Source organism: Gossypium hirsutum, chromosome D12, assembly GCF_007990345.1.
Source record: "Gossypium hirsutum isolate 1008001.06 chromosome D12, Gossypium_hirsutum_v2.1, whole genome shotgun sequence".
NCBI classification, from domain to species: domain Eukaryota; kingdom Viridiplantae; phylum Streptophyta; class Magnoliopsida; order Malvales; family Malvaceae; genus Gossypium; species Gossypium hirsutum.
The window spans coordinates 6,856,047-6,916,260 of NC_053448.1; the positions used below are offsets into that span (position 1 = coordinate 6,856,047).

The 60,214-nt window shown below is 33.6% G+C and overlaps 1 protein-coding gene and 2 long non-coding RNA genes across 21 annotated transcripts in view; 1 reads left to right on the top strand and 2 right to left on the bottom strand.

The window, feature by feature from the left end:
- Positions 1-295: 295 nt before the first annotated feature.
- On the bottom strand, positions 296-26,057 carry LOC107945207 (ABC transporter C family member 12). 5 transcript variants are annotated; one of them, XM_016879091.2, is made up of 28 exons: positions 25,797-26,052; positions 24,951-24,983; positions 24,486-24,831; positions 23,944-24,122; positions 23,784-23,823; positions 23,154-23,310; positions 22,348-22,462; positions 22,192-22,272; positions 22,017-22,041; positions 20,746-20,802; positions 20,435-20,500; positions 19,831-19,905; positions 19,448-19,555; positions 18,771-18,905; positions 8,139-8,245; positions 7,952-8,045; positions 7,266-7,433; positions 6,671-6,811; positions 6,061-6,261; positions 5,824-5,922; positions 5,592-5,744; positions 4,596-4,990; positions 3,866-4,046; positions 3,176-3,499; positions 1,856-2,612; positions 1,590-1,711; positions 1,138-1,383; positions 296-880 (listed from the first exon to the last, which is right to left on the bottom strand). In XM_016879091.2, the coding sequence occupies exons 3-28, from the start codon at positions 24,816-24,818 to the stop codon at positions 590-592; spliced, it is 4,650 nt and encodes a 1,549-aa protein (XP_016734580.2). In that variant the 5' UTR covers positions 24,819-24,831; positions 24,951-24,983; positions 25,797-26,052; the 3' UTR covers positions 296-589. The 5 variants fall into 5 exon arrangements, with proteins under 5 accessions (XP_016734580.2, XP_016734579.2, XP_016734581.2 ...); XM_016879090.2 differs by having other exon boundaries at positions 25,416-26,052; XM_016879094.2 differs by having other exon boundaries at positions 870-1,047; positions 25,416-26,057.
- Positions 26,058-26,183: 126 nt separating this feature from the next.
- LOC121224649 (uncharacterized) lies at positions 26,184-26,980 on the top strand. Its single transcript, XR_005922282.1, has 2 exons — positions 26,184-26,360; positions 26,453-26,980. It is a non-coding gene; the product is annotated as an uncharacterized lncRNA (long non-coding RNA).
- Positions 26,981-59,812: 32,832 nt separating this feature from the next.
- LOC107945208 (uncharacterized) overlaps positions 59,813-60,214 on the bottom strand; it is a 4,070-nt gene continuing 3,668 nt past the window's right edge. For all 15 annotated transcript variants that reach the window (XR_001696440.2, XR_001696441.2, XR_005922287.1 and 12 more), the window contains one exon: positions 59,813-60,214. This exon is cut by the window's right edge and continues 91 nt beyond it. This is a non-coding gene — a long non-coding RNA (uncharacterized lncRNA).

Genomic DNA, 60,214 nt, shown 5'->3' on the forward strand with positions numbered 1-60,214 from the left:
AAGATATCTGCTTTGAATCTTGAGAATTAAAACTACAACGGGCATGAGCAGATTTGATTTGAGCAATGCAATGATGGAATCACAAATTAAACTAGAATACAATTTCGAATGATCTTTAGGTACCCTTGTTGCAACGCATGTATGTGGATTGTTGTATTTGTAAATTTTCCACATATGTTTCTTTTGTATATAGGTTACTCGAATCAATCACATTCATTCCTAGCCATATTTAATGCATTTACATGCATAACCGTTAGCATTGACTCTATGACCTTGAAATCCGATAACTCTATAATGTTGTAATCCTCAATTCTCTTCATAACACTTTTCGATGGAAAAAAGTAGACCAAATGCGAGCTCACCATTGTCATCAATAGGAGAGTAATTCAAATCAAATAATTCGTGAGCATACACGAGAAATTCATGGCCGCAAGAGTGGACACCTAACAATGATTGTGACGCATTCGGATAGAAACTATTGGTTCGTGTTACAACTTAAAGATCATTGGTAACTACAGCTTCAACATCAACTTCTTTCTGGGCTTGAGCTTGAGCTTGGGCTCTGGCTTTAGTGAACTCACCAAAGTTATCATATGTGATTTTCCCTATCTCCAGTTTCAAGTCTTTGAAGATCATTTAGAGAAGAAGTGAGGCTAACAGGCAGGGCAGACTGTGCATCAGCAATCCAGTGGGATGAAGCTTGCCCTCTCTTCTGACCATCTAACCGCGTGGCGTGTTCCTTACTGAACCCTTTTTCCTCACCTTCAAGAACTAAGCTACGTAAGTATTCGGCATTTGCAGGCCCTGTACACTGAACCATTTTCGAGAATGCGCTTTCTCTGTTAACTAGCAGTTCCTTTGGAGTATTGTGTTCTAGAACCTGAAAAAGCAACATCAGAAGTTATCTAGTCACCAGTAATGAGTACCTTCATTTTTATTCCCCAATCCAAAGGCGACTTAATCAAGCACAGTAAAGTATATAGTTGGTAAATATTTGCCAAGTCACTCTCACAATGGAGTGAATTTTGCCTTGAAGATATCATATAGCTACAAGCAATATATTGAATGAGATGGAAATTTTGCAGAAAGGAAAAGAAGCCAGAAATATGAAGGAATAACATAAGTGAGAAGGAGCACCTGACCAGCATCAAGTACAAGAATCCGGTCACAGTCGATGATGGTATTTAGTCTGTGAGCAATAATCAGCATGGTGCAAGATTTGAATTCTTCACGAATGGTTTTCTGGATAAAAGCATCAGTCTTAACATCCACTGCCGCAGTTGCTTCATCAAGAACCAGAATCTTTGACCTTCGCAACAATGCTCGGGCAAGACACAATAACTGTCTCTGCCCAACACTAAAATTCTCCCCACCCTCCAAAACCTTGAGGCAGATGATGAGAAAATTATTTCAACACTTGACTTCTAGCTTTGAATAATATATACATAAGTTTCTTCATTCACAAAAGGTTGTACATATTAAAGTTTACTTTAAATACCATTAAAAGCTAAATAGACATAGAGTTCAAGCAAATATTTGCAGAAACACTTGATTTCCTTTTTATTTTTTACTATTTTTCTATTTAATACCTCTGCATCCAGACGGAAAGTGTTCCTCAAGATCACATCCTTCAAATGTGCCCTTTCTAAAGCCTGCCAAAGGTCATCATCATTGTGCTCATTAAATGGATCCAAGTTTAATCGCACAGTTCCTGGATAAATTAAAAACGGCCATAAAGATGAGAAACTTTAATGTTGGATAATATTCTCTAGCAAATATTGTGACATAAAAGCACAATAATTTAAAACTTAATACGAGCACTTGGCCGTGAACACTCAAAAGTTAAAGTGATTACCAGAAAAAAGAACAGGGGATTGTGGTATAATACTAAGAACCTTCCGCACGTCTGTCAGTCCAAATCTGGCAAGATCACAACCATCAATCAAGATTCTTCCTCGTTCCAGCTCTACAATTCGAAACAAAGCATTCAGCACGCTGGATTTCCCCGCACCAGTTCTTCCAACTATCCCTAGCTTCTCACTTGGAGAAATAATAAAGGACAATCCACACAAGACAGGTGGAAGTTCAGGTCTATAACGTAGGACAACATCCTCAAATTGAATTGACCCAGATGATGGCCAACCAGGTGGAGGACGGTGGCTCTCGATTATGTCTGGAGCCTCTGAAGGCAAATTGATATATGCACCCACACGTTCCACAGCATTCAAGCTGTTCTCGGCTTTGCTTGCCTGTCTTAAAACACCACTCAATAGCCTAGTGATATTTAATGTATAACTGAGAAGTAGGCCCATTGTTGATGCAAATGCTGCCTTGTTTTCTGCTCTTCCATTCTGCAGAACAGCGATGGTTGCTGTTAACCAAATAAGGAGGCCTCCTAGTGTTTCTAATCTTATAGCCAACCAATGATTTGAACTAGTATTTGCCAGAGTGAATCTGATATTATTATCCATGGACCTCCCAATAACATTGGCAATCCGATCATAAGCTTTGTATGCACGAATGGATGAGAAGCCATCGAATGCTTCTCTATATTGTGCATAAACAGGTGATCTGGTAATAGAATCTAAGCGTTTTACTTCACGAGATGTGCTCTGCAAAAGCAAATGGTCATTGAAATTTGTGAAGAGAATAGCTGTGCTAGAAGAAAGACAATAATCGGCAAAGAATACTTCAATGTCAAGAAACTAAGGTAGAATACTTGCTTATATACATACTGAACTAGGAAAATAAAATGGCATTTTCAGATCACAAATTGAGTGAAAATTATGATGCTGGACAGAAGTCTCAACTTTCAACCTATGTCATTTGGACATTCATTTTCCCAAAGTACCAGCGTCCAAAAAATACTCAAACATGGTATGAGGTCTGGTCCTCAAAATATATGGAAAAACTTAGGGTTCTATTGGATGGGCGGTGCATTTACCTCCGGTAAGGTTAAAAACAGCAGTGGCGGTTAAATTAGTTACTGTAGCTGTGAGGTAAAAGATTCCACCGCACCACACCAATCACCCATCCAAAGGCATACTTAGAAAAAATTGAGCATAAACATATACGAGGCTCACACCCCTGGGTCCAGGTAATATAGGTCTCTGGTAATTAAAAAGTATTTTTTTTTCTTAAATTTCCATATGTAACTGACAATTGTGTAGCATACCTGATAATATAGATAGGCTGCATAAAACAAGATGAGAAGTGGCATTATGGCCCAAAATGAAAATATGCTCACGATGCTTATCAGCGTAAAAGTTGAAAGAAGCTGCCACAACTGATTCAAAAACACATCCATAGAAGTGGCAACATTACAATCTATATCACCTAGATCTCTTGAAAACCTATTGATTACTCGCCCAATTGGATTAGTCTGGAAAAACAACATTGGAGCTCTTAGGATGGAATTTAGCATCATATCATGCAATCTTCTGGCTGCACCGAGACTTGAAGTAATAAGCCAAAACGAGTTTGTCAGCGTCACAGTTACCTGAATCCATTTAAATGGTAAGCAACTCATTGTAATAAGCACTAAAATAAAAGATGAAACAGCTAATACTTTATGAATCAATTTTTGGTTCTGGCAGGAAGACAGACAGACCAGAGAAAATGCCTAATATGTTATGCTGTTAAGACTTCTTGGAATTCTTCTCCATATCACTGCATTCATTGCATATTTTACAGTATATAAAAGTTATGTCCTACAAAATTACTGCTCATTTAAAAAGAGAACTTGTTCTTTGAATAATCGTATTGAAAGCAAAGCCATCGCTTTTACCTGTCTTGTTAAGATAAGCAAAGAATAAATAGATATCAATACAAACCACTTGTTAGATGCAGATAAAGATGCACCAACCTGACTAAATCCTAGAAGCGCATAAATGAGAATGTAAAATTCAGGCTTATAACTCTTTGAAGCACTCCTATCTGTCCAAAAGCGTAACCACATGCTGCTTAAAATTCTAAGAACTTCAGTTGAAAAGTAGAATGTAAAAAGTATCATAACCACCCATAGGCCTCCTATAGCATCCTTATACCTGCAAAACAGTAAAAGAAAATAGGTTCTATGCCTATCTCAAGTTGAATTGATGTGAAGTGCAGTTGATTTACATGTGAATTATGTTAAGCATCTAACCTCAAACCAATTGTCAATAGGTGGAGAAACTCGACTCAAACAAAAAATCATAGGAAATCTAATAGTTAATTGATGAGAGATAACACCACGTAACATTGTATCATTTGGTAGCTTAATAGGGGCCTACACATGGACAACCTCATACCTTTTATTTTTAGGAAACCTGTGTTAAGATTTTTTTTTTCTTTAGTGTCATTTTAAGTAATCTCTTATTTCCAGTATCTGATTCTTTTTTCCTTTATTACGATTTGATTAGATTTTATTTGATTCTTTTTTCTATCTCCATTGTCTATTTAAAGGGAGGACAGTTTTCATAAAATACAGAGAGCATTCCCCTAGCCTTTTTCTCTCTATTTCTTTAATAAGATGGAAGAAATTATTAAAATCAAATTTAATATGAAAAGCATGAGGTTTAGTGTACTAATGAGTATAGGGTGTTATCCTATATTACCTCATAAGAACATTCCAGCTGACCAGACCTGTTTCCCTTTCTTCTTGCTTTACAAGTATAGCTGTCATGCCTTTCCTCCTGTTTGCAGCATTTGCATCTTTTGGAATATCATTTATCTCATTCTCAACCATCTTATTGGAATTTGGTTCTAACTTTTCCATGTCTATGTATCTTCCATCGACCTTCCCTTCTCGTTTTTCCATTTTCCCAGCATTTTCCATCAACTTCTGAAATATCCTTCCTTTTCTGGAGACTTCCTCAAAGGTACCCTCTTCTTTAATTACACCATTAGAGATAAGAAGGATGTAGTCTACATGTGGAAGAAAATGCAGCTGGTTTGTGACAAGTATTCTGGTTTTTCCTTGTAATTCTTCCTTGATACACCTGTTGAAAACCTGCAAATGACTTCAGATTAGACCATATAGCATAACCACAAGAAATCAATTTTGAGATCAAAGAAGGTTGAATGTTCAAATCCAAAAGGTTGAAAATACATTAGAAAGAAACTGGAATTGTGGAAAGAATATATGAGAATATTTGCGCTTATATTCTTTGGGTTTCCTGCTGCTATTTTTCATTTATGACTTTGGAGCTACTTTAAGCCAACTTTATTCAAAAGCTTCCTCAACCTTGCTGGAAAAGAAGTTATAGATCTGTAGTTTCCCACTGGAATCTTAGGAGTCTATATATATTATGTGATCTTTACATAAAAAAAGAACTATCCTCATATAAGATTTCAGCACTGCTGCTCTTATTTCTTCACCTAGGTAAATCTCATTTCTTTACCTTAACTTCTAAACCTATCAAATCTCACACAAAAACTAAAATTCTTTGGCTATGTCCACCATTTTTACCTTATTAACCCAAACACTTAGCCTCAAAACTTAGTTTTCTTCTATCCAACAGAAGCCCTAGATTCATATTAGTTTGATGCAAACCTTCATACCTCCATGTAGAATGTGAAAGAAATTGCATTTATCAGAGTAAACAAGTTACCTGTTCTGCAACATGAGCATCAAGGGCACTTAAAGGGTCATCAAATATGTACACATCTGAATTGGAATAGACAGCTCTAGCCATGGAAACTCTCTGTTTCTGCCCACCACTTATATTCACACCTCTTTCACCAATCTCAGTGAGGTCATGATCCTGAAGGACAATGTTAAATAGTTAAGGAGACATTCCATGATAGAAAAAGAAATTACAAGATGTTTTAAATCCACATAACAGGAAGGATGTCAAGATCCTGCTGTAGAGCTGTCACATCAATTGTCTTCCAATACCGTTCTAGTTGAAAGCTAGACCCAAACAAAATGTTGTCACGAACCTGTTAAAATAAATTTTAAGTTCATAAGCAAGCATGCTAGTAGAAAGGAAAATTTCTTAGTCAAAGAATATTGGAAGATGTAGAAATTTGAAATGAAAGTACACATCAATAATGACCATAAGCAACACTGCAACTTACAGTAGCATTAAAAATCCATGAAACTTGAGGAACATAAGCAACAGTCCCTCTTATAACGACACTTGAATTTGCATCTGGAGGAAGCTCCCCTAGAATAGCCGATATAAGGGATGTTTTTCCTTCTCCAGTTCCACCAACAATTGCGAATAAGCTGCCAACCGGTACATCTATATTGATATTTGATAAAGTGGGCTTCTCTGCCTGAAAAAAGAAAAAAAAAATCCAAATTGTCTTTATCCAGAAAAGTAGCTTCTTCCAATATTAACAATGTTGAGGTTAATAAGTGCACGAGATCTTCCTCACTATAAAGCAGGAAGTAGTGCTTGGTAAATCACTAAGCTGCTATTGCTATTTCTGAATTATCGTGTCCTATGTAGTATATCCAAAGCTATAATTCTACAGTCGATCCCTTCAGACAGTACATAATATCTAACAAGTCAACTTGCTTTCCGTCTTTCCATTCAGTTACAGAGCATGAGACAAACCATATTTATCGACTGATGATTAGTAAAACCCTTCACAAGCAATATTAAATACAGAGTTCCAGTCTAGAAAGCACTTGACTCATAATTTGAGAGGTATAGAAACAAGAACAGAACTTTGAAATGACCTTTAAATCCCATGAAAAGTTTCCATTCTTAATTGAGATGGCTGGAAGCCCTGGCTGAAGAGGTGGATTTGGTGCTAGAACTCTCTCTTCAGCTAAGAAAAGCTCCTCAAGACGTTGCAACGATATATTTGCCTTTGCAACCTAAAAAACAAGTATTAGACTGTCAAGAATCCAATAGAAGCTATTTAATAACTCCATTAAGCTTAATGACTGGGGAATCTTGAAAATTGTAGCAATTACATTGCAAATAGTGATCAACTAAAAACTAAATACATACACCTTTTAAGCTTGTTTCTCATTCATTGCCGTAATATCATAAATTTTCTTAGCCATCTATCAAGTTGATGAGTGACAAACCAGTTTTATTGTCTGGCCAACAGGTTGATTGTTAAGTACTTTGATAAATCAGAACAACTAATGAAGGTACAAAAAGTTTACCACATGAAACTCAATTCTCAATAAACGAAAAATAAATACCTGAGAAACAAACTATAAAAGCTTCCCCTCCAATAAGATTTCAGCAATGAAGAATATACAGCTGTAAGCCAATTCAATTATGCTAAATATAATGATGTAAGGGGTGAAGTAAGTAAACCTGACTTAACAAATTAGGAAGACATTCCAGAGGAATTCGTAGCAATGCAAACAATGAAAGCGATGTGAATGCCCTTGCCGGTGTCAGATCCCCACCAAGCAAAGTGAACATCCCAAATGAAACTACTGTTACAACAACTGGTATGCTGTTCAATATGAACCTGTTAAACTGCAACAAAAGGCAACTTATTAAAACAAAATATGGTAAAACAGTCATAGTTTTTGTAGCCTGAAGACTAGCAGCATGAATAGCTGCCGCAACAAGAACAATTTAAGATTAGCCACATAGATAAATAAGCATTAAAGTGTGTTTACATGGCATGCAACTTGCATTACTGACATACATACTATAACATCCAGTTTATAAATCATGGATTTGTAGTCACAAGATAGGCCACCTATTCCCGGAAACTTGCTTAAAATGGAGGTTCAAATATTATGGTGGTGGCCACTGGCCACCATAATCACATTTCCCTTGGAAAAGAAAATATATCAAATGATGAAAGCATTGCATGTCCAGGATTATGTTTGATGACCAATAACCGCATTTTCCAGTGCAAAAGCAAGTGCAACTATTGGTTAAAGATAATTTTCACATGCCAACTAGAAACATCATTTTATGTTTTGGAATGTCCAATAAAAAACACACAGACACTCAGAAGCAATATTATAATTCAAATATCATACAGCAGATAGTAGTTGAGCTCTTTGAAGCCATGATAGCTCATCATTCCGTATACTGTGAACTCTAGACTGAAAGCATTTCTCCCATGCATAAAATCTGAAAAATTATCAAGCACAGATCAGTAATCACTGTCAAATATCAAGATAATATAGTGAAACCTAAGGAAGTGCTTTCTGAATTTGACCATACTTCACAATGTCCGCAGCAGATAGAATTTCATTTGTAAGATTGATTCTCCTGTCAGTCCACTCTAGTCTTTGCTTAGTCATCTTTTGCATTTTGCTAACCACAACAGTCTGTCTCCATGTGTAAAACAGAGAAATCAGTTAACATATGATCAATCATCAGATAGATGGTTTAAATTATTTCATCTTCAATGACAATAGTTATCAGAGGATCATTACCATGGAAAATGATTTCCCAATTTAAAATCATTTTGCTTGCCTTGCTGGCAGATTTCTCAGTGAGACAACATTTAATCTAATAAATTGGTTTTTCTAACTATGTCATTCTTTGATGCTCTTTTGCTCTCTTTCTTTTTTCTCTCCAATAGAAGTAGACTGCATGAGTTATGGAGGTTGGTTATCAGTAAACTTCATGGACAGGGTTTAAACTACAATTAAGTTGGCAGAACATCATGCCAATGACTAGCGTCAACTTATCAAGTAAATTCCCACTTTGCTAAGAAAATGAAATTGTCGAATAATGTGGTAACATCTGTGAGTGCTTTTGTTTTGGTGGACAGTATATCAGAGATAAGTATTTTAATTTTGTAGGATGCTAGTTACTAATAAGTTTTCCTAGTTTGATAGGATCAAAAATTAATTCCAGTGAAATCAATTCTCCACATGGTATCAAATGTTTTTGGTTCTTTCCTTATAAGTGTTTTTTTTCTGGTCGAACTCTTGCTTCTCATGTTTAGTCCATGGTATCAGATGTTTTTGGTTTTTTTCCTAAGTGTTTTCTTTTCCTGGTTGAAATCTTGCTTCTCTTGTTCATTCCATGGTATCAGATTTTTCTGGTTCCTTACTATGAAGAGTTTTTTTTCTTGGTCGAATTATTGCTTCTCCTATTCTATTCCCAAGTCCTTTCTTTCCCTATCATGTCAGACTCAACCAAAATCAGTCTTATCATAGAAACTACCGTGATTTAAAACACGGTTGCTTTAATCACTAGAGCTGGAGATTTACAAACATCCAACCGATTTGATTGAACAGTAAGGATTATTTGAGATGGACACAACTGGTTCATACATTCTTGAAGTCCGAGGGAAACTAAGTCATTTGTTGGTCCTCCGAAAGAAGATCCTAAATTAGAGGCATGGATGAACAAGATTCCATGTGATGTCTTGGTTATGGGATTCAATGCTTCCAATGATTAGTTATACATGTATGTTCATTTCCTCTACCAAGGAGATTTGAGATGCCATTCAGCAAACATATTCCAAGTGTCACGTAAGCATTTTTGAGAGTAGGAGAAAATAGAATGATAGGAAGGTTGAGAGAAATCAGAAAGAAATAATAAGAGAGAAAATTGTATCTATTCACTAATTGCCTTCCCCTTCCCTTAATTGGTGCTTTTGATAGGATTTTGAGCCCCTCTCCTGTAGGAAATAGAGTAGTCATACCCTAACATCTTAGCTACACACTATTGCTGCTTAGGAGTAATTGCTTATTGATAAGACAAGAATCTCAAGCTCTGATGATCAGTCTTGATCTAAAAGTGCCTTCCTACCACATAGGGATGCCACTTCTTCACTGCTAGCAATACTACTAGCATTTCCTAGTCATATATGAACAAGGCTTGATCTCTAATTCCCAGAGCCTTACTGAAGAGAGCCACAGGTCTTCCTTTTTGCTGCAATACTACCCCAACACCTTGCCTACAAGCATTAGTCTCTACACAAAATGTCTCCTGAAGATCGGGTAAAACTAGCACCGGAGCTTGGCAAATGGCTTCCTTGAGTTGCTGAAAAGCCCATGTGTGAGATCAGTCCACTGCCAGGGGACATCTTTTTTTAATAAAGTAGTGAAAGGTTTAGCCATGACCCCATACACTTTGATAAACTTCCTGTAGTAGCCGATAAGCCCAAAAAGCCCCTTAGATCTTTAACAGACTATGGAGTAGGCAAGTTGAGGACTCCTTCAACCTTAGATTGATCCATGCTGATTGTTCCTTAAAAAATAATGTCCTAAATATTCAATTTGAGTATTGCCAAACTTGCACTTACTCTTTTTTGCAACCAACTGGTTGGCTCTCAAAATTTGCAACACTTCTTTCACATGTGTCATATGATCTAACCAACTTTTAGAATATACCAAGATGTCATCAAAGAACACCAAAATTGATCTCTTTAGCAACTATTTGAAGACAGCATTCATCAAGGATTGAAAGCTAGAAAGGGCATTGGTCATGCCCTTTGGCATGACCATGCTATTTTATGGATGTGTCTCTCCTACATCCGGATTGGGTGGTAGCTAGACCTCAAATCCAACTTGGAAAAGCACTACTTGGCTTGGCCATCTATGAGCTCTTCGATTACAGGTATGGGAAATTTATCCTTGATGGTCAGTTGGTTGAGTTGCCTGTAGTTTATGCACAACCTCCAACTGCCATCTTTTTTCTTCACCATTACTACTGATGATGCAAAAGGGCTGTTGCTATCTCGAATTATCCCGGCTTGCAACATCTCATGTATGAACTTCTCAATTTCTGCCTTTCACACTGCTGGATAACTGTAGGGTCTCACCTTAACCACATTTTTCTCATCAAGTAAAGGGATTCTGTGATCTTGTAGTTGAGATGGGGGTAGTCCTTTTGGTGTCCAAAACACATAATCAAAGTCTGCAAGAAGTGCCAACATATTTGAAAGTGTCTATGTAGAAGACAAAGTCAATTTTGTCTGAGCACAAGTTGCAAGTAGCATAGGACAAGGCCCTTGACCTACGATACTGAAACATTTAGATAACTGTCCAACAGACATAACTTGTAAAGCACCAGGGATAATGCCTTGGAGTACAATTCTACCCTTGGTAATCAAATTGCATAGTCAATGATGAGAAGTTCCACATGATTGAGCCTAGGGATAACAACCACTAAATGCCCAATACAAGGTCACATCCCTTCACTAGTAATAACATGAAGTCAATAGTGAAACTACATCCTTGTGTGATACGAGTCACAAAAGCCCAAATTCTTGAAGGCGAGGCCCAATAAGAAGATTCCAAGCCCAATCAAGAAATCCACCCATACTTAGTTGAAAATCAGGCCAAATTGTTAAAGTGGCCCAAGTTGTAAAGTTTTATTTTTATTTATTTATTTATTTATTTTATTTAGTTTAAATTTTTATATTCAGTCCAAGAGTCCCAAATAAAAGACCCTTGGCCGAATTTCCATATTAAAATAATTAGGAGTTTTTTTAGTTTTAGTTTTAGTGTTCTAATTAAATTAGGAAAACATTTGAAAGGCCTATTTATATGGCTTGGCCAGCCACCCTACATGACATTACAATTACATTGAAAATTTCAAATTTGATTTGAGTGAAAATTCTCTTTGAGTTCTTCAAGGATTTTCTCTTGAGTTTTCTTTAGAAGTTGTTTTAACAATCTTTTTGATTGTGGGAGCCATCTTCAACCTTCTTCTTGCCATTGATATTCTTTGGAGGGGAGATTAGAGCCGTTTGAAGGGAGTTGTGAGATCTTTCGAGATTTCAAGGCTTCTTAGGACTTATCTTTTAATTTCTTACTGTCAATTCTTTCTTTATTTCTACTTGTGCTGAATCATTATCTAATCTATTTTCTGTTCTTATTGTGTTTTCAGCCTTTTTTCTATCTTAAGGAATCAGCCCAAAAATCCCCAATTTCTAAGGTTTTTCCATACTCTTTTTGGGTGAAATTAGATTGTCGAAATTTGGGGAAAACTATCTTGATGTTCAATTGGGCAGAATCACAATCTCCTTGAGGGTTTCAAGAGCCCTAACACTTATTTCTATTCTCAATTTGATTCTTTGCTGATTTGGAGATTTTATTTCAGATCTGAAAATTCAAAAATCTAATCTTTTAATTTTCTGTTTCGTTTCAGATCTAATTGTTTAGGATTTTCGTAGGAGTTTCCCGTGACTTGGCAACTCGATCTTGGTCCGCGCGCAACCCCGTATCATTTGGTATTAGATTTTGGGCGTTTTGGGTGTTCTTGGTTGATTTCTAAACTGATCTCTATTTTTTAAAGCATAAACGGCAGTTTTACCCAGAAAAATTGTTTAAAAAAATTCATTTGAGTGGGTAAACGTTGTCCGATTGATCTGAAATTTTACATACATATTTTTGGCACTGTGATTGAATATAAAAAATTTATTCCCGCAAAAAAATCAGTCAGAAAAGTCAAAAAATAAAAAAATACGAAATTCAATAAAAATTTAAAAAAATATTTAGCGGGTTGAATTTGGTGCCCAAAATTTCCAGATCAAAAATTCAATATATAAGGACACTCCAGATTTAATTTCGTGATTTTTGGAGATCGGTAACACCTCGAACGAAGTTGTCAAGTTACTCCGCAGTTTTTCGGGTTTTCTGTTTTCAGCAATTTTTATTGATTCTTAGCTGTAGGTTTTCATTTGTTTCCCTTTATTCTTCCTTTACGTTATCTAACACCTTCTTGTTTCTTGTGTTAGTAGGATTTAAACGTGTGCACAACTTCTTCCTCGGTGCAACACGAATCAATTGGTGTCTCGTCAGTTTTTGGCATCCTAGTGCAAATTAGGATTCTTTGGTAGTTTGGTTCACACTCTCTAATTGGTTGATATAAACTCTGATAAAGAACTCACAAGATTGAATTCGACCTCATTGAGAATTTGATTTTTTCTTTTTGAGTGATTAACGGTGAGGTTTGATAACTTTTATTTTTGAGTGTTGAGTGTTTTGCAGGTTTTAAAAAAAATGTCTACAGGTGATAATACTAGTGACATATTTAAAAAATTCCAACAACAGTTGGACGAACAGGCTGCTGCACTTCGAGCGTTGACTGCTACTATCAATGAGGTGCGGTTGAATCAAGAGCCTCAATATCGAGATCAAATTAAAGACGATGTGGATAACCAGCCTCCTGCTCATAGGCGCGCTCCTCGGCGTGTCCCTAGAACTGATTATGATCTTCATGATCGTGGACAACCCTCTTTGGCAAAACCAAAGAGCGAGCAGCAACGAGAACATCTCTTTCATACTCGCTGCCATGTACAAGGTAAGCTTTATAGAGTTATTATTGATGGTGAAAGTTGCTCGAACGTAGCCAGCACGACGATGGTGGAAAAGCTTTGCTTAACCACTACCAAGCATCCACGACCTTATCAACTACAAGGGCTTAGCAACGAAAGCCAATTTAAGGTCACTCAACAAGTGCGCATCGCCTTTTCTATCGGTAAATATCAAGACGAAGTCGTGTGCGACGTAGTACCTATTCAAGCCTGCCATTTATTGCTAGGAGAACCATGGCAACTGGATCGAAAAGTCACTCACGATGGTCGTACCAATAGGTATTCTTTCAAGCATCAAGGAAAGAAACTTACCTTAGTGCCGCTCACTCCGAAAGAAGTCCATGAGGACCAAATCAAACTGAGAAATTCCGTTAAAACAAGTGAGGAAAAAGAAAAAGAGAATGAAAAAGAGCAAAAAGAGATTGAGAGTGAAAAGGAATGTGAAACAGAAAAGAAATTTGAAAAAGAAGTTGAAGAAAGAAGAGAAAATGAGTTAGAAAAAGAAACAAAAGAAAAAGACGAGGAAAGGCTAGTGAGGAATGTTTCCACTAACCAAGATATGAATTTTTCTTGTGTTGCTACTTTTCAGGTTCCTGAAAGATCGAAAGATAACTTTCAACTTCAATACCTCTCAAATGAAAGACGCTTTCATACGATCAACTTAGGCAAAGATGAAATCACACTACATGATCCCGAAGGTAAGCGAGGTAAGGAAATTTTAGAAACCGAGTCCAGTGCAGATTTGAAAATTATTGATAAAACTTTTGGTGACTTAGTTCTTAAAAGATCCCCTCATTTTGATCCGATTAATTGTTACTCTTCGATTGTGGTTGATAAAGTCATTACGAAAAGAAGCGTGATTTGTTATTCTCTTGATTTACCTTGTGTAAAATCCTCGAATTTGTCCAAATCTGTTTTGGAGAATAAGGTAACGAAATTTTCCAAATTTGTTTTCAATTTATATTCGTGCCTTAAACAGTTTATGTGGTTGTACATAAAGTTTGAGTTCCATTTGACAAAGGTTAACTCAACAACGGAGATTCGACTACACTATGCCCCCGATGAGCGAAGGTTTGTTTTAAATGAAAAAGGTAAAATCGACCCTTATTCTTCTACTTATCGAGGTAAGATGCTTGAAACCTTTGAAACACTTTTGTACTCCTCGGATAGTGATAAAGATCGTGTTGATGAACACTTAGATCGAAACGTGCTTGACTGTCCTATTTTATTTATTGATGATCTATCTGTTTTGATGGTTGATAAAAAGATTCTTGTTTTTGATAATGCATGTGTGAGTGAATCTATAGACCGTCGATTAATGCATGGTATGATTATGCAACTCTGTGAACCATGTGAATCTTTTCAAATACCTACTTGTGACGATTATGTTTACCATTTGATTTATTACTCGCAATTTATTCATGGTTTGTGGGAACAATGTGAGACGACTGAATGCCTTAAAACATGTCCATCTTTGTTTCAAATATTTGACGAGGCAGTGGTGAGTAAATTAGATTGTTTGCATGGTAATCTGAATCTGTCCATTCACATACGTTATACCTGTTCTGTTATGCTTATGATTGGACTACAAGCTTGTTTCCGTTGCTATTTACTATCTCATGGCTATTCTTTTCAGTGGACTCAATTGCCATTAGTCCCGTTCGATAGAGGAAAGTCGAGTTCATTTGATTTTTTAGATTCGAGGACGAATCTTTTTGAGGAAGGGGGGAATGATACGAGTCACAAAAGCCCAAATTCTTGAAGGCGAGGCCCAATAAGAAGATTCCAAGCCCAATCAAGAAATCCACCCATACTTAGTTGAAAATCAGGCCAAATTGTTAAAGTGGCCAAAGTTGTAAAGTTTTATTTTTATTTATTTATTTATTTATTTTATTTAGTTTAAATTTTTATATTCAGTCCAAGAGTCCCAAATAAAAGACCCTTGGCCGAATTTCCATATTAAAATAATTAGGAGTTTTTTTTAGTTTTAGTTTTAGTGTTCTAATTAAATTAGGAAAACATTTGAAAGGCCTATTTATATGGCTTGGCCAGCCACCCTACATGACATTACAATTACATTGAAAATTTCAGATTTGATTTGAGTGAAAATTCTCTTTGAGTTCTTCAAGGATTTTCTCTTGAGTTTTCTTTAGAAGTTGTTTTAACAATCTTTTTGATTGTGGGAGCCATCTTCAACCTTCTTCTTGCCATTGATATTCTTTGGAGGGGAGATTAGAGCCGTTTGAAGGGAGTTGTGAGATCTTTCGAGATTTCAAGGCTTCTTAGGACTTATCTTTTAATTTCTTACTGTCAATTCTTTCTTTATTTCTACTTGTGCTGAATCATTATCTAATCTATTTTCTGTTCTTATTGTGTTTTCAGCCTTTTTTCTATCTTAAGGAATCAGCCCAAAAATCCCCAATTTCTAGGGTTTTTCCATACTCTTTTTGGGTGAAATTAGATTGTCGAAATTTGGGGAAAACTATCTTGATGTTCAATTGGGCAGAATCACAATCTCCTTGAGGGTTTCAAGAGCCCTAACACTTATTTCTATTCTCAATTTGATTCTTTGCTGATTTGGAGATTTTATTTCAGATCTGAAAATTCAAAAATCTAATCTTTTAATTTTCTGTTTCGTTTCAGATCTAATTGTTTAGGGTTTTCGTAGGAGTTTCCCGTGACTTGGCAACTCGATCTTGGTCCGCGCGCAACTCCGTATCATTGTGCCTTCCACTAAACAGTTCGACATAATCCTTGAGTAGTCAACCTAACTCCATTAGCCACCAAAACATGAAGTTGGGTAGATTGCTCCACTGGTAAATTCAACCTCCTGACCAATTTGGAATCCAAGAAATTATGTGTACTACCTGAATCAACCTGAATAATAACATCTAAGTGACCAATAGAAGCTGCAAATCGCATGGTGTTATGCCCTTGAGAGCCTTAAAGGGCATGTAAGGACAAAACCGGGGCATAAGGGTCAAACTCTTGTTCCACTGCTTTCAATTGCTCAAGACAGTCTTGCAATCCTCAGATGCTGGACTTCTACTATCACTTTCATGTTCTGGATATGGTTCTACAATCAACTGGTAAAGTTGTGACTTGGTGCACTTATGACCTGGTTTATATTTGGAAGTACACCAAAAACAAAGCCCTTTCTTCCTTCTCTCCTCTATTTCAGCATGAGAGAGGGATTCGATATATGAGTCTTTTGTCCCAAGTTACGATTGGAAGGTCCACTCAATCTTATGAATTACCGGAGTGGTGATGCATCTTAGGTCCAAGAAATAGAGGTTTGAGCTGTCCTATTCCCCCACCTACATTCAGACTCTTCTTTGGAGACCCCATTACAATACATTCAACTTGTCTAGCTAACTGATAATCCTCTACCAGTGTTGAGGCTTAAACAACCTTAGGTACTGTCCCACCTCAGGTTTCAAATTGCAAGTGAAGGTATTTAATGCATAAACCTTAGGTAAGTGTAGCTAGTTAAGTAGACTTACAAACCTACCATGAAATTCGTCCATTGTCCCTTGTTGATTGAGAGAAACCAGCTCTGACATAGTGTCTAAGAAGTAGCCAGACCCAAAACGTTCCTTCAACCCTCAAGCATATATCTCCCAAGTCAGATGATGCAATCCTCCCTACCTTTGCACAAAGAAATTATGTCAATCCAGAGCTTTACCCTCTAAGTGCAACATTACCATTCTAACCTTGGCCTGCTCCCCCACACTTTCAACTTCAAAGAACTATTCTAACTAGGACCACCAGCCTCGAAAATTCGTCCCACCAAACCGTGGACAACCCAATCTAAAAGGCTTGTTAACCGGATCCATGAGACTAACACAAAAAGTACCCATGTGTCCTAGATTTGGCATAGGTGACACTTCCAGTTACTCCTTGCAATGGAATCCAAGAGGAGGGCTTTCCAAAATGCCCTTGCCCTTGTCTTGAGCCATTCCAGCTACACTAGCAGAAGAATTATGACCAAAATACTGCTCAAAGAGAGAATGTAGTTCAGTTCAAATCTCACCTTTGACATCTTAATGAAAATCCTTTAAACGTGAGTCGATCTTAGTAGCAGTCTAATTAAACTCCAACTGCAGCTGAGAGAGCTCGTGTTGTAGCATCCCCATCTCCTTTTATGGCCTGGAGTTGACTCCACCGTTTTCCTTGAGGACCAACCGAAGCTTTGATACCTTTTCCACGTAAGAATTTTTGAGAGTAGGAGAAAACAGAATGATAGGAAGAAGAAGTTGAGAGAAATAAAAAAGAGAAGAGAGAAAACTGTATTCGTTCACTAACTGCCTTCCCCTTCCATTGATTGATGCTTTTAGGGTGGGTAACAACCTCTCAAACAAACAGACAACTGTTCAAAAATGCACCGTTTTCATTAGACAACAAACACCCAAAACGAGACCGTTTCAGACCACCCCCTCTAAACATGTCGTTTCATTAAAACATTAAACTAAATGTTGCATTTTACAACAATTATGCTAATATAAAAAATTAAAAGAAATTTAAACATGACTGTTTTGTTGATTGTTGCCTTCAAATTCATTCCATGACACCAAGGTCAATGATGCTGCCCAAATCTATGAAGTTAAGGCAAAAATTTCAACAACCAAATAAGGGAATCGATTTGTTATGGAATATTTGAGCCTCTTACAAGGTTTATAGTAGGAAATGGATCGATACCATTAAATATATATAAGCTGTAGTGAGGATGTTGCAACCCTAAAATGGTTCATGGAAAAGGATTGCCTTCTTGACGAGGAAATATCTATCATTTAGAATGAAGAAGGAAAAAAGGGTGTTATGTTGGAGAAACCAATGGTAGATGGATTTGCTATTGTTACCAACGCTGCCAGATTCAAGGACTGAAGCTCTGCAATTGACTAAAGTTTGGAGGTGGTAGGAAACAACTAGATGGTCGCTTCTGCTTATGTTTAATCCAAACTACTGAACTTTCCAAACCATGCCCAAGGACTTTGTTTTAAGTCATACAAGGATTTCTTCAAAGATAAACTTTCCTATACTCCCCATGAGCAACAAATCTTGGTGGTTACTCCATATAAACTTCTTCTTGAAGATCTTTATGTAAGAAATCATTTTTTAGTATCCATCTGGTGTAACGGCCAGTCATGAACAGCTAGAAATCAAGATTAACCTTAATTGTAAATACCCACTTGCATCCAACAACTCTTTTCTAAGAGGAAAGTCAGTCAAGTCCCAAATATCATTTGCATCTAATGCATTTATTTCCTAGATCATTGCATCTCGCCAATCGAAATGACTCAAGGCCTCTTGAATAGTAGCGTGAATAGACAGAATCTAAAGAAGTGATTAAAGAACAAGACAAAGGGAATAGGTAATTATATAAAATAAAATTGGCAATTGGGTAGGTGTATAGACATTTACATATGCCAGATAAGAATTCCAATTTTGTAGGATGCTAGTTTTCGATAAGTTTCCCTAGTTTGATAGGATCAAAACTCTGTATAATTAGGAGACTGTAGAGTATTTTCACAATTGAATTAATTCCACTGAGATCAGTTCTCTACAGAAATTACCTGAAGTGGGACGATGAGAACTAGTATTAGGGATCCGAGAAGTGCAGCAACACCGAGTTGTTGATAAAGAAGAACCATGGCATTAATAATACTAAACGGAGCAGACCAAAATATATGAAGCTGTTGGCATACTTGCTGAACAAAGTAATAACAGTTCAAATCAATCCTCTTAACTTCCATGAAGAGATAAACGCAAGATTATGGTATTATCACTTCTAGTTGAAACCAAAAGATTAAATAAAAAATAAAGAAGAATAAGTGCATCATTTGCAACTCACAAATTTTATGCATAACCTGCAACAGTTTAAAAGTTCTCAGATTTTAACATATTTTTCACATTATAAATTTTGTTTTTGAAGAAAAGTGCCCAATATATCCCATGTTTAGAAGGTGTAATACTTCATTTAATGTTCCAAAATGTCAAATTTCAGTTTGACAGATATTGATAGTAGTAATTACTGTGAAAATTGGTTCAACAACAATCTTTTCTTTCTTCTGAATTACAATCAAAGGATCATCATCAAGAAATAAAGTAAGGCATAATTCAAAAATATTTCAAGATATATACCAATATGCTATCTTCTGTCTTCATGGTGGATTCTGATTCTGAATGCATAATGTACATTTTGGCATCTATGAACATTAGCATTTTCACATAAATTAAACAAGAGTCATACCTGAAGTGCGTTTACATCTGTTGTGATCATATTTGTTATCCTCCCAGATGGGAAATTCTTGCGAACCTCATGAGTCAATCTCAAAGATTTGTGAAATATAGCTGCCACCTACAACAGAAGTAGTAAAATATAAGGACATGAATCAATCTCATACATTAACTTCCTATTCTAGGGGCTTACATGAAAATACTGAAGTATATATTATGAGAGTGTGGAATGAGTGTATATATAGACCACTGAATTGAAATGGATAACTGAAAGGCCAAATGTCTTCAGACTAAAGCAATAGTGCTATACTTGAAAGGAAAAGGAGGCATAATTTAACACCTTCAAAATAGCTTCATGCTAGTTTTTATCTATTCTAGGATGAAGAAACATGTTACCAGAGTAGACCGTAGACGAAAACCAACACGCCAGATATTCTGCACATACTGAGCCTCAAGTAGTATAAAACATAACTGACATGAGGTGAAACAAGTCAAAACATCAGAACCATAGCAGCAGCCTTCCAAGGAATCATTTCATTGATTAAATTCTTAACAATTACAGGAAGAGGTAACAGAAGCCACAATTTTTTATCATTGGCTGAAAGAGCAAACTAAAAACCTACTTTGCACATGGAATTACTTGATCTAATGGATGTAACAGCATTTGCATGGAATGAAAAGAAAAAAAAACGGAATAGTTTTCAAAAAATATATGGATAAAAGCAATGTTACCAACGCCTATTCAAATAACAGACAAAATGAATGTCGTCAAATTTGAAAAGCCCAACGACCATTCAGTAGGTGAAAACCACCACTGAGATTCAGAAATTGTTGAAAAAACATAATCCATAGCGCAGATATCATATTATGTTATGAATTAATTTGTACAAAAGAAAATCTCAAACTGAATGATTTGATTTGTATTGAACCAGAAGTCAAGATAAGGAACATTTTCTTAAACTAGAAGTCACAATAAGGAAACACGGAATAGGGATCATACCACTCCAAGAAACATCAAGAAGGCATAGGTGTAACCAAACCAGGCAGGATCACCTTGTTGTATTGACTGCAAATTTTAACAAGAGAATTACAAATTTAACACAAGGCATCATCTCTAAAATTGGTCAATTAAAGGATTGACTACCACAAAATTTTCTGTGGCTAGTGAATGAAATTATTGTTTTATTGTTATTATTTAAAATTTCTCCAATTTCTTTAAATCTGAATATAATCATGGAACACTAGGATTGGCAAATCAATAGAAAAAGAATAAAAAGCTCAATCAAATACTCCTTGAGAAAATAAACTAACCTGTAAGAGATGGTTTAGTAAAATAGGCCCTGTATACTGACAAAGGATAAACACAACCTGTGATGTCCAAATATGAATCTATAAGCTTGTATTCAAAAGTATGTTTCAGATTCTTTACCAAACAATCAAATCTTCATGAAATGTTAAAACCCCATATGAAAGTGACACTTCATTGAAAAAAAGTGAACTGTCCACAATGGACTCATCCAGAGATTAAATATAAAGAATTTTAAATTTAAGCAAAAGAATAAAAAGGCTTGATCAAATACACCTTGAGAAAATGAGATTATCCGCATTATACCTCAAGATTAATATACCCAAGACACATTGTCACGACCTAGCCAGACCAATCAGACCTTGTCGTGAATGCATAATCAGGAATTATCCTCTTTAGGCATCCACAGGTCCCTCAAGGTTTTGCCACCCTCAAGTGCTCCTCCACAGATTCCAACCGACATCCTCACATACAAAAGAGTGCACTCTACAGAACAGATAGATTTGGTATCTGTTCTAAATCTATCTGTTCTACATAGTACTTTCCTTTGTGTGTGAGGATGCAGGTTCGAATTTATGGAGGTGCAAGGGTGCCAAAACCTTAAGAGACCTACAGATACCCAAAGAGGAAAATTCTAGATTATGCATTCACAAAACTGTCTAACTAGTGAGGCTAGGTTGTGACATTAAAAGACACCTTTTTTATGTCATAACCCAACCCAGCCAACTGGGCCACATCGTGAGACACAAACCAAAATTGTCATTTTTGGGTACCCACAAAGCCCTCGAGGTTTTCTCAACCTGAGGTGTGACTCCACAATGTCAAACCCACATCCTCACACACAAAGAGTGCACCCTGCAGAATGGATACCAATTGATTTATGGGTACCCAAAGACAGTTTCGGATTACAACCCTACTAAATATATACATGGAGACCCATACCTAATTGACATAAGAATCCCTGAAAAATAAGGATTAAAATTGATTTTGTTTACAGAAAAAAAGGAAAATTATCTAGAGCTCTAACTACGGAAATAAATTTAAATTTCCATTGACCTTAACCAATGCCATAAACTGCTCACACAGAATTATCTATTCTGACAATTTTGATTTAATTTTCTTAATTTCTTTACTTATTTCAACCTATGTAGCCTGCATAAATTGTCTGACCTCTGAGTTATATATACAACACATTAATCTTCACTTTCTATCTCAGTAAATTCTTATTTTTCGTCTATTTTCATTACTAGAAACGTGTGAGAGGAATGCTCATTACCTTGATAACACCTCCCCACCAAAACCTGCATTACTCATTTAAAAACAAGAGTTTCAGTGACTCAGTATATATGAGACAATATGAAATTTATACTTGATAGAGAAGTTCTCAGGATGCATAAGTTTTCATTACAACTATACAGAAAAAAGAAAAACGAAATGATGTAGCTAAAAACCTTCTTCCTAAGCTATTATTCAAAGCTCTCAAAAGCCATGGCTTAGATCTTTGGTTTTCTTTGGCCCAACATGTATCAAACCTGCAAAATAAAAATTGTTATCATCGGGTAGCTGTGCGTGCAAGAAAATGCAAGGGAAGCAACAAAAATCCTAACTTTTGAATCAACGTTTCAGTCTGATCCCATGTATCTAACTTCCAAACATCATATTCAGTGATAGGTCTTCTATAACCTTGCTGCATGAGGGGAGTAATCCATCCAAAAGAAATTCCTGCCATAGCATAAAGCAGCAAAGTTTCAAAAACTCATAAGATTGTAGTAAGCATCCCTTACCAAACATTCGCACAGAACTGATGTTGCAACATGATGCTTACAGTTAAAACTCAACTCAACAAAACCCAACTCTTTCCTAGTAACCCCACTAACTGTAACCTGCTATATGGCCCTCTTTGGATATAGACAGGTGGAGAAAAGTTAACATGGTACGGGGCCTCAACCCAACTGTCTGTCTTAGTACACAAGTGAAATAACCTAAAAGGAATACCAAGGACTATTATGCACTCTTCAATCTTCTTGTTAGACACTTATCCAACTCGTCAAGTGGACATGGTATGGGGCCTCAACCCACCAGATTAAAGGGAAAATCTAGAAATTACGGAATGCACCAGTGTTGGACACCTACCCAGCTCCAACACTTCTGATTCTGAGCAACATGGCCCAAGGATACCAGGCTACTAGTAAAGAATATATATATATATGCATGTATACATATTAATTATATCCATTCCACAATGTAAAGCATCCCAAAACACAGGTTGCTTTTTCACAGTCCAACCCAGTCATGACATAGTTAGTTATAGTTCCATCAAAATGGAGCTTTTCAACAGATAACTAGCAAGCCTACCGCTATTTTAACTTTTCTCGGACTTGCAGAACCATCACCAGTCCATCGGAGTACTTACTTGAAATAAAGTTGGCATGCCTCTCAGGGCAAATTTGCTCTCTTCCAGAAAGTGGTTTATATTCTTCATCATCATATGACTCATTTTGTACCAAAATATATCCCGGACAGGGATTGAGATTGGGAAAATAAACAAGTAAAAGAATCCCAAATAAAATCTGCATCAGAAAATAAGCACAAGTAAATGAAACTGCTTTAAAATTACTTGAAAACAAAAGCATTTAAGAAAAGGGTCCAGGTTTTCTGTCCCACCTAATTTAATTTTAGATCGCACAAGAAAGTATTGGCATTTGATCTGGAGCTTGAACTTAATTACTTCAAACCCAAGAGGTTATAAAGGCCTAAATAAATTTGGGAGCAATCTGGACAAAACACTAGTAATGATCTCTCCACTTCGGTTTTAAGACCAAACATATTTTGTCAATATATTATCTTTTTAGTATATTAAGTGGAAAGAATGTAACGAAGAAAAAAAAGGAGGTTGCCTAAATTGATGCCAAGTCATGTCAACCTAAAGAGACATGTAAGTGGTTAAATGGCATCAAGGCAAATATAAAAGCAGGAAAACAAATATTTTATGGAGACATTGGGAAAAATAGAGTAGGATTTAAGGAAAATATACACAACAAACCTTGCAGAAAAAGGTACTGATGCTCAAATATATGGCATAGCTGCATGAGCAAACAAACTTGTAATTGTGAGTGGCCTAGCGACATATTTAAGTACAGTATATTTTATCTACTCAGGCCCAAACAGATAAAGATTAAATAGATGAACGTGAGGAATCTAGCCTGCGGAATAAATCCTTCACGGGCAGAATGAGATTGAGTAGCACAATGTTGCCCAGAAGAACATAAACAATGCCAAAACGCACATACCACCGAAACTCACAGATGTAACTTTTTGTTTCCAACCTTATCATAATAAGCACAGAGCACCAAGCAGTAGCCTCAATGATCAAAGAAGTTGCCTGTAAGGGAGTAAATTACAAAGCACATACAAGTTTGAGCAAGCTGCTGCATTGCACATAGTAGATAACCAAGTTGAATTCCGAGAACTAATGGTAACATCTAAGAATCACCAGGAATCAAGTAAATTAAATTAGATGAAATCAGAAAATAAATTCAGTACAAGTATACCAGTGGTCTGGTTTTTTAGCCATAATAGTAGCTATAATGGTCCTCAAAAATTTAAACTTAGAAATAAAGAACCTATTCCACTAAAGTTTAGTAAAATATTCTTGATTGTATGGTGTTATACTAGAAGATAAAGTCCAAGCCAGTAAGGCTACAAACAAGTACAGCACCGCCTACAAGTTTGAACAGAAACTCACCTCATAGGGAGCAAGACCAGTCTCTCCATTCAAATTAAAGATAGAAATACCCATCAACAATCTTAGTAGCGGCTCGATGGTACAACAACCAGCCAACAAACCAAGTATACAACTATAGCATTTTGAACTCAAAGAAAACCTCTGAACTTTGGAATTCTTCTTTATCAGAAATATCCGATAACAGCACAAGCCCAGTAAAACCAAATGAGAAATGGAAATCACCATGGAGTTGATAGCACAATATGTGTATACACCAAAAGCACCATCAACCACTTTTGTCCAAGCCGTATTTGCCACTGGCTGACAATACCAAACCAAGGGTTCAAATGCCATCACCAGCAGCCACCTGAAAGAGAGGGAGAAAAGAGAAGTTTGATTAGACATTTACTCAACTCATCTTCTCCTTCTCATGATAGAAAATAAGAAATGTAAAAGGAAATTTTGTGCCTAGTTGTTTTTACTTACTACACAGTCCTTGCTCTTCAAACAATGTTCTATCTGCATTAAAAGAAACAGCTTCAACATTTAACAAATTTGTCGCAAATGGTAATCCCGTATACATTCCAACAGAAATCATACAGAAAATGAGAATAACAAATGGGTAACTATGATCCCAACTAAAACCACGTCCGGGCATAAAGTAATACAAAACATTTTAATTTATAATGTTTCAGAACCAAGTCTATAAGACTGTAACTCAGACGAGGAAAATGGGATTAAAAATCAAAGTTCCAAGTTTCAGCAACCATCCCCATCTTTTCATAAAGGGTATATATGTACAAAATACGAAGCATATCAAACATTTAATTCAAGATAAACTATGAAACTTGTTCCATTACTAAGCAATTATGAAACCCAAGCACTCAGATTCGTCTTTCATATCCCGCAACAAACACAACAAGAACGAGAGCAGCTAATATTGAAAGATACCTCTAGGCTACAGGGACTAGGACATGACAGTGTTCTTCTGGGAATTTGAGTATCGTCGTCCAGCAAGCCAGTTGAAGTCAGTAGGAAATGGAGGGTTCAAGGTTGTTTCCATAATATATATATATAAGAAATAAGGCACGGCGGCTTAAGCTGACGACTGAGGCACTTGTACATTATTTTATTAAGAAAAACGACAGAGACGCATGAAATAAAGAAAGACCTTTGTCTTTGCGAGTCTTCCTTACAATCTATCTTTACTAAAGTAAACATTTTCCGGGGGTGGGGGGAAATGGAATTGCAAAAAAGAAGTTTCCGCTTAAAAAGAAGGAAAATTAAATAAAGAATGCACGATTACGATTAAAGAAAGACTGAAACCTTGACCTTATTCTCTAATTCCATCTTTCTTTAACACTTTTTACAAACCCTAACGCCTAATAGATTTCCGATTTTCGACGGTAATCTTGATTCACGTCTTCCATAGTTGCGACCTTTTGGCTTGAAATGTCATTTCCCTTTACCCGTAACCATAAGAAGCCCGTAAATCCGTTCAGGCAATGGCGCCACTTTCATTAGTCCGCCAAGAGGGGTATTTTTTTTTTAAACTGAAGTAAACCACCTCAGTAGTATTTTAGTTTTTCTTATTTTGATGACTTTATTTTTTTTTATTTTTTTATTTTCATCATCTTTTAAATTCATCTCCTCTTCCGTTAATTTTATTTTTTATTTTTTAAAATTTATTTTCCCTTTCTTTACTCTTTATTATTTTTTTCCTTTTTTTCCTCTCATCTCATTTTCGTCACTTCTTTTTTGCAGCACTCTTCCTTAACCATCGCACTCTAGTAATGCTACTAGTTGAAAAAGCTCCCACAACCCATATTTCCTTTCTGTTTCGATCTTCTTGTTCAAATATTCTCAAAACCCACATGAAAGTCACGAAAATACTAAGTCAGTTTTGAATTTTTCTTGTCTTGATCTATCACCTCAATTATTCGATTTTGTGGCTCTCCTTGGACTAATACACTCCCATCACCTTTCAGATTGTCAAATGGAATCTCAAAGCTTTAAACCTGAACTCAAACCGAGATAAGTCCCCTTCTTTTTTATTTTTCATTTCCTTTTTCCTTTTTTGTTGAATACTGGCCTTTTTCTTTATTTTTTGCAGGCTTGGTTTAGCTTCTTTGAAATAATAGGGAACAATTCTTTTTTTATTATGTTAGTTGAATTTTTCGTGTGTTGGGTTTTTGGTATAGGTGATTATTTATAGTTTGAGTTTTGAGTGTGGTACTTAAAGCAATAGATGCTTCTAGGTTTAGTGCTGAGGAAGGTAGGGGTGGAGGCAATGGAAATGAAAATGATGTAGTGTCGAAGAGGATGGTGATAAGAATGTTGAGTGGTAAGGATCGTGCTAAATATAATGATGGTGGCGAGGGATTGGAAGTCGAGAGAAAAGGCCAGAGAGGGGGATGTGTAAGCTTGTTATTGGTGGGTTAGACAATGAATGATGGGAATGGTGAGAGAAAAAGTATAAAAGATTTAACAAATGAACTTAACAGAGATAGATTTAACCGTAGTAGGTACAATCATGACCAAATTATTTAGAAATAATTATTATTTAAAGTGATTAAATAAGATGATTTATTCAAAAAAATGATATAATAATTAAATATGACTTTAGCTACAATGGTGAAATTAAGTTGTTAAAAATCATAATGTTTGGGTTTGATTTTTATCATGCACACATATTTTTCTAAAATTTATATGAAAAGGCAAAAAGCACTTTGTAAAAATAAGGAGTTTTTGATAAATTTTCCATTGAGTTAGATTTTAAATGAAGGGCTCAATAAGAATCTTAAATATTAATATTGATACTAAGTTAATCTTAAATATTAATATTGATATTAAGTTTAAATTAATTAAAATTTAGGGTAAACTAAACAAATAATCATTCAACTATGATAGTGTTTTTATTTTAGTCACTCAACTATAATTTTTTTTATTTAGTCATCAAAGTTTTCAAAATTAAATTTTTTAGTCACCTGACGTTAAGTTAATAAATGAAGTCTAACATGACATTTTCTTTTTGGCTTAAAAATAAATTTAGCCCTTTAATATTTAGACATTATATCAATTTAATCTTAATTTTAAAAAATAATTTTAGGTCTCAACATATAAATAATGCAAGCCTTTCAGAATTAGATCGACAATCGAATCGATTAAATCACTGGTTCTAGTCCGACCAGTTTGTCCGATTCAATTGAATAAATTATTTAAAAAATCATAAAAATAAGATAAATATTTACAAAAAAATAGAAAAAAAAACTTATTCAACTATCAATTCAATCCATGTTGCTAGTTTACGGGTCAATCAGTCCAACTGTTGGGATCTAGTGACCTTAGTATAGTGATTTTGTCTACGTACTTGTAATTTTTTGAACAAATTGATTTCATAAAAAATAAACAATTATCATTAATATCTTTTGAATATTATCCTCAACAATTTTTGAAACACCTTATACCCGACCTAATCACTAAATTCAAATACGCGATGTTACATTATGTTATCAAAGTAACTCAAGCTATCTCATTACATAATCATAAATTTTACGTATCAATACTCATCATATATACAAGTTTAACCACAATTTAACACTTATCAAGCTATGTATTTAAAACAAATCATGGAAGCACAAACTAGAATAGCTACTCGTCTATGACCTTCGCCTTTCCTTTATCTCGAGATGGCCCAACATCTTCTTTAGCTACGTACAATAATTCAATTATAGAAATGGTATTGGTTTTCACATTATCACATGTAAGCACATAAATTAAACATAGTTTGTGTGACACCCCAAACCCAACCAGAACAGACCGGCCCGAATCTGAAGCGACACATTAGCCACTGAAGTGACTCTCTAGTACAAAACCACCCCAAAACACACCCCAACCTTATAACACCTAAATTCTAACTAATAACTGTCTAATCTTATTGCGGAAGTGGTTTGTGAACCATTTTAAAACTATTTTTAAGGATTTAAACCTAAGAGTATTTTAGTCATTTTACCACTTAAAACTAAACGATCCCGATTTTAATTCTAAATGGTTACCAACTTCCTTCTAATCAATTTTGGGAAACCCCTAAAATTCATTTTAATTAACCATTTTCCTTAATCCATTTACTAATTAAGGCTGTATTAGCTAAGTTTTATTACTTTAATCATATATATACAATTTTAACTATCTAATTACAACTAATAAACAACATGTATTCATACTTTAATCATTCAAAATCATGCTTAACAAACAACAATTAAATCATACAAGAGACTTACTTTAGCCACAAAGCTATCCACTCCTTGACAAGCTACAATTAAAATGTATTAGTAAAAAATTCATACTTCAATCACCATGATATCACTTAGCAACATACCATAATCCACACAATATTTAACCATAAAATCAATCATTAAAAAAAAGTATAACATCTCAAAATTAAAATCCAAATAAAAGTTTTAAATGTCCATTACAAGTATATCAAATTATCTCATTTAAGTGCCAAAATGTTCTCTAATGTTTCTAAAGAAGAGTCATTAATCTATACTACCAAATAGTCTTAGACTTAGACCAACCTTGCCCTTGCTCCTCAACTCCCCAAAGTCGAAAAAAAAATTCTGCACAAAGCAATGAGGGTGTGAGCTGAAAAAGCTCAGTGAGTGGCCATAAATTCAATAAGTAAATCACACCAAAAATATACTTAAAAAAAGGCAAATCATGTATCAAATTTCAAGTATACGAATCATAATTTCAATTATATTTTCATGCTCAATTATAAAATTCAATGGACTGAAATTTCCAACAACAATGCAACATCAAAACATCATAATTTCATATGTTATACGAGTAAAAATCACATTTATTATGGCATATGGAAACATAAATTTAATTAACAAGCAAACACTTATATTGGCAAATGACATCCATGGCAAAATATAAACATGTGATCATGCATTGGATAAACGGATCTTTGATCTCCCAAATATCGAATATAATACTCCGATTGAATGGGGCGTAGCCACACAGTCCCTTATATCACATCGAAATCGCCAATAATTGAGCGGAGAAAAAGACTCAAAACTCCCTTATCCACTCCAACAAAATCAATACTCCTAGAGCCATATGCTCACAAAGAACACATATAGTGGTGAGTACTCACTAATCATATGGCATGTCATCTATATCCAATGGATCCACCATGCAATGTTGCCAATATAACCAATCATACAAGGCATAAAGACTGATATTTAAACACTTAATTCATGATATAAAAATTCAATTTAAATCATGTCACTTAGCAATTTTAGTACCAATAATGATAAGCACAAAAAGTATTTTTGTCCATGGATCTAAAACCAATCATAAAGCCATCATCAAGTGTCTAATATATAGTAATCCATGCTCCAATTATTATTCAATACAACCCAAATCAATCATACCAAACAAAATTCACAATTTTCATAAATCATTTACAAATATGCTTATATAAAATTAAATTCAATTTTAATAATTAGAAACACAATTCAAAACCTCAATTTACAAGTAAGCATGTTTACCTATTGCCTTTAAAAACCACCCACCTTCACACTTTGTTTCTCAAGCCAAAGTGTATCAAGTAGTTGTGTTTGGACCTCGATTCTGATTAACAATGGCATCTCCTCGTTGTGGGGCTTAAACAGAGATAAAATATATGTTACAAGCTATCATTTACAACAAGAAAATCGAAAAAATCATGAACTATACCGATCTAAAATGTCTCTCCAATCTACCTTATCGAAAACTCACGGTATAACCAGAACACAAATTTCAGCCCCTAAATGACCTTCTCTGCACCAAAAACCATTTTTAAACCTCATTTCTAATCTACCAACACAAAACCTAAGCATCAATTTCATCAAACAAACCGTTTCATAATTTTCCAGAAAATCAACTCATGTTCTAAGTTAAAAATTAATTTGTTGAAATTGATCAATCAAACGGGTTTAATCTTTTGTTTTCTGATAAAAAAACCTCTTAATAAACATGATTTGAGCTTAGATATCCATTTAAATTTGAATTCAAACTCAAAACCATGAATTCACCATTGATAAATTTCATGTTCAATAGAGAATAGATCAATATTTGAAAAACCATTTTAATCGATTTAAATCGAAAATAATGATTAAAAACAACTTTAAAATTTAGAGTTGAGAAATTACCTTCAATCGATCTAAAATTATCAATATTGAAGATTGGATCAAGATATTTGAAGAACTCGGATGAGTTTTTTTCCCAACTTTGAAAATCTTTTCTGAAAAATTTTGAGAGAATTTGGAGAAAATAAAATATGAGATCTAATCTTTGATATGTGGACTTTGAAAATGAAAATGAAAAACGAGAGAAAATGCTTTAAAATCGGGTGAAAATTTAGTGTGAAGTGAGGGGGTTGCAGTGTTTTTGAGCTAAAGAACTCCCACAATTCCCTTGTTTTACAAAGTAATTATTTCCCTCCAAAATTTTAAAAATATGGGCAATTTACCATAAAACCACTCAAACATTTCCCTTAATTTGCGAAATGGTCCTATGTAATTAATATTTTAAATTCTCTCAATTAAATCCCATTTTAATTTATTTTTCAATTCTATTTTACCCAAAAATTATTTAAAACTATAAAATTATTTTTTCTAAAAATATTTTTATTTTTAAGAACATTATTTCCCGATTTTTTTAAATGAAATAAAGCTAACAAAACTAATAGAAAAATTACTGATAACCCCGATTAACTCTTAATTTTTTCACTCGGAACTTGATAAATTTACCCGAAACTACTAGACCTATTTTTGGGCCTTACAATTTACATTTTTTTTAGTTCCTATATCCAAAATGCTTATATCTTTCAATATTTTGAATTGAAACAAAATTCGATTTTATATTTACTTACTAGGGCCTCATCCTTTTAATCTATAATATAATTTCTTAACAACTTTCAATTTGTTCAATTTAGTCTTTATTAATGTTAATATTTGAGACACTCGTATGCCACAATTCACCCGGTCAAATTTAAATTTGGGTTAATAAATATAGTACAGGGGACCTTCTAACACTATTATTTTACTGTAACCACAAAATTTTTATCCCTTACAATTTAGTCCTAAATAAAACATAATTTATCAATTAATCTAAGCTTGATTCAATATCACCTACCACATTTCTGACATATTTTTCCATCACTTAATTTAACTAGGTTCATGCATGAATTCAAGTTATATCAAGATTTGCGAACTTTATTAATCAATAATTTTACAAAAATTAAAAGTATAACTCACCTATCTTTCCCAATTGAAGTTACGGCGATGGTGGAAGAAAAGGAAAATTCTTCTTTTCTTTCTTTAGTTTGGACAGCAAGACTGGGTAGAGAAGATAACCTTCTCTCTCCCACTTATTCCACACACACACACAGATATATATATATATATATATATATATGCTTAGATTAGAATTGTAGTTAAATTTAATTAATCTCCTTTAGTTAATTAACAAAAACCATTACTTAATATAATTCATAATGATGATGGCGGATGAATTTAATCATGTCATCCCACTAACTACTAACTTGGTCTAATTATCATTTAGTCCTTCATTTAATTTCTAACTAGGTCCTTCTCCCTTTTCCTAAATTAAAATTCAATAGTGGCTCTTTTTACAATTTAATCCCTGTCCTATTTTTAATATCCGATTTAATTCAATAACATTTAATAACTCAACCCTTTCTGATCTGTACTTGACTCGTAATTATTCTATTTTAATTATTCACTAACTCAACTCATTAATTTGATCTAAAATCGAATTTTGCAACATTGTTGAAAAACAGGTCGTTACAGTTTTTGCATGCAAATCAAAATGAAAACAAATATCAGCTCACTGGCTATCTAACATTTAAACTAATGTTAAGTGGTATTACCTGGTTGGATTATAGTGCGAGAAAACAATTTTTATTAGTAGATAATTTAAACACGTCCTTAGTCTAATTGAAATTGAGCAAATTGATTGAAAGACTAATATGTTGTCTATCAAGTCCAAATGGAGAGATACATTGTATTGGGTATATGATTCCTAGAAGATAGAGACATAGATGTGCTTGGTTAGAATAACAGTATATTGGAAAAATCCGTTATAAGCATACTAGTTGTTGCTCTATCGAACTATTATAAGCATATTAATCGCTATCATATTGATCAGTTATAAACATATCATACTGCATTGCAGGGTAGGACAATATGTATGGAGGAAGATTGGCAGTTTATCTGCATATTTTTTTGTGCAAACCATAGCCATCAGCAGTCTACCTGCAAACTTGTTACTCATAGCCATCGGTAGTGTTATAACACCCAAAACCAGACCTAGACATTATGGCCAAATCTTGAAGATTACATAAACTTCTGAAAATTTTTTATTGTTGCTATCTAAAACTTCTACTTGTTTTTCTGTAAAAGTAAATTCTAAAAAAAAACTCGTTTTCACTTATTAGTTGCAAAAACAAACCATTATACAATAGGGGTTTCTTTAACACATGTTTTCTTTACTACTGAGTTGAAATAATAGATGTATTGTTAACTCGTTTATTTTTCAGAAAACTAGATTGCTCGTTTTGTTTTGCAGCGGAAAATCTCTAACTTGTTTAATTTTGAAAATTGAACATTTATTCTAATTAATAGAAATCATGCAAAAAATTTTAACTACTTAACTAAAAACTCTACAAAATCCAAAACCAAAATAAATATCCAAAAATTAGTCCGACAATCCAAAAGTCCATAAATTTTAATTAATAATTACTTAAAATGATCTTATGCAAGAAAACTAATCCAAGCTCCCGAATGACATCCAATCTTATGTCTATGGGTTACCTAAAATATTAAGCAAATGGGGTGAGCTAAAAAGCTCAATGTGGTTTTAACTCAAGTATACAAACAATTAACATATCAAACAGAACAATTTATTATAGAGAACTTACAAATTTTAAATTTGCAAATTTCAGTATGCATGTTTATGATATTGCAGATTTTTCAGAAATTTCCGACCAACTCCGCTACACACCAAATATAGTTCCCTAGAACTCGTCCATCTAAAACACACCAACAGATAATTGTGGACAATGCCACTAGAATTGTAGACAAGCTACCAGAACAAATATGTGATTAAACCACTATATAGTGCATCATTAAATTGTTAGAGCTTCCTCCTTACCATATCGTCCCAACCCCATGTAATGTGACATGGCATGCAAATACATAATTAGAACAGTAAGCATGTTGCACATGTAATCATATATTTAATAGGAATCAGTAGGCTTGAGGTTTCATGCTTTGCAAAACAGATATGTCAGATTTCAATAATAACAAATCAATTTAATCAGAATAGCCATAATGTCACATACCATTAGAATTAGAACAAAACATAACTTATCAATAATCATTTATCAGATTCAAACAAAATACTTACCTTCTTTCAACACAAAAATCCTTTAGCATATTCGACCACTTTATGATACTTGTAATAATTTTCACATTACTAAATTAATCAAAAATCAAAACATGTTTCTACTTATCACACGAGATAAAACACACACCTTAAACCAACGATCCAAAATCACCAATCTAAAATGTATCAGCTTTTCGTCTCAAATACTTGAACCACTTATTAACTAACCACTTCTTGAATTCGTAATTGATTTGATATGTTGGTAACGAATCCTTCAAACCAAAATAATTTGTGGTTAGCATGAACACTTTGTCCAACAACGAAAATCAAGATCTAAATATAAAATCAAACTCACTCTTTAAAATACTACGGATGAGTCAGAATAACTCTACGACTTAATTGAGGATTTGGTTGGAATTGATGTAAGAATCTATAACCCACAAGATGAAGAAAAGGGACGACAAAAAGGAAAAGAATAAGGGTTGTTAACAAAAATATGGATAGATGAAAACAAAAGAAAAGGGAAAAAGAATAAGGGTTGTTAACAAAAATATGGATAGACGAAAACAAAAGAAAAGGGAAAGAAGCATAGAAGAGAGGACGACAAAGATAATTTCAATAGCAAAAATGAAAAGAACAGAAAGATGGAGAGTGGGAGAGAGAAGGGGGACGACACTAGGAGAATTTTTAGGGGATAATGCTTCAAAATTTTAAAATTAAATTAGCAGAAATCCCACCTAGTCAGATTTAGTTGCTAACTTTATCAATTTGCTTAGAATTTGAATTTAACTGAAAATCTAATAGCATGGGCGACACGACAGGGAAGAAGCAAAAATTAACTCAATGTTGGGCACAACGGGATTCAATCTTAGGATCACAAGAATTGCAAGTCTTTACCACTGAACTAGCAGACTCATTCTTGTTGACAAACTTTCGAAAATTAAAAATAATCTAGGTGCACCAAGCTAGATATATGGATAAAAATAATCAAAATTTCAAAGGAAGGGAATCAAATATAGGTCCTCAAGCACGCATCCAGAACACTTAACCACTAGGTCAAATTAATTACTTGCCACAACTCCTACAACATTTATTTTAAAAAAGGGTGTAACCACTCTTGGTTCACTAACTCAATTTCTACTAACCCAGTTTTTGGGATGTAACAGTGTTTTTCCTATTAACTGCAAATATGTTGTGCATCCATAACCTATTAGCAGCTATTACCTACAAGTGTGTTGCGCATCCACAGCCAGTGGAAAATTTTATCTACATTATTTTGCTATGCATCCACAGCCCAATAGCAGTTCTCATCTGCAAATTCTGTTGTGTCCACAACCATTGACAGTTTATCTGCAAACCATTGGTGGTTAAGCCACAATCCGATATATAAGGTTGTTGGAGTTCACGGGAACTCCCATCGTGGTGTATAGCGGAGTCAGGTAGGATCTTTATTTTGATATATTGAAATTGCATTGCCATACATAAACACATGCATACATAAATTGTGAAATCTAAAATGATAATTGATGGTGCTGCTATGTTATTTAGTATGTTTTATTTGACTGTTTGCACTGATTTCCTTGTGATGGAGCTTACACTGAGCTTCATAGCTTACTCCCTTTTTAATTTCTTCTCTACTGATAACCCATTAGATTAGGGCACGAACACAGCATATGGAGGACTCATAAACATTTTATTTATATGAAAGTATTATTAGGCTTATTTTTGTAATACCTGTTATTTCAGAATTATACTATTTTATTTATATTGTGGCATGAGACTCATGTTTAGGATTTATTTCGCATGCATGAATTTTAATTTGAATTTAGGATAATGAACATGGAATTAGATTTGGTTATGCATTAAATAATTCTGTTTTAATATAATTAAAACTAAATTGAATATAATTATCCGCTGCTAGGTTATAACTAAAATTTGAGTAATAAACAAATTAGGAATTAGCTAAGTTTTCAAAGGAAACCACTAGTACAAGAAAAATGTTGTACTTAATCGATTTTTATTAGTTCATAAGTTTCTCTAAAAATTAACTAAGTTTTCTTCTAACTTAAATGTTTTTAAAAGGGCTGTTTTGGAAATTTCAACAGCTTACTAGATCATTCTGGTGGTCGATGTAATATCTCGAATTCAGTCCTAAAGTCTAGATCGAATTGAAGAGATTTTAAATAACACAGCAAATGGAAACAAATGAATTATTCACATTATTTATTAAGAAATTCAATTACCAAAATTTAGTGATTGAAATCAATTAATTCAGCTATAATTCAAGAGATTTACCTTTAGTTATTGTTATATAAAAAACAATCCTACTTGATTTCTTCGAAATTTAAAATGAATATATATACCCCCCTTCCCTTTTGATTTGAGGTATTTTTTCCCGGTTCTTCATTTTCCATGATGAATGTTTTATCATTCTTTTATGTTTTGAATTTATTTATATAAAAAATAACTTTCGATTGTTTTCAAAACTATCCTTTTTCATACGTTTTTCAAATTTACAAAGTTAACCATGTTTTTTGATAACATAATTTGAGTGTCACGTTTTAATTTATTTTTTAAAAGAAAATGATATTTTTTAATATTCATAAATGAATCTTACATTTAGAAAACAATTTTCATAGATTTTTTTTCAAAATCCTTAAAATTTAAATTTTTATAAAAGATTTGTATATCCTTACAGGAGAAGATGTTGAGGTTTGATTTACATCACGTTTGGTTCATTGTAATGGAATAGGACTATAATGTAATAGAATTGTAATGGAATACAGCTGTAATAGAATAGAACTTTAATAAGTAATCCAATTGTTTGGTTAAATAAAATTGAATAGGACTGTAATAATATTCTTGTATTTGGTTGAATGGAATAGATGCTATAATAACATAAAAAAATTTTAAAATAACCAAAGTACCATTAACATAAATTTTTTAAATAAATAATTATTGTTATTAAATTTTAATAAAATTATTATTAAATATAATTTAATAAAAATAATATTAAATAATTTAATCATGTTTTAATATAATTATTATTCAATATATGTAATATGTATATTGCTCTAATAAAATAGTAAAATATTTAATAAATATAGTAACTTTTAATTAATATATAAGCTATTTTTTCTTATAATTTTTACTTTTTTTTCTCTCCCTCAAATGTTTTCTCCCTTTCACTTTGAAAAAGATGGACGTTGATCTATTTTTCCAAAAAACCACCTTCACCACCATGCACTGCCACACCAACCATCATGTCTCGCCATTATCTGGCGACTTTTCTTTCTCAAAATTTTAGATTTGAATGATTTTAACATCTTTTTTTCGATTCTTTTGTTAGTTTTTTGTAAATCGACTCCTAATACCGTAAATCTACAAAAAGATTTTGAAGTTGGCGCACACATTCTACCATCTTTGCCCTCTTCGACAACCACAATTTTTTGACATTTTATTCTCCCTTCTCTCTTTACCTCCTTCCCTAAGTTAGAAGCCCCAAAACAAATAACCAAAAGCAAACCCAATAAATCATTAAATAAAAAATAAATAAGCTTCAAGACCCTCTCTCTCTCTTTTAGATTTATTTCTTATTTAGTGTTGGATACCATGGAACCAAAAGTCTCTCCTATTTTGCTTTTTGTTTCGGATTTATTTGTGATGTGATGTGATGTGATGTGAGTAGCATGTTAAATAATGGTGAAATGTAGGTTGAAAATTAATGGATTTTTTTAGAATAAAAAAATATTTTCTTATTCGTTGAAGTGCCTAATGGCTCTTCTGAAACAAAATATCAGAATAGTCATTTCGTGATTTTGTCGAATAGCACTGAATGAGGGATTCCGTGGAATGCTCGGTTGGCTATTAGAGCACGTTTGGTTCGCTGTATTGGAATAGAGGCGTAATGGAATAGAGGTGTAATGAAATAGAGTGTAATAGCAAATCAATTGTTTGGTTGAATGTAATGAAATAGAGGCGTAATAGTATTCTTGTGTTTGGTTGAATGGAATAGAGGTGTAATAACATAATGGAAAAAACTAAAGTGACTAAAATACCCTTAGCATAAATTTGTTTTGGTAAATGATTATTTTAATTGTTATTTAAATTTTAATAAGATTATTAATATCAATAATAAATAATTTAATCATATTTAAACATAATTATTATTAAATATATTATAATTAAAATATATAATTATAATAAAATTCTTAATAATCAATATTCTTATATGAATTTACTGAAATCATAATATATGATACTATAAAATATAAATTAACATAATTATTATTAAATATATTATAATTAAAATATATAATTTAATAAAATTCTTAATAATCAATATTCTTATATGAATTTACTAAAATTATAATATATGATACTATAAAATATAATTTGAAATAATTATTATTAAATATATTTTAATTAAAATATATGATTTAATAAAATTCATAATAATTAATATTCTTATATGAATTTACTCAAATCATAATATATGATACTATAAAAGATAATTTGAAATAATTAATATTAAATATATTTTAATTAAAATATATGATTTAATAAAATTTAAAATAATTATAACTAATAAATTATCTTATATGAATTTGTATAATTTAAAATAATTATTATTACATATAATTTAATAATAATATATAATTTCATAAAATTCTTGATAATAAATTTTCTTATATGAATTTATACAATTTAAAATAATCAAATGAAATATAATTTAATAATGATATATAATTTCATAAAATTCTTAATAATAAAATGTTCTTATATGAATTTACTAAAATCAAAATATAACTTGAGAATTATATTCTGCATAAACATAATTAACTTAGGGTCTGTTTGATTGACGGAATTGATTTTTCGGAAAATCATTTCCAACTTTTCCAACGTTTGATTGGCGGAAAATATTTTCCATTTGGAAAATGAACTCCAAAACAAGGGAAAATGGGTTACATTTTAGGGAAAACGTCTTACCCTTTCAATTTCCGTAAGACAATTTCCATGCTCTCTCTCTATCGCCTCCTTCATTCCTTCCTTCATTTCCGGTAGAAAACTGCTTCTGTTTATCGATTTTCCAGTAACTTGTTTTTTAATTATTCAATACTTTTTTAACACAATTACAAATAATTTATTTGATATTAGTTTTTTTCAATTTATAACGATTAATATTGTAGCTTAATAATTAAGTATTATTATAAATAAATCATTGCAATATATGTAAAAATAATTTAAAATATAAAAATTTATTAAGATATATTAATATATGTAAAAACAACTTTTTCGAAAAATATTTTCAAAAAATCTGCCAAGCAGCAGAAAATATTTTACACAGATTCAATCAAACACCAGAAAATATTTTCCAGTAAATCATTTTACAGAAAAGTAAAACATTTTCCAGAAATCATTTTACGGAAAATATTTTACTGGCAATCAAACAGACCCTTATATTAAGAAAAGGTTAGATGAAAATGAAACTCTACATCATAATCCATATGTTATATAGTTTTACAACATCAAAAAGTTTGAACATTGATTTTTAATGGTGAGAAAGAAATCTTCTGACCCATTCCAATCGAGCAACAGAAGGTAAACTAAAGAAAACGATCGTTTGAGTTGGATGATCTGAAATTTTACTCAAAGCTTCATACCGCTGATCGTCGGTTAAACCTTCAATTTCCCATAAGGTTGAATATAAATTTGAAGTTTTCTCTTCCATCTTTTGATATTCTTCTGACTTCTGCTGAACTACCACCTCGAAGGCAATACTCCTATTGATTTGATCGCCAACGGCCTTGATGTTTTCGGCCAATAAAGTGGCAGCCTCATCAAATGAAGAATACATATTATCACGAGCAACAGATTTCTTCTTTCTCTTGTTCGAAGATGAGGAACCTCCTTGGTCTCTATCTCCTCGTCGCTCAGGACCAGAAGCATCCATGTCGTCCAAAGAGACGTCAGCTTCGCAGTCATAGAATGTGTTTCTCTCTTCATTCATATCTGTAGTAGGTATATCCTCAGCATTTATTTCTTGAAGAACATCAGCAGCTGTTTGAGCATCTTTCCCAGTCGCTCGATCTCTTGCGTATATGGTAGTCAGCTGGTCGTAGTAAGGGAAAGTACGGTGTCTGAATTGAGCGGCTTTTTTGTGACTCTAAAAAAAATGAGGAAATCATATTAGTTATAAGTTTGGTAAAAAAAACAAATAAAGACTTGAAATACATTTTACCTTTACATAGGAGTCCCAAACTGCATCTTCAGCAACAACGAGCTGCCTATGCTCGTCCCAACCAAAACCGCTATTGTTTTGGCCATTAAGCATGTCATAGATGACTGACCATTCCCTTTTTAGTAACCTAATCCGAGATTCAATATTTGGTTTCGCCTTCAACATTGCATTTGGTAAAGCCTTTTCTAGCAATTTTTCCAATTCGTTCAAATAACCGGCTTTGAACCCGGTATCAGCATTAAATGTTCCTACATTGTGCAAGTCCACCATGCAAGAAACCAAGGCTGCATCTTCTTCTGGAACCCATTTTCTTTTGGTTCCTCGAGAAGCTTGAGAAGAAGCATGTGATTGTGGAACACCTGACATAATTATCTTAAGAAAAAAAAACAAATTAACATTATTTACTATTTTTAATATCATGAATCAAAAGGTGAACAATTTATAAAATTATATCGTTAGTTCAATATCATGAATCAAAAGCTCAATACTAAATTTAAAATTATAACACATGCTGAATGAAAAGATAATTAAATTATAATTCAACAAAGTTTAGTATAATACAAAATTTTAATCAAACACCACCAAAGTTTCATAAACTAGATACATAAAATAACATCAACAAATTGAGTCAAACTCAATTTGTCCCTAAACCTAACTAATTTCTAGATGCTTGCCATTCATCGAACATTTGGTTGGCTAGTTCCATCCTCCAAGTAGCCCAAGCATCCGATGGATGAATATTTGTGATATTCGGTTCATCATCATCCACCACATTACTAGGTAATCCTTCTCCCACCTCCGCTTCAATGGGATCAATACTCATATGGGTTCGAATAAAATTATGGAGCAAACAACATGCAATAATAATTCTATTGTGCACCATTACAGGATAAAACGATGGACTCCTAAGTATTCCCCATCTAAGTTTTAATAAGCCAAAGCATCTTTCAATAACATTACGTGCTGAGGCATGTTTCATATTAAAAAACTCTTGCGAAGAACTTGGCTGATAACCCTGACGCCACTCGTTCAAATGATATCGCTGTCCTCTAAATGGTGCAAGAAATCCATCACAATTTGTGCATCCAGCATCAACTAGATAATAACAACCTATAAAATAATTTTTTTTTAAAAATGATTAATTCAGCACACAAAGTTTGATCTTAATGAATAATTCAAAGTCCTCTAACTATACACTTTACCATGAGGAACTTTTAGTCCATGTCTTCTACTAATGGCATCTCGAAGCACCCGTCCATCAGCAACTGAACCTTCCCAACTAGGAAGAACATAAACAAATTGCATCTCAGGTGTACAAAAACCTAGCATATTTGTTGCTATGTCACCTTTTCGCGTTCGAAATCTAGGTTTATCAACTGTTGGAACCCTAATCTTGATGTGGGTTCTATCAAGAGCACCTAAGCAATTCTATATCACATGATATAAAACCTTGAGTTAGAATACTAACTTAAATCTAAATCAACTAAATGTTGTACAAGCTATATATAAAACTCAGTCCAATACCTTAAACCATTTCCACCTTGTGTCAGAAGAATCGGCTGTAATTGGCTCCGGCTTTTTAAATAACACATCTTGTAAGCGTATGACAGCATTTAAAACACTATGAAATGCTCTGCTAACAGTTTCCCCGGACCTTCTAAAGTGATGCTTGATAACTCGATTTTTCAAGTGATGGGAGATGATATGTAAAAACATTGCTACTTGCTCATCAACAAGCATGAACCTTGATGACTTCAATCCCCCTATCGATTCTAACATCTCACATAGTTTAAAAAAGGCAGGTCTATTCATCCTAAATTGTTCAATACAGGTCTCGTCACTAGCATATACAAGCCTTTTCATATAATCCCGTTTTGCATAAAAATCTAAGGTATAGGACCTAATCCTTGGTCTATGTAGGCTAAGGCTGGCACCCATTCTAAATAAGAACCAAATCACAATTTTACAGATTTCCAACCATATTGTCACAGCAGTACCAATTCTTTTACGCCTCACACTTTGTGCAATTAAAGGCAGACGAGCCATTACTGCAACATTTTAAAATTAGAACACACTATCAAATAATTGAAGTTGCAATTACACATTATAAGATGTAAATAAACAGCACAAAATTAGAACACACAAAGCAAAAAAGTATCTATTAAATGATATCGTCCTAACTTTAATTTCATCTCTTTATCAATCACCCAAACAATAATGAAAGAAAAGATATTTAAATACATTTTAAATATATTAAAATTTAAAGGTATATGTATAATTGACCTAAAATTAATTTGGTTTACTAATGAAATTGAAGTTTTAAAACTTTTATAACATTTTAAATATAAATTTCATTTTGTAAAAATATATATAACTTAGGAGTGATTTAAAACATATTATTTGTTATGGGTAATGGAACAGACAGAGATTGCAGCTGCCATTGGGCATTTCTAAAGATTCTTGAACTTGTTTTACTGTCCAAATATTTTTACATTAACCTATGCATATGGTCTCAAAACAGTACTATGAAACAGTGTTGAAGCTGTGTTTGGTCGTAAGGTGATGAGGGTTTCCACTGACCTATAGAGCTGGGAAGGCCAAGATTTTGCCATCAAAATGTTGGAATCTATTATTTAGATTTTAAAATCTTTAAAATCTCAATATAGTTAGAATACTTTTGTTAGTTTAGTTATATGGGTTAAATTGTAAATACGTATGTATCTATTGTATGGACAAATTGGGTCCAATGTATTAAAAAATATTAAGACAATGCTTATTAAATTTTAGGAGGCTATTTATCTTTTTTGTGACATATCAGATCTAAATTGTTCATACAGTAGGTACATACGTTTTATAATTTAATTCATACATTTTAAATATGTTCCATGTCGTATTTAAGTTGACATTTGATGTTCAATCAATTGATCAGACTAAAAGAATGTAAAATAACAAAAAAATTGAAATAAGAGTAGCCGATGATAAAAATTTCAGCTTTAGGTACAATGTGTATTATAAGATGTCTTCTTATTCAACGATAACCCGATGTGATAAAAAACAACTTCAAACTACAAATCTTTTCTTAAATTATAAATTAACTGCGAAAATAGCTCAAACAATCCTAAGATTTACTCTTAGAATTATTAGCCAAAACAAATTGGGCCACATTATAAATTTCCACGCACCTCATGGACTACAACAACATCTTGGTCCATATTATGCCCCACCGCCAATTATTTTTAACCTTCTGAACATATCAAGCAGCTACTCAAGTACGTCAAATACCCAAACTGAAAAAAAATTGTATTGTAGAAGGTAACAAAAGAACTAAGGGCGAAGGCAAAGGCGTATACAAGTCCCTTACTCTCCCATAAAATGGAAAATTTCAGCTTTAATCACTTTTATTAATACAATGGTAAACTTGCATTTTAACTCTTATAACAATATATAACTTAATCTCGGCCTATTAAAAAAATTTGTGGATTCCCTTTTGCAAAAGAACATAACCAATAACAAATAGATACATGAAAGCAAAATCAAGAGGTCAGGACAAGAGTAAAAGCTAATGATGGACTCCTTTTGTAGCCTTTGTTAAGCAATTAGCCATCCTATCGCATTCTCAACGCATATGTGTAATATCAATATCTCAATATCAATGCAACAAGTGTTCAATGGCATGAATGACATACGAATTCAGTTGTTGTATCATTAGAGTACCCTTAACATGATGCAATGCTTCCAAACAATTTATTTCTAGCAACACATCACAATGGCTATGGATTTTTCGAGACAACAAAGTATAACAGAAAAATTATTATACTTGTCAAAAAACAAGATGAAACAACAAAGTATAACAGTCAAAATTTCATACAAAATCACACTGTCCAGCAGTACAATTTTCAGTGTTTCAAACCACATATCAACGCATGCCATAAACTTGACCTAAACGCATAATTAACATACCCTAAGCCATCTTCTATTAGGTAAAAAAGAAAAGAAAAGAAGAAGAAACAAATTGAAATATCTTTGAATAATCAAATCAAATAAAAAGAAATATTGGCATTAGAAGTTGATTTTCCTATAGTAAGAGGGGGACTGTGGGTGCAATTATCAAAGGCAAAAGGTAGGGTCATAAAACGCAAAATTGTTTATGAAATGGAATAATGGAAACAAGGTCCCAATAATGCTACTTGGATGTTGGGTAGGAATTAATACTTGATCCAAATTTTAGAGTGGTAATGACATGGTGGATCACAAAAAACAAAAACAAAAACAAGAGTCCAAAGGTTGACAACCCTTTTTCATTTGTATAAACAGAGATTGTTTGTTCTTTTATTCAACAGTTCGTCCAACATGATTGGGTTTTCTTTTTCTTGGTTTACACATTTTATTAATCGAGTTCAACAACTCATTTCCAATAAAATTATTATCTCTAAACCCAAACCAATTTAGATGGAACAAATAACCAACCCCCAGTAGAAATTTCACATTACCCTTAAGCTAATAACAGTAATATTCTGGCAAGTCCAAATTGAAGCTCCTAATAAACAAGGGTTGGCTTCGAGCTTTATCATCTGGTTGTCATTTCATGCAAGCAAATTGGCTGGCAAATGGGGCCATGTAGCTCTCCAAATATCGCTTGCCACCTTTGACTTGAATAATAATATCACTACCTTTTTTAGAAGATAAAATTGCAGACAGGTGGGGAGCACATTAATAGGGGAGTTGAGAATGTAAACATAAGCTTACAGCTTATAACAACAGTGTTTACCTTAATGGGGATTTATGAATGACATACGAATTCAGTTGTTGTATCATTAGAGTACCCTTAACATGATGCAATGCTTCCAAACAATTTATTTCTAACAATACATCACAACGGCTATGGATTTTCCGAAGCAACAAAGTATAACAGAAAAATTATTATACTTGTCAAAAAACAAGTTGAAACAACAAAGTATAACAGTCAATATTTCAAACAAAATCTCACTGTCCAGCAGCACAATTTTTCAGTGTTTCAAACCACATATCAAACATAATTGTAACACCCCTAACCCGTATCCGTCGTCGAATTAGGGTTACGAGGCATTACCGAACAAACACAACCATTTTTAAAACCAAACTGATCACAAACATGGAAATTAAACCATTTTCGCATTGCTATATATATATACAATCCAAATCTAACCAAAATCATACTCAAACCTATACATGCCATAAGATCAAGTTCAAACTGTTAACAAAATACCAAAAGAAGTCGATAGTGTGATAGACTATGCTGATGATCCTCGAGCTCGTAACGCATCTCCAAAATCTATAAAACAAATGAACAAAAACAATCAAAGTAAGCTTTTATAGCTTAGTAAGTTTATAGCATAGCCAAAATACATATAAACGATCATGTATAATCATTATATACCTAAAAATCAAGTTACATACATAATCATTAATTGCATATATATATTCCAAATATACTTATCATTTGCATTTCATTGAATGCTTGTTTATGATCTTTCAAAAACATATGTCAAAAACTTATATTTCCACTTATAAACTACATGAATCATATGCACATTTATACTTCTAATCCACATGTGCCGATTTCGTACAAGTATATTCAACAATTTTCATATCAACCAATGTATATATGCCTATTCACTAAACTTATAAATTAAAACATTTATAAGCTCATCGAATACATATAAATAAATTTTCATATAATTATTCATTATATATATAACCCAAAATCAGTTATATATTTTTATATATCAAATGCATATAACCACTTAATTTAACATATTCACCGGCACTTAGCCTGCTAGGCTAATAGCCTGATTCAGATTACCGGCACTTAGCCTGCTAGGTTTACAACCTGATTCAGATCACCCGCACTTAGCCTGCTAGATTTATGGTTTGAAAAATTCACCGGCATTTAGCCTGCTAGGCGCTTAGCCTGAAAATTTTAATTTCACAGATACAAGGATGATTTCTCGTATATTTCTTAATAGCAACACACGTTCATAACATTTATGTATAATTCACATCCTCAACTCTATCCCAAGAAAATTTATAATCCCTGTTCGAATCAGACAAGCATATACAATTTATACTTTTAATCTAATGCAAACCTTAAACATATATACATACATATACATTGGACCATATATATATCAATATATAATTCCATACCTAATTTCAATACAAGAAATTATACCTGTACGTAAATATATATATATGCATAACTATATATTCGAACCTCACACATATGCATATATATATCACACTTATACTTAAAATTTATTACAAGAACATATACATATATGTAAGCATACTTTTTCAAATATAGCATATACATATAAATTACAATTCACATATACATATCTATTCGAAACTTCTCATACAATCATGGGTTATATAACTTTAAATAAATCCAAGAGTTTATACATGTATATACCTATATATATATTCGCACCATATATATATTATACATACCTTTGATTAAAATCAAGAATTTATACCTATGCAACATTCATACTTTAACTAATTTCAATAACTTTTATATATATGTATATATATTCTAGCATTATATACATATATATATATATACATACTCATACCTTTATCTAATTTCAAGACTTGTTCATGCATTTACATATATATATATTCGAATCTAACATATGCATATATATCTTTCTTACCTAAATTCAATACAAGCGATTTACATATATATATATACATGCTTATTCGAATATCAACTATACTTTTATACATTTCTTACCTTTATTTCAACCATAAATCTATACAAGATTTTACTTGTATATTCGAACATGCTATATATATATATAAATATCATCCATACTTCAAAATTTATTCAATCAATATACTTTTAATTATAGCTCAACACATAATACAATTAGTATACATGTATAAATATTAATTTAATAACTTTTAATTGCTAATAGACTTACCTCGGACGATGGAAAATCGAAGTCGGACGATTATTCGACTAATTTGGCTTTTCCCCGATCTAACTCCGATTTCTTTGGTTCTCGATCTAAATATATTCAAAATAAGATAATTTATTTATTAACACATTCAATTTAATCCAAAAACACATAATTTGGTAAATTACTATTTTGCCCCTAATATTCACACTTTTTGCAATTTACTCCTTATTGCATAAAACACAATTTACACAAAATTTGCCCATACCACACAAGGGCCGAATATTCATGGTTCTCATACAAGTCCACACATTGCATTTATTTCACACTTTAGTCTCCCAAAAATTTAATTTCACAATTTAGCCCTATTTACTCAATTTCACTAAAAATTCCAATACAAAACATATTAATCTAACAAATATATTTCATATTTCACCTACTAACATCATAAAACTCAAGCATTCATTAATGGCACATTTCAAAATCATCCACAATTCACAAAATTAAGATATGGGTTTTGAAGAACACAAAGCAAAAATCTCAAAAACGTAAAAATTATCAAAAACCGAAGTAAAACATACCTTTAATCAAGCTAGTTTTGTGCCAAAACTTTAACAAGCATGGATGAATTCTTTCTTTGCTATATTCGGCCAAGAAAGATGAAAAATGACATTTTTTATGTTTTAATTTAACCTATATTAGCATAAATTTTAGTTTACAAATTTAACCTTAAATAAATAAATTATAAAACATATAATATAAGGGCAACGTTGACCATTGCCACCCACTATCATCTAAATGGCTTAATTGCCATTTAAAACCCCTATTTTTGAAAGACAACAACAATTGGGTGCTTTTAGATTTAACCCCTAAATTTTCATTTTATGCGATTTAATCCTTTTATTTAATCGGACACTCAAACGGCGAAATTAAAGCACGGAATTTTCACACTAGTAAAGTCACACATAATAAACACAGAAAATAATATAAAAATATTTTTCTAATTCGGATTTGTGGTCTCGAAACCACTATTCCGATTAGAGTCAAACCGGGTTGTTACAACTCTCCCCCCTTTAGGGATTTTCGTCCTCGAAAATCTTACCGGTGAATAGGTTTGGATAACGCTCTTTCACTGTATCTTCTGACTCCCAAGTTGCTTCTTCAACTCCATGTTTATGGCACAATACTTTAACTAACGAAATTTTCTTATTTCGTAATTCTTTGATCTCACGAGCCAGAATGCTAATCGGTTCTTCTTCATATGACATATCAGAGTTAATTTCAATCTCCATCGGACTAATCACATGTGAAGGATCAGATCGGTATCTACGGAGCATCGAAACATGGAATTCATTATGAATCTTTTATAACTCAGGCGGTAACGTCAATCTATAAGTAACCGGTCCAACACGCTCTATAATCTCATACGGTCCAATGAATCTCGGACTCAATTTGCCTTTACGACCGAATCTGAGTATTTTCTTCCACGGTGAGACTTTCAAAAACACTTTATGTCCGATCTGAAATTCTATATCCTTTCTTTTCAAATCCGCATAAGATTTCTGACGATCCGATGCTGATTTCAGACTATCCCGAATCACTTTTACTTTCTGTTCAGTCTCTTTAATCAAATCAATCCCGTGTATCTTATTTTCACTGAGCTCGGTCCAATACAATGGTGTACAACATTTACGATCGTATAAAACCTCGTAAGGTGCCATTTTGATACTAGATTGAAAGCTATTATTATAAGCAAATTCAATCAAAGGTAAGTATCGTTCCCACGTACCTTCAAACTCGAGAATGCAACATCTCAACATATTCTCAAGTATCTGAATGATTCGTTCGGATTGACCATCTGTCTGCGGATGGAAAGCTGTGCTAAAATGTAGTTTCGTACCTAAAGCATCTTGTAGTTCTTCCAAAATCGCGATGTGAATCTCGAATCTCTGTCTGAAACAATAGAAATAGGTACACCATGCAATCTCACAATTTGAGAAACATACAATTCAGCAAGTTTATCGAGTGGGAAATCCGTGCGAATCGGAATAAAGTGTACCGATTTGGTCAACCTATCAACAATAACCCAAATTGCATCTTTCTTGCTCGGTGTTAACGGTAAATCGGATACAAAATCCATCGTAACTCGATCCCATTTCCATTCAGGTATCATGATCGGCTGAAGCAATCCAGATGGTACTTGACGCTCGGCTTTTACTTGTTGACATATTAAACATTTCGAAACAAAGTTAGAAATGTCCCGTTTCATACCATGCCACCAATAATGCTGTTTCAGATCGTTATACATTTTCGTGCTACCCGGATGAACTAAAAATCGACTATTATGAGCTTCATTCAAAATTATTTGAATTAACTCTGAATTTTTCGAAACACATAATCGGTTTCTGAATCTCAAACAATCCTCAGCATCAACTAGAAACTCTGAATCAACATTTAAGTCACACTGAGCTCATTTTGCAATTAAATCATTATCGACTTTCTGAGCTTCACAAATCTGTTGAACAAATAACGGTTTTGCTTTCAATTCAGCTACTATCGCACCATCATCAAACATAGCCATATGCGTATTCATTGCACACAAAGCAAACAATGATTTTTGACTTAGGGCATCAGCAACAACATTAGCCTTTCCCGGATGATAGTCAATCACAAGCTCGTAATCTTTTAGCAATTTTAACCATCGGCGCTGTCTCAAATTCAGATCCTTCTGAGTCATCAAATACTTCAGACTTTTGTGATCAGAATAAACATGACATTTTTTTACCAAACAAATAGTGGCGTCATATTTTCAACGCAAACACAATAGCGACTAATTCCAGATCGTGCGTTGGATAGTTCTTTTCATGCGGCTTTAACTGCCTCGAGGCATAGGCTACAACTTTGCCTTCCTGCATCAAAACACAGCCCAAACCATTTAAAGATGCATCACTATAGATAACAAACTCTTTACCCGATTCTGGCTGAACTAAGACTGGAGCTTCGGTCAAAAGAACTTTCAACTGATTAAAGCTCTCTTGACACTTTTCTGACCACTCAAACTTAACGTTTTTTCGTAATAACTTTGTCATCGGGGTTGCAATCATAGAGAACCCTTTCACGAACCGTCTATAATAACCAGAGAGCCCCAGAAAGCTTCGAACTTCTGAGACATTTTTCGGAGGTTTCCAATCAAGTATAACTAAAATCTTACTCGGATCGACCCGTATACCCGATGCTGATACAACATGGCCCAGAAAACTGACTTCCCGTAACCAGAACTCTCATTTACTAAACTTTGCATACAACTGTTTATCTCGCAAAGTTTGTAACACAAGTCTCAGATGTTCGGCATGCTCAGTTTCGTCACGAGAGTAGATCAAAATGTCATCTATAAATACTACCACAAACCGATCCAGATACTGTCTAAAGATCCGATTCATAAAATCCATGAAAACAGCAGGTGCATTAGTAAGTCCAAAAGGCATAACAAGAAACTCATAATGTCTGTACCTCGTTCGAAAAGCAGTCTTTGGAATATCAGAGTCTTTAACTCGTAATTGATAGTAGCTTGATCTCAAATCTATCTTCGAGAACACAGTAGCCCCTTTCAACTGATCGAACAAATCATCAATCCGTGGGAACGGATACTTATTCTTTATAGTCACCTTATTGAGTTGTCGATAATCAATGCACATTCTCATCGTTCCATCTTTCTTTCTCACAAATAGAACTGGTGCCCCCCAAGGAGAGAAACTCGGTCGTGCAAAACCGTTATCAGTCAACTCCTGCAACTGTGCTTTCAATTATTTTAATTCGGTCGGTGCCATACGGTACGGAGCTATCGAAATTAGAGTCGTCCCCGGTACTAACTCAATACCAAACTCTACTTCTCGAATAGGTGGTAAACCCGGTAATTCTTCAGGGAACACATTTGGATACTCACATACAACAAGTACTGATTCAATCTTCTTTTCTATCACTTTACTATCAAGAACATATGCAAGATAAGCTTCCCAACCTTTTCTCACATACTTCTAAGCCAACATAGAGGATATCACTGCCGATAAACCATTCAGATCATTAGATTCAATCCGAAAAATCTTGTCATTCAGGCATCTTAAATCAATAGTCTTCCTTTTGCAGTTAACCACAGCATCGTGTAAAGTCAACCGGTCCATACCCAAAATTATGTCGAACTCGTTAAATGGCAACAACATCAAATCAGCCATAAAACACAAATCTCGAATCATCAACGGACAATTCTTACACACTTTGTCAACCAACACACACCGGCCCAGGAGGTTTGATACTTTAATTACAAACTCAGTAGACTCAACAGGTAGAGTCTTACTGAATACTAAGGTCTCACACACATAAGAATGAGTCGAACCAGGATCAATCAACGTAATAACATTAGTATCATAAAGAGTGAAAGTACCAGTAATAACATCTGGAGAAGAAGCCTCCTCTCGAGCTCGAATAGCATATGCTCTGGCAGGTGCACGAGCCTCAGATCGAACTGCTGTGTCCTTTGTCTCTTTCTGACTACCACTTACATTACCCAAATGCCTTGGCGGTCTACCCTGCACTGACACATTACTCGGTCTGGTATTCTGCACAGTATTTTGATCAGCTACCATCGGACACTCTCGAATGAAATGATCCTTTGAACCACACTTAAAGCAAGACCGATCATGTGATCTGCAATCTCCAGGATGCCATTTCCCACAATGCTAGCATTCTGATCTATTTTGTCGAACACTACCAACACTAGCAACTGAAGTAGCTCGCGAACTCACAGGGGGTCGATCTCGATCATGCTTAGGAAACCCTGCAGTAGCTTTAGATCGGCTATGATCCTCTCTGGATTTCCTTGAGGCCGACTGGAACGATTTACTAAATGATCTTTTACGGGAATCTCGAGCTTCATAGTTAGCTTTTCTCTTCTCTTTCCCGAGCTCCTCGCCTTTACAAGCTCGTTCAACAAGTACTACGAATTCCTTTATCTCAAGTATGCCAACTAACAGTTTAATATCTTCATTCAGCCCATCTTCAAATCTTTTACATATAATAACTTCAGTCGAAACACACTCTCGAGCATATCTACTGAGTCTCACAAATTTCCACTCATATTCTGTTAGTGTCATCCGACCCTGTTTCAATTCAAGAAACTCTTTACGTTTCTGATCAATGAATCTCTGGCTAATATATTTCTTACGGAATTCAGTCTGAAAGAATTCCCAGGTCACTCGCTTTTTCGGAACCACCGATACTAGTGTATTCCACCAGTGGTATGCAATGTCCCGTAGCAAGGATATGGCACATTTCAAGCACTCGTCAGGGGTTCAAGATAACTCATCAAATACTCGAATAGTATTATCTAGCCAGAATTCAGCTCGCTCAGCGTCATCATCATCAGTAGCTCTAAACTCTTCGGCCCCGTGTTTTCGAATTTTATCAACAGGAGGTTTAAGTAATCTCATCGGATCACTTACTTGAGGTATAACAGGAACCGAAGATGGATTAGTTGGGGGTGGAGGTCGTTGTACAACCGGATTTGTTCAGACATATTGAGTAAACCAGTCATTCATCATTTGGTAAAAGGCTTGTTTAGCCTCTCCCTCCTGGTTACTTGAGGTCGGTCAAGAATCTAATGGCTCTGTCTCTTGCGCGGGAGCAGGCGCTATACTCTCAACATCATCGGCTACGTCTCGTTTGGGATCCATTACTATACGAAAACACATTTTTAGATGTCAGCAGCCATCATACTATCTTAGTATAAAAATTATGGCATGTATAACTAGACTCATACACACTACGTTAGTCCGAGAATCGACTAAACTGTAGCTCTGATACCAATAAAATGTAACACCCCTAACCCGTATCCGTCACCGAATTAGGGTTACGAGGCATTACCGAACAAACACAACCATTTTTAAAACCAAACTGATCACAAACATGGAAATTAAACCATTTTCGTATTGCTATATATATATACAATCCAAATCTAACCAAAATCATACTCAAACCTATACATGCCATAAGATCAAGTTCAAACTGTTAACAAAATACCAAAAGAAGTCGATACTGTGATAGACTATACTGATGATCCCCGAGCTCGTAACGCGTCTCCAAAATCTATAAAACAAATGAACAAAAACAATCAAAGTAAGCTTTTATAGCTTAGTAAGTTTATAGCATAGCCAAAATACATATAAACGATCATATGTATAATCATTATATACCTAAAAATCAAGTTACATACATAATCATTAATTGCATATATATATTCCAAATATACTTATCATTTGCATTTCATTGAATGCTTGTTTATGATCTTTCAAAAACATATGTCAAAAACTTATATTTCCACTTATAAACTACATGAATCATATGCACATTTATACTTCTAATCCACATGTGCCGATTTCGTACAAGTATATTCAACAATTTTCATATCAACCAATGTATATATGCCTATTCACTAAACTTATAGATTGAAACATTTATAAGCTCATAGAATACATATAAATAAATTTTCATATACTTATTCATTATATATATAACCCAAAAGCAGTTATATATTTTTATATATCAAATGCATATAATCACTTAATTTAACATATTCACCGGCACTTAGCCTGCTAGGCTTACAGCCTGATTCAGATCACCAGCACTTAGCCTGCTGGGTTTACAACCTGATTCAGATCACCCGCACTTAGCTTGCTAGATTTATGGTCTGAAAAATTCACCGGCATTTAGTCTGCTAGGCGCTTAGCCTGAAAAATTCAATTTCACATATACAAGGATGATTTCTCGTATATTTCTTAATAGCAACACACGTTCATAACATTTATGTATAATTCACATCCTCAACTCTATCCCATGAAAATTTATAATCCCTGTTCGAATCATACAAGCATATACAATTTATACTTTTAATCCAATGCAAACCTTAAACATATATACATACATATACATTCGACCATATATATATCAATATATAATTCCATACCTAATTTCAATACAAGAAATTATACCTGTACGTAAATATATATATGCATAACTATATATTCGAACCTCACACATATGCATATATATGTATCACACTCATACTTAAAATTTATTACAAGAACATATACATATATGTAAGCATACTTTTTCAAATATAGCGTATTCATATAAATTACAATTCACATATACATATCTATTTGAAACTTCTCATACAATCATGGGTTACATAACTTTAAATAAATCCAAGAGTTTATACATGTATCACTACACAAAAACAGACTTTTCGCGACGCTTTTTTAGGCCTTTAGCGGCGTTTTTAGCGCCGCTAAAAGTATTTGTGGCGCTTTTAAAAGCGCTACAAAAAACGCCGCTAATGACAGTGTCGCTAACTTTAGCGGCGTTTTTAGAAACAAACACCGCTAAAGAACAAGAAAACGCCGCTAAAGACCTAGACCTTTAGCGACGCTTTTCCACAAATGCCGCTAAAGACCATGTGATACGAGTCACAAAAGCCCAAATTCTTGAAGTCGAGGCCCAATAAGCAAATTCCCAGCCCAATTAAGAAATCCATCCATACTTAGTTGAAAATCAGGCCAAAATGTCAAAGTGGCCCAAGTTGTAAAGTTTTATTTTTATTTTTATTTATTTATTTATTTATTTACTTAGTTTAAATTTTTATGTCAATATTCAGTCCAAGAGTCCCAGATAAAATGACCTTTGACCGAATTTCCATATTAAAATAATTAGGAGTTTTTTTTTATTTTAGTTTTCTAATTAGATTAGGACTAGTTATAAGGCCTATTTAAAGGCATGACTGTCCACCTTGTTAAACACTTATCATTATTATTAAAATTGCAGATTTGTTGAGAGCAGAATTTTCTTTGAGTTCTTCAAGGATTTTCTCTTGAGTTTTCTTTAGAAGTTGTTTTAACAATCTTTTTGATTGTGGGAGCCATCTTCAACCTTCTTCTTGCCATTGATATTCTTTGGAGGGGAGATTAGAGCCGTTTGAAGGGAGTTGTGAGATCTTTCGAGATTTCAAGGCTTCTTAGGACTTATCTTTTAATTTCTTACTGTCAATTCTTTCTTTATTTCTACTTGTGCTGAATTATTATCTAATCTATTTTCTGTTCTTATTGTGTTTTCAGCCTTTTTCTATCTTAAGGAATCAGCCCAAAAATCCCCAATTTCTAGGGTTTTTCCATACTCTTTTTGGGTGAAATTAGATTGTCGAAATTTGGGGAAAACTATCTTGGTGTTCAATTGGGCAGAATCACAATCTCCTTGAGGGTTTCAAGAACCCTAACACTTATTTCTATTCTCAATTTGATTCTTTGCTGATTTGGGGATTTTATTTCAGATCTGAAAATTAAAAAATCTAATCTTTTAATTTTCTGTTTCGTTTCAGATCTAATTGTTTAGGGTTTTCGTAGGAGTTTCCCGTGACTTGGCAACTCGATCTTGGTCCGCGCGCAACCCCGTATCATTTGGTATCAGATTTTGGGCGTTTTGGGTGTTCTTGGTTGATTTCTAAACTGATCTCTATTTTTTAAATTACAAACAGCAGTTTTACCCAGAAAAATTTTTGAAAAAAATTCATTTGAGTGGGTAAATGTTTTCTGATTGATCTGAAATTTTACATACATATTTTTGGCACTGTTATTGAATATACAAAAATATTTCCCGCAAAAAAATTAGTCGAAAAAGTCAAAAAATTGAAAAAAGACGAAATCCAATAAAAAATTAAAAAAATATTCACCGGGTTGAATTTGGTACCCAAATTTTTCAGATCAAAAATTCAATATTTGAAGACATTCCAGATTTAATTTTGTGATTTTTGGAGATCGGGAACACCTCGAACGAAGTTGTCAAGTTACTCCGCAGTTTTTCGGGTTTTCTGTTTTCAGCAATTTTTATTGATTCTTAGCTGTAGGTTTTCATTTGTTTACCTTTATTCTTCCTTTACGTTATCTAACACCTTCTTGTTTCTTGTGTTAGTAGGATTTAAACGTGTGCACAACTTCTTCCTCGGTGCAACACGAATCAATTGGTGTCTCGTCAGTTTTTGGCATCCTAGTGCAAATTAGGATTCTTTGGTAGTTTGGTTCACACTCTCTAATTGGTTGATATAAACTCTGATAAAGAACTCACAAGATTGAATTCGACCTCATTGAGAATTTGAATTTTCTTTTTGAGTGATTAATGGTGAGGTTTGCTAACTTTTATTTTTGAGTGTTGAGTGTTTATTTTTTACAGGTTTTGAAGATGTCTAAAGGTGATAATAATGATGCACTTATGAAAGTCCAACAACAGTTAGATGGACATACTGCTGCAATCACACAAATAAATGCTACACTTCAAGCATTGAATACTACTTTGAATGAGGTACGAGTGAATCAAAAACATCAATATCGAGATCCAATTAAGGAAGATAGGGATAACCAACCCCAAAGGCGCGGCCCTCGACGTGTCACTAGAATGGATGATGATTTTCATGATCGTGGACAATCATCTTTGGCAAAACCAAGGAGCGAGCAGCAACGAGAACATCTCTTTCATACTCGCTGCCATGTACAAGGTAAGCTTTGTAGAGTTATTATTGATGGTGAAAGTTGCTCGAACATAGCCAGCACGACGATGGTGGAAAAGCTTTGCTTAACCACTACCAAGCATCCACAACCTTATCAACTACAAGGGCTTAGCAACGAAGGCCAATTTAGGGTCACTCAACAAGTGCGCATTGCCTTTTCTATCGGTAAGTATCAAGACGAAGTTGTGTGCGACGTAATGCCTATTCAAGCCTGCCATTTATTACTAGGAGAACCATGGCAACTGGATCGAAAAGTCACTCACGATGGTCGTACCAATAGGTATTCTTTCAAGCATCAAGGAAAGAAACTTACCTTAGTGCCGCTCACTCCGGAACAAGTCCATGAGGACCAAATCAAACTGAGAAATTCTGTTAAAACAAGTGAGGAAAAAGAAAAAGAGAATGAAAAAGAGCAAAAAGAGATTGAGAGTGAAAAGGAATGTGAAACAGAAAAGAAATTTGAAAAAGAAGTTGAAGAAAGAAGAGAAAATGAGTTAGAAAAAGAAACAAAAGAAAAAGACGAGGAAAGGCTAGTGAGGAATGTTTCCACTAACCAAGATATGAATTTTTCTTATGTTGCTACTTTTCAGGTTCCTGAAAGATCGAAAGATAACTTTCAACTTCAATACCTCTCAAATGAAAGAAGCTTTCATACGATCAACTTAGGCAAAGATGAAATCACACTACATGATCCCGAAGGTAAGCGAGGTAAGGAAATTTTAGAAACCGAGTCCAGTGCAGATTTGAAAATTATTGATAAAACTTTTGGTGACTTAGTTCTTAAAAGATCCCCTCATTTTGATCCGATTAATTGTTACTTTTCGATTGTGGTTGATAAAGTCATTACGAAAAGAAGCGTGATTTGTTATTCTCTTGATTTACCTTGTGTAAAATCCTCGAATTTGTCCAAATCTGTTTTGGAGAATAAGGTAACGAAATTTTCCAAATTTGTTTTCAATTTATATTCGTGTCTTAAACAGTTTATGTGGTTGTACATGAAGTTTGAGTTCCATTTGACAAAGGTTAACTCAACAACGGAGATTCGACTACACTATGCCCCCGATGAGCGAAGGTTTATTTTAAATGAAAAAGGTAAAATCGACCCTTATTCTTCTGCTTATCGAGGTAAGATGCTTGAAACCTTTGAAACACTTTTGTACTCCTCGGATAGTGATAAAGATCGTGTTGATGAACACTTAGATCGAAACGTGCTTGACTGTCCTATTTTATTTATTGATGATCTATCTGTTTTGATGGTTGATAAAAAGATTCTTGTTTTTGATAATGCATGTGTGAGTGAATCTATAGACCGTCGATTAATGCATGGTATGATTATGCAACTCTGTGAACCATGTGAATCTTTTCAAATACCTACTTGTGACGATTATGTTTACCATTTGATTTATTACTCGCAATTTATTCATGGTTTGTGGGAACAATGTGAGACGACTGAATGCCTTAAAACATGTCCATCTTTGTTTCAAATATTTGACGAGGCAGTGGTGAGTAAATTAGATTGTTTGCATGGTAATCTGAATCTGTCCATTCACATACGTTATACCTGTTCTGTTATGCTTATGATTGGACTACAAGCTTGTTTCCGTTGCTATTTACTATCTCATGGCTATTCTTTTCAGTGGACTCAATTGCCATTAGTCCCGTTCGATAGAGGAAAGTCGAGTTCATTTGATTTTTCAGATTCGAGGACGAATCTTTTTGAGGAAGGGGGGAATGATACGAGTCACAAAAGCCCAAATTCTTGAAGTCGAGGCCCAATAAGCAAATTCCCAGCCCAATTAAGAAATCCATCCATACTTAGTTGAAAATCAGGCCAAAATGTCAAAGTGGCCCAAGTTGTAAAGTTTTATTTTTATTTTTATTTATTTATTTATTTATTTACTTAGTTTAAATTTTTATGTCAATATTCAGTCCAAGAGTCCCAGATAAAATGACCTTTGACCGAATTTCCATATTAAAATAATTAGGAGTTTTTTTTTATTTTAGTTTTCTAATTAGATTAGGACTAGTTATAAGGCCTATTTAAAGGCATGACTGTCCACCTTGTTAAACACTTATCATTATTATTAAAATTGCAGATTTGTTGAGAGCAGAATTTTCTTTGAGTTCTTCAAGGATTTTCTCTTGAGTTTTCTTTAGAAGTTGTTTTAACAATCTTTTTGATTGTGGGAGCCATCTTCAACCTTCTTCTTGCCATTGATATTCTTTGGAGGGGAGATTAGAGCCGTTTGAAGGGAGTTGTGAGATCTTTCGAGATTTCAAGGCTTCTTAGGACTTATCTTTTAATTTCTTACTGTCAATTCTTTCTTTATTTCTACTTGTGCTGAATTATTATCTAATCTATTTTCTGTTCTTATTGTGTTTTCAGCCTTTTTCTATCTTAAGGAATCAGCCCAAAAATCCCCAATTTCTAGGGTTTTTCCATACTCTTTTTGGGTGAAATTAGATTGTCGAAATTTGGGGAAAACTATCTTGGTGTTCAATTGGGCAGAATCACAATCTCCTTGAGGGTTTCAAGAACCCTAACACTTATTTCTATTCTCAATTTGATTCTTTGCTGATTTGGGGATTTTATTTCAGATCTGAAAATTAAAAAAATCTAATCTTTTAATTTTCTGTTTCGTTTCAGATCTAATTGTTTAGGGTTTTCGTAGGAGTTTCCCGTGACTTGGCAACTCGATCTTGGTCCGCGCGCAACCCCGTATCACCATGACCTTTAGTGACACTTTTCCCACAAACGCCGCTAAAGACAAATACCTTTAGCGGCGCTTTTCCCTACAAACGCCGCTAAAGGCAAATACCTTTAAAAAAATTATTTTAATCAAATTATATTATTTTTATTTTCTAAATTTGAACTTTAAATATACTTTTAAGGATAAATAAAAAAATATTATTTAAATATAAAAATTAATGAATTTAGTTTTAGAATTTAAAATAATAAATTAATAACACAATTAAAATCTAAAAGTTAGAACTCAAGTTGTCCTAAATATTAAAGTAAAAATAAAAATTTAGAATCAAAACTAAAATAAATAATACATATGAGAAACTTGTATGGCTTCTTCTATCTGTATTGTGCGTTTTAGAACAACTTCCTAATTACATTTCAAAATGGCAATGAGTGGGCATGAGTCAGTACAACTTTAAACAACCTTAAATAGTTTTATGTATTACGAAATCTACACAAGTGAGGAAAATTGCACTAGTTTAAAAAAGTAGACCAAAATGCATAATATGAGGATGAACTTGCTTGGAAGTTTTCTCATCTGCATGTTTTCATGTTTTCTCTGGGAAAATTAGCAGAAAAGCTGGTTAATTTTTCCAAGGGTAAGTGTTGGAAATGCCTTGATAATGGATAAAAATTAGGTTCCATGAAGCTCATCCATGAGAAAATATTCCTAGCAAACGATGGCAAGAAAAAGGCACCTATTGTTCTTGCTCCCATCCTCCTAATCTCTCCCCAGCGTCATAGTTTGTGAACACCCGA

Bases quoted from the DNA above. Each gene is read 5' to 3' on its own strand.
- LOC107945207 (XM_016879091.2), bottom strand. From the start codon at position 24,818: ATGGCATTTGAACCCTTGGTTTGGTATTGTCAGCCAGTGGCAAATACG. The intron at 4,991-5,591 runs GTAACTTGTTTA...AGTCATTTGCAG, and splicing joins ATGCTCATGTTGCAGAACAG to GTTTTCAACAGGTGTATCAA. The intron at 1,384-1,589 runs GTATTAAATAGA...ATCTGCCTCAAG, and splicing joins CTTTCCGTCTGGATGCAGAG to GTTTTGGAGGGTGGGGAGAA.